This window comes from Salvia miltiorrhiza, chromosome 7 (genome assembly GCF_028751815.1).
Source record: "Salvia miltiorrhiza cultivar Shanhuang (shh) chromosome 7, IMPLAD_Smil_shh, whole genome shotgun sequence".
Taxonomy (NCBI): domain Eukaryota; kingdom Viridiplantae; phylum Streptophyta; class Magnoliopsida; order Lamiales; family Lamiaceae; genus Salvia; species Salvia miltiorrhiza.
Window position 1 is genome coordinate 38361923 of NC_080393.1, and position 72089 is coordinate 38434011.

Consider the following 72089-nt stretch of genomic DNA (forward strand, 5'->3'; position numbering starts at 1 on the left):
ATGCATAAATGAAGAATTTTGATAAAGAACAATAGAGGATATGATGTTAAAATATATTAGAAATCTTTAATCATGTATCAAATTTATAATAATCTCAATCGAGTGAAGAATTCATATAAATCACCTCATTTCACATTGAGTATTTTTATAAGAGTTCACCAAAATAAAACTTATACAAGAATAAGTTCTTGCTCTCCAAATTAAAAATCTACATTTAATTGGCGGAATGATTGAGACTAATACAATTTGAATTGTTTTGTCAATTTAATTTGACCAAATTTATTTAATTAAATACATGGTCTAATTAATTTAATTTGAAAAAATAAATTGGTTTGATTAAGTAAATTATTTCTTCAATTTAATTTGATTATAAAATAATATATTTTGTATAAAATTTTAAAAATAAAATTTGGATTCAACATAGATTTTTTATGAAAATTTATCAATTAAATTACTAAATAAATTAATACAATCTGAATCTCGTGTTAACTTTCTTAAGCTACACACGAGATGATTTTCAAAACTTAGTTATGGTCTTTCAAACTTCAAACGAGATAATGTTCACGAGTCAATTTTATTCTTTCAGTTTTCAAACGGAATGATGCTCGAAACTCAAGATTTGAAGATAATTAATGTTCACGAGTCCATTTTATTCTTTCAAATTTCAAACGAAATGATGCTCGAAACTCAATTATGATATTTCAAGCTCCACATGAAATAATGCACAAAAAATTGTCAAGATTTTTCAAGCTGCATACAAGATGATGTTTAGAAGTTAGTTATGATCTTACAAGCTAAGATGATAATGATCTTTAAAGCTACACACAAGATAATTCTTGTAACTTAATTGTGGTCATTCAAAGTTCAAATGAGATGATACTCAAAAGTTAAATTTGTTTTTTTTAAACTCCAAACGAATGATTCTTAGAACCCAATTAATAATATTTAGAACTAATAATGCATAAAAGTTTGTCAAGATTTTTTCAAGTTCTATACAAAATGATATTTACAAGTTAGTTAATTATGATGTTAGAAGCTCCAAATCGTACAATCTCACAAGTCAACTTTGATTTTTAAAGCTCCAGATAGTGATGTTAAAAAAACTTGACGCATAAAAGTTCATTTTTTGTATTTTAAGGTCTAGACGAGATGATACTCAAAAGTCTGATGTTCAAACGTTAGTTGTCGTCTTCCAAAGTTTAGATTATGATATGATCCTACAAGGTTCAGACGAGATGATGCTCAGATGAAATAAAATTTTCAATATCGATACATTTTTCAAAATATTATTAAATAAAAATCTACATAAAAAGAATATTTATTATTTTAACAAAAGGTTAACATTTAATTGAGGAATATGATTCAAATTAATATAATTTCAACTATATTATCTTAAATTAAATAAATTTAAAAATAATTTATATAATAAATTGACATAAGTAGTATATAAAACAAATTGACATAATAAGAAAAGCAAAAATGGTATGAGTGTACGTACATAACCCCAGATCCCCCCTCCCCCTTGAATCAATAAAGTACACATATACAAAAAAATGAAGAGTTGCAGCCACCAAACCCACACGAGGAGCCGTTCTAGTTGTGTAGATTGTGGGGACACACTTCCATGCATGGGGACCTCTTCTCCCATGCCGGTGCTCTCCATTATTCTCTTATCCTTCACGTTTTTCCTCTCTCTCTCAATTTCTCACTATTTTTAAAATCACTATCTCTGTTTCACTCTTCCTTCCTCGCGGCTTCTTTTATAACCAACACAACAGCTCCACTGATCCATCAATGGGGCTCGTCAAATTCCTCAAACGCAAACTCACCAGATGTCAAACACCCCTCGCCGTCGCCGTCGATCATCCCCAAAACCACCGCTTCTCCTGGGAGGATATACAGAGTCTGACGGCGGATTTCGCCACCGTCATCGGCTACGGCGGGTTCAGCACGGTCTACCTGGCCCAATTCCGGCAGTCCGCCGCCGCCGTGAAAGTGTGCTGCAGCAGCCAGCGCGTGTACGAGGCGTTCAAGCAGGAGCTCCAGATTCTGCTCCACATCCGCCACCCAAACATCGTGAAGCTCCTCGGCTACACAGAGGATCACGGCGCCCTCATCATGGAGTACGTCCCCAACGGCACCCTGCACCACAAGCTCCACGCCTCGCACGCGCCACTCACGTGGGATCAACGCGCCGCCGTGGCCTTCCAGCTCGCCACCGCCATCGCCTTCCTCCACGACACCTGCGCCCCTCACATCGTCCACGCCGACATCAAGCCTGCCAACGTCCTTCTTGACCACGATCTAAACTGCAAGCTCTGCGATTTCGGATCTGCGAGGGTCGGATTCTCCTCCGCGGTGGCGCCGACGATCATCACCGGCTCCCCCGGCTACACCGATCCCCTGTATCTGAGAACTGGTTTGGTTTCGAAGAAGAACGATGTGTACAGCTTCGGTGTTGTTCTTTTGGAATTGATCACCGGAATTGAGGCTTTCTGCCCATCCACCGGAGAGAGGCTGGCGGGGAGGGCGAGAGACGCGGCGGAGATGGTGGATCCGCGGTTGCGCCTCGGGGAGGCTGCTCTCGGAGAAGTTAGAGCGATGGCGGCGCTCGCCGCCCACTGCATTTCGGAAACGCCGGGAATTAGGCCTTCTGCTTCTGATATTTTGACCACCATGAGAAGCGCGATTCCGTCTTTGGCGTTCATGTTTCAGAAGAAGCTTTTGTAGATACCTACATTATACATACATACATACGTACATTTGTGTGATTGTGATTTAGATTGTGGTGTAACTTAGTTAGGATACACACTTGAATTTAATTTATTGATTTACCTTTTGAGCAAATGTTTATTTGAATTTGGAAAAAAAAATCTAGTTACTCCAACTTCGATTTGCAACGTTGGGACCATCTTTTAATTCGTGTGCTCCACAAATTAGTGTCGGCAAAATATTTTGGGGAAGGAATTAAATCCATTAAATAAATGTGAACGAAGCGATCAATTCGTACGTGGATTAGATGTGCTAATTAAAGAATATTATATTAAATCGTTATTATGTATTCATGGAGTTAATTAATATAAGTACTCGAAATATTCGTTGTATTTCATTCCTAGACTAACCAAAGTCTCTTGAACCCAATAAAAAACAATACCCCAATTCATAAGTTAGACTCGTATCCTATATTTAGAGCACCCGCAACGCGGGTACTCGAGTGGCTCCTCGAGGAGGGCGTTGCGGCGTGGAGCTCCTCGAAGACTCCTCGAGTTATCGAGTATGCTCGAAGGGCGGAGGAGATGGCGCGTGCAATGCACGCGCCCAATTTAAAAAAAAAAAAAAAGGAAAAATTCGAAAATTCGAATTTTATTCGAATTTTGACTGCAGCTCCTCGGTTTTCGCACCTTTGACCGACCGTTTTATTTTTATTTTTTATTTTTCCTTCTTCTCTTCTTTAAAACACCCCACCTTCTCCCCACAATCTTCACACCTCTTCTTCTCCAATTTTCTTCTCTTCACACCTCTTCTTCTCCTACAATTTTCTCCGTCATGGATCCACACAACCCTTTCTACGATCCAAATTGGTGCCCCGATCTCTCCTCCGATTATCATCCTGATATGGGAGGAATCAACTTGGAGGAGAGCCCGCCCGAGGAGGAACCGGTCAGTGCTCAGCAGAGTGTCTCCCCACCAAAGAAAGGCGGCCGGAGGAAGGAAATGGCCACCAAAATCGTGCACGACAAGGCCGCTAGGTACCGTCATACGTATGCTCCCGAGCATACGGATCTCATCGTCCAAATTTGGGCGGAGGAGACCTTAAGATCAAGCAACTTCAAGGCCACTGGTCCCGGGTGAGCGCGGATGTGCGTCTCTGGGAAGCTGTTTGGGTGGAGACGCGCAACAATTGGCCGTCCGGTCATTCGGATGATATGATTCGTGAAAAGGCCCAAACCCTCTTCAAGGCTCGAAGCCCACACAGGGCCTCCTTCAATTTCTGGAACGCGTGGAGAGTTCTCCGGAACAATCCCAAGTTCAAGTCGATGTACCTCCTTGGAGACGTGCATGCCTCCAAGAGGACAAAGACTACGGAAGAGGGCGGCTTCACCACCTCGGCGTCGGGCGAGGAGATCTCTTCTGCCCGGCCCATTGGCAACAAGGCGGCGAAGGCGGCGGCCAAGGCGGCGGCGAAAGGGAAAGGGAAGGCAGCAGCGTCGCATACGAGCTCGGATCCTCCACCAGAAATAGTGGAGAGGTTGGAGAGGACCGACGAGCAGATGAGGGCATTCACCGCCCAGTACCAGCGGAGGAACGATCTCAGGGAGAGGGAGCTCGATATGCAGCTCCTGAACACGGATACGACGCAGATGACGGACGCACAACGTGCATTGCACGCGTCCATGGTCGCCGACGTGCTCAGGCGTCGTGGTCTATCCTAGGCTTTTAATTATGTGATTTTAATGATGTTTTAGGTTTTTTAAATTTTTATGTAATTTTTTTAGGTGTTTTTAAATTTTTATAATTTTTTTTATGTTTTAAGTAATTTTAAATTTTATGTTTAATCCAGTATTTAACTATTACAAAAATATGCTATTTAAATTATGTAATAAAATTTAAATGAAAAACATAAAATCAAAACTAATATTATCAAGTAGGCTATCAAGGAACCCTAATGCAACACTACCTACTCAATAACACAAACACTATCAAGTAGGCTATCAAGGAACCCCCAATGCGGATGCTCTTATAGAGATGATTAAAGCTTCTACAATATAAACCTAATTTACAGAAAATTAGGTTTTACTGAGAGGTGAGCGGCGCTGTTGATTGAATTTTTCTTCGGATAATCTTTGAAGAAGGTCATCCATCGAACGTCGGAGATTGAGCGGATTAGAGTCGAGAAGATCAGAGTTGGAGATAGATTTTTCGCAGAAATTATCAGCTTCTGACAGTCTCTTTAGATGACCATAACTTCTTTTATAGAACTCCGATTGAGGCTCTGATAAAAAAAAAAGAACTCCGATTGAGGCGAAACATGCGACCACCGAAAGCTATTTGAAAACGAAGAAATCGTATTTTTTGACGGAATGTGAAAGGAGATCAGTTGAGGGGCAAAACGGAGCCTCGAAGTCTGCTGGCCTGTTCAGCAAGTTTTGGAAGAATTCCTCTGCGAATTCTTCAGGTGATCCTCTGTACAATATTTAAATTAATAGAAACTTGCTAGGTTTAACTATTTTTAAATTAATAGAAGTATTATGCTAAATTATATCGATGTATCTTGAATTTGAATAATCCAAAAACGATCCTACGGCCAATTTGAATCTTAAATAAGACATAAAAAATTGTGGGATAAATTCAGCATCACAAGGTTTTATATATGGTTAAGGTGTTTCATTTGGTTTTCTAATGGACCAATAATTAGAGTTATGTGGTGATTGATGTATTCAAATTATATATTAATACAAAATACTTAATATACTTTTTGGACTAATTTCGATTGGCGACGCATCAATTGTGATTATATTTCTCTTCAAGTCTTGACAGCAATGGTGCAACTACGATTACTCAGCCATCTCTGTCTTGATAATTTGTAGTAAAGTTTTAAAATTGCATGATTGATAACATTATGAATTACGAGATAATCATTTTTTGCTAATGGTTTTTTCATTTTGGCACACCAAATTACATAATAATATAATATATATAATTCTGATATATTTAATTGAGTGGTCAATAACAATTCCCTATGAGCAAAGAACTTGAATTTAATTTAGGGTGGGTGGCACTTATATCAAATAGACTAATTATTATACTACGAAATTTGGTTGAATAATAATCAATTTGAAGATATAAAAAGATATCAACCATTCCATGTCGTCCAAGCAAGCGTGATGTGTATATGTTTTATGTGGTGAAAATCAGATTAATTTGTCGTCTTCAGTTAATTATTCATTTGTGTATAACGATTAGAATTAAAATTGTTAAGCTTACGATTGAAGGGCCCTTCTTGGTTTCCCACATAAAAGGGAGATGAACTATTTTACAAGTAATCCCTTACTTGTACACAAAAGAAATTCTTGCATTCCTAACAAAGAAATGATATATATGGTGTCATTTAATGAACACCAAACCAACAAACTCGTATCTCGAGTTTTAACAAATTAATTGATCTCTCTATTAAATTAGGACCTCAGTCCTCTTAATCCAATCATGACTATTGAATTTGTATATTAAAAATAAATTTTTTTTTATAATTTGAATTGTACTATTCAAGGATTTATAAAAAATTAATAAATATAAATTATCTGAAGCTTTAATTAATTAATTAATTAATGCTATCTATATAAATGATAAATATTTATAGAATTAAGATTAGGGGGGTGTATTTAATTAAGATTTTAAATGATTTTTTTGTATTTTAAAAATATATAGGTATTCAATTCAGATTTTAAAAAATCCTTAAAAATCTGTTGGTATTCAATTATGACTCTTAAATATCCATCGAAATCTCGAGATATTGAAAACTTGTAGGATTCTAATATCTCATGGACTCTATAAAATTTTAATGCCCTAATATAGATACAAAATCCCTCCACAAATCTCACCTCTACGCAAGAGATTTTAACATCTTCTCTCTATCGTCAACGTCTACAAGAAAAAGAAAGAGATATCATAAATGTCAAAATTTTCAGCTATTTTTGTTTATTTTTCTCTCAATTTTTTGGCTTTCTTCTCTCAAATATTGACTATTGTTCTGAAATCATGCAGTGAAAGGGAATTTTAGCAGTTTTTCTTATATGAAGGCACTTCTCAATTGATCAATCAAACATGTATTTATTTCCTATTGTTCTCTTTGTTTTTCCCTTTCGAGTTTTTTTATAGGGTTAAGTATCAAATAAGCCCTTAACGTGGAAACCCTTATTACATTTAACACCCTATGGCAAGGGGTGTGTCAAATAAACCCCTAAACTAATCAATTTCGAACAATTACACCCTTAGCCCTAACGGACATTTAACTCCGTTTGTTTGTTTTGTATTTTTTTTCGGTGTGTTGGGAACCTTGTGGAATATCCTAACCCTTGTTTTGATGATACCAAAATTCATAGGACTTATATGTAATAGACTAGAATCGTTTTTGAACTCAAGTGTTAGAGTTCGTTTCTAGTTTAGTTGCGGTGTCGAAGACTGAAGACTGAAGACTGAAGAACGAAGACTGAAGACTGAAGACTGAAGAACGAAGACTGAAGACTGAAGACTGCAGATACCAACTGAAGTATCAGTTGAAGAATCAGTTGAAGACTGATTATTTAATGCGCGCAAAGGACTGATACTAAAGTCAAGTATCAGTTGAACATTCTTCCTAGGACTGATATTCCAACGTTCAGAGGAAGCCACGTACGCTCAAGTACAGCCGCATTAAATGCAGAGATCTCAGAATATCTTATCTCTGCAGAGGTCATTCCTATCTGGTGGTTACTTTTCAGAGACGTCACATCTCCTGTCCATCAAAGAGAGCCGTTTCCACACAGACAAGGAACCTCGAAGATTGAAGCCTCAGCCCAAATTCGAATTGCTCTCCAACGGAAGAAATCTTGAGGACGATTTACGCCAACGGATCTATTCAAGAGTTCTCCTACAAATAGCGCTCGAGGATCACTTCAACCTTCACCGATTCAACGACATAAGCTGAAGCTCTGCCAAAATTGCTACTCAGCCTAAAGCTTAACTGCCCAAAGCTTGAATCGAAGAAGAGAATTCCAAAGCCAAAATCAGTCACTGCTGATTACATACATTCTCTTAGACCCTAGGCATATATCGGTTTACCCAGAAGCCAAAGGTCAAACTTGCTTTAAAGAACTTGTTCTTTGCAAGTATAGTTGGCACTCGTTCAAACCTCCCCCCCCATAAGAGTGTTTGAGTGGTTCGGAGTTCAGGAAGGTACTCTGAACTCTGAGTGAAAAGTCTGAGCACGAGGTGTGCTTAGCAGGGAAATCCTACGCAAGGTTGTGTGGGTGCTGAAGAAGGGTTTTTCTTCAGTTCACGGTTGTGTGCACCAGGCAAGCACACGGGTACGGTTTGCAGTGCACCAGTGAAGCACTTGCGGAGTGGATTGTTGGTCTGATCAACATACCGTGGATGTAGGAAAGGGTTTTTCCGAACCACGTAAAAGTCTCTATGTTGTTTACAGCTTTCAGTTTTACATTCTTACTTGTGCTATTTCATTTGATAAAACTGAACACTGACTAACAACAAAGAGAAACCTTAAACCAACAACCTGCTCCACCGAGGTTATTACGAAACAAGTTTAATTTCCGCTGCGTATGATATTGATCTGACTGAACTATCATCTGATAGTCAGGAAGAGTGATATCATCTCTATCTTAGCAAACACGACTGAAGCCCTTACTTGCATCAGTTAAGTTCCAGCAACTTAACTGATAACTCATTACTGAAGAGCTTTCAGTATCAGTCGTCAACCCTGTTGGTCAAAACTGATTTCAGTAAAACAGGAGTCTTTTGTTTGCATGCAAAGTTTCGTTTTGATCTCTGACTGAGATCCCTCTGATTGAGGTCAGTAGATTGTGCAAAAATAGCCTATAGGTGTATTCCCCCCCCCCATACACCTATTCGAGACCCTCAGGACCTAACACGGTGGGACCCACCATTTAACCCAATCCTCTCCTCCCATCATTCGTTTGTAAAATTATCGAATTCCCTAGAAATTTCGGCACCCCTTCCTCCTACAAATTTCCATAAATAAAATCATGGGAGGTGACGAAGACGTGGTCGGAGCGTCCTCACCTCGCTGCTCATCAGCGCCCGGTAAATCGCCACCTCCACCGTGAACAGGTGCCGGCTGCACCACTCGTTCGCTAGCCACTCGCTGTTGAACTTGGGCGGTAAATCGTAGACATAGATTTTCATCCCATTGAACAAACCTGCTGCCAAATCAAATTACATAATTTAAGAATTGTGGTTGCTGCTATTTAATTTTTCTTTTTACAGTGGGTGAGAGATGAATTACCGTGGGCAGAGGAATCGAGGCGGGGGTCTTTCTCCATGAGATCTCGCGAGGGCTAAGAGTGGGAGATGGTGGTTCTGGAAATGGTGGGGTTGTGGCGGGTGATGATCAAGGAGGAGAGGAAATAGAGTGAGATTGAAAACCAGATGACATATTTGAAGAATTTGTAACATAAATTTTTAGATAGATTATTGTTTCTGCTGTACAGAAGCTTCATCCTAGCATAGAATAAGGCTTTTTTCTGGGTGGGTCGATTGGTTTCTGCTGAGTCAGCTCCTCCTAGAAGAACGCGTCAGCGGCAGCAATGATAATCTGCCATCGTGCTCATCGTCGGAAGCCGACGAACTCGAGAGCGTTCCGGCCGGCATGTACTGCATCTGGCGATCGAAGGCGTTGGATCTCCCGTCGTCGAGCCGGTGTAAGAAGCTGAAGAAAATTATTAAGAATTGGTGGGGCCCACCGAAAAAAATAAAAAAATCATAAAAAAAATTAAAAAAACAGACGAAGTTAAATGTCCGTTAGGGCTAAGGGTGTAATTGTTCAAAATTAATTAGTTTAGGGATTTATTTACACACCCCTTGCCATAGGGTGTTAAATGTAATAAGGATTTCCACGTTAGGGGCTTATTTGATACTTAACCCTTTTTTATATACACGCACCATCAAATATTTTGTAATGATAATTGCCAAGTGATTGAGGTCAGGCCATAAAAACATAATAACCTGAAGTGATTGAAGGTCAAACTTGAAGTTTCGTTGCAATATTAGCATATTAATGATTGCAAATGAATTTCCTTGGTGAATTCCCTTGGTGCAATATTAGCAGATTAATGATAGAAAATGTAATATGATTAGGGAGTTTGGATATCTAGTTTTATTTACAAGCATGTTGCATATATATTTTATTGCGTAAGATCTGCTTATTGCAATTTGTATCTATTATATTATATATTTTTTGATAGACATATATATTTTTTTATTATTATAACAATCTATAAACTTATAAAATTTATGAAAATAGAGATAGAACAATCTAACAGAATCTGCTAAACTCTACATAGAATTAATAGAATCCACATATTATAAAAAATCTGTCAAAATCTTTTAAATAGAAAATGTAATATGATTAGGGAGTTTGGATATCTAGTTTTATTTACAAGCATGTTGCATATATATTTTATTGCGTAAGATCTGCTTATTGCAATTTGTATCTATTATATTATATATTTTTTGATAGACATATATATATATATATATATATATATATTTTATTATAACAATCTATAGACTTATAAAATTTATGAAAATAGAGATAGAACAATCTAACAGAATCTGCTAAACTCTACATAGAATTAATAGAATCCACATATTATAAAAAATCTGTCAAAATCTTTTAAATAGAAAATGTAATATGATTAGGGAGTTTGGATATCTAGTTTTATTTACAAGCATGTTGCATATATATATTTTATTGCGTAAGATCTGCTTATTGCAATTTGTATCTATTATATTATATATTTTTTGATAGACATATTTTTTTATTATTATAACAATCTATAGACTTATAAAATTTATGAAAATAGAGATAGAACAATCTAACAGAATCTGCTAAACTCTACATAGAATTAATAGAATCCACATATTATAAAAAATCTGTCAAAATCTTTTAAATAGAAAATGTAATATGATTAGGGAGTTTGGATATCTAGTTTTATTTACAAGCATGTTGCATATATATTTTATTGCGTAAGATCTGCTTATTGCAATTTGTATCTATTATATTATATATTTTTTGATAGACATATTTTTTTATTATTATAACAATCTATAGACTTATAAAATTTATGAAAATAGAGATAGAACAATCTAACAGAATCTGCTAAACTCTACATAGAATTAAAACAATTCATAGAATTAATAGAATCCACATATTATAAAAAATCTGTCAAAATCTTTCAAAATCTTAATTTAAACCCCCCCACCCTTAATATTATTTGCTCAAAAATGAGATTGATTTAAACTATTTTCTTTAGAATTTATAAATTTAACTATTACTATATAATACTTATTAAATTTAATATTATACTCATTAAGTTGAAGATAATGTTATTATATACAACTTCAAATAACATAATATTTAAATTAACATAATATTATTTTTGGTTACCAAATAATCTAAAGAGTAAATATATGGAAGTAGCCACTTTTTTTTAGTAAACTTAAAATTTACCCACTCAAATAAAAACTTTAAAAAATACCCACTTTTGTGTTAAATGACTAAACTGCCCCTAAAATTAAAATTAAAAAAATACCCACAAATACATCTCACAAATACACTACACAATTTAAAAAAAAAATCAGATGTAACTCTCTCTCTCTCTCTCTCATCTTTCCACTCTCTTTCTCTCTTCTCTCTCTGATGCAGCCAGAACAGAGCCAAACTCGCGCCAGAACAGAGCTAAACTCACCAGAGCTGAACGCGCCAGAACAGAGCCAAGCTCGCCAGAGCTGAAGTCGTTGTGCCAGAGCAGAGAAGGTCTTCAGAGCAGAGTAAACAAGCCAGAGCAGAGCACACATGCCAGAGCAGAGCAGAGAAGAATGCCAGAGCAGAGCAAACGGTCCAGAGCAGAGCGGACGTCCAGAGTAGAGTGTACTTCCAGAGCAGAGCAAGACAAGCTTCCAGAGCAGAGCAGAACAAGCTTCCAGAGCAGAGCAGAATAAGCTTCCAGATGTAACACCCCGTACTTTTCTTTATGTTGTGAGATAGTGTCTTAACACTATTGAGAGTACTGAGACGTCGAGATGCGAGACTACTTTTTTTTTTATGACCAGATAAGACAGTTTGTCTTTTAAATAGAGATACGAGTGACTAAACCGATGATAGAGTTAGAGTGATGAGATTTGAGAAATGAGTTGAGCTAGAGATGCTGATTGAATTGAGTTGAGATTTTATTTTATTTCCGACGATCGGGAATAGAATTACCGGATACCGAGTTATCAGAGTTTGACTGACCTATTAACAAAATAGGGATAATGAGTTGACATAGAGTCGAGGAAGAAAGAGTGAGAACCTTGATGAAAGGAGTCGGTCAGAGAGACGTCTAGTTTGTTTGTATTTGCCGACTGCTTTGATGTGACATTATGTGAATCTACGTGACTAATTGATTATGTGATTTTTGTGACATGTGTCATTATGACCGAGTTATTATGATTTTTAATTGAGACTTTAGCACTTGGAATTTTGATTAAGTTTCCAAAGCAAGTGTGGTTTATTTTTATCGAGAAATTGAAAGATGCCGGTTTATGAAAATTTTGCCAAGCATAATATTTTTAAATTATTTTTCCTACGAAGAGGAATATTATAATTGAGTGAGTGCACTAATATTAGTGCTATAATTATTATTTTTGGTCACATGAATAATTATGCTATGATATTTTATTAGTGAGTGACATTTCCATAGTTATTGTGATTTTTATTTAATCACCCTTCTCACACTTTATTTTAATTTCCCTACCATATGTTAAATGCCACAAATTGCTAAGTGTGGAGATTGAGAGAGTAGAGATTGAGAGTGTGTTTATTGAGAGAGTAGAGATTGAAAGTGTAGAGATTAGAGAGAGAGAAGTGTAGAGATTAGAGTGAGAGAGATCAATGCATTAATTGCATATATTCTCTAAGATCACAAAATATTTCATAAGATCTTCAAATCTCCCTTAAGATTCACAAGATCAAATTAAATCTTGTAAAGCAAATTCTCTCTCCCTCACTTCACAATTTTCGGCCATCTCTCTCTCCCTCACACACATTTTCGCCCAACACACACTCATCTCCTTCATCTCTCATTTCCACCATTTTCCTCCATTGATGAAAACCTTCGAAGCTTCCAAAAATATTACCAAACACCTCAAACCACTCTAATATCTTCCATAAACACATTCTAGCCACTTTTAATCAAGAGAATCCTTGAAGAAGAGCTCCAAAGTTAGAGTGAGAAAGTGTGAATTTTGGTAAGAATTTGGGTAAGTGGCCATGTTTTTCTATAATTCTTGATTGAGGGATGTTGTATGTGTGTATTCTTGAAAGATGAAGCAAGAAAATCACCCCCTCCCTATTTCCTAAATTTTCGAAAAAAAGTGGGTCTTCACCCCTTCAAAAATTTTTCTTTTTCTTTTCTTGATTTGGGGTGAAAAATGAGACTTATATAATGTTTGTTGATGATTGATGTATGTTGTGAAGTATGTGCCTTGAGATGTGAAAGTTCGATGGAGTTTAGTTTACCCAAAAATGGAAACTTTTGAGTTGATGATTTAAATGATGAATTGATGATGTAGATGAGTCCATGAGATGTATATGATGATGATTGATGGAGTAAATTGAGTATATGATGTCAAATGATGATTTTGATATGAGTTAGTTTAATAAAATTAGGGATATGTGTATCTATGCTCTAATTTGTAAATTGATGGTTTATATGAGAGATAAATTGGCTAAGAATGATAGATCTATGAATGGATTAAAGATTCATATGTGTTTATAAAATTTTCAAAGAGTTAGTTTAGAAAAAATTAGGACTTTTTGGTCTATGTGTTATTTAAGTGATTTTGCTTAAGATATATGTTTTTAAGCATGATAGTAGTGTCTTTGTATATTTGATTAAGTCTATTGTAGGCTAAGTAAAATTTTGACTTAGTTTAGTTTGTATGAGTTTTTGAGTTCTTGTGTGATGTGAGTTTGATGCTTGATAAAATGAGGTCTAATTGCTCTATGATCATTATGTGAACTTTTGCCATGTTTTGTTAAGAGTTTTATGTTGCTACATGGATTTTCATTAAAATCTAGTTTACATGATAAAAAGAGAATGAATATGTGAATAATGAGTTATATGATATAAAAGATCATATTTGAGTATTTGAGTAATTTCGAGCATGAAATTGAAAAGAGAATTTGTTTGATGCGTTCGTTGAAATGTTTTCCATGAGATTTGAGTTGATGATGAAAGAAAAGAGTCGAGATTGAGTATTATGAGTATTATGTTGTACTTGAATGTTTTTAAGTGCTATGAGTGCTTAAAATGAGCTTTGATGAGTTTGCTTTGAATAAATGTTGAGTTGAGCATGTTTGCTTGTGTGTATGATTCGGAGTCGTTTTTCACGACGCACTGACATACTGTTTTCGAGGGGATTTTGATATCCAAACACCCTGAAAACTTTATGATAAGTATATTTGAGAATCTTGAGCATACCGGTAAAATTTCAAGTCATTTAGACTTCGTTTGCTATTTTTATAAAATACAAAACCAAAACTGCTACGTTCTGCCGAATTGTTCGGTGAGTAGCCAGTAGAGTCATCTTTTCCAGTATCTTTCCTTAGCATTCTGGACTCCAAATTTTTATGGTTAATACCTGAGTGTCTTAGATAAGTACCCACCAAATTTCAGACCTTTTTGACAACGTTTACTATTTTTCAAAAATCAAACTTTTCGGTTGCTAAAAACTGCCGAATATGGTAGACTGTAGTAAAACAGTCATATCTCCTAAAATACTTGGATTTTTTGATCCTACTTTTTTTTAAATGAAACTAGACTCAAAGAGTTTTCTTTTGGTATAAGTTACGACCCCAGGAGAGTTCCGTACAGAGTCTGGTGAGGTTTTAAAGTTGAGTCAGTGCAGAGTGAAGTTTGTTTTTGACTTGTCTATGTGTGTTTTTCATATGCTTAAGTGTTTATACTTGTTTATGTGCTTGATTGCTATAAGTTTGAGCCGAGTTGAGAGTTAAGTCGATAATAGGACGTGTGAATCCTTAGAAGCCGAATATACCTAGGGATTGAGTTTTAATGGGTAAATAGACGTTGAGTGAGAAGTTATAGTTAAGATGAGATTGGAATTAGAAATTGAGTTTCTGACTAAGGTTTGTTTTATCACATGAACCTTCGATGACGATGTGATGATGATATATGAAGGCCCGAGCGAGACGAAGAAATAAGTTGCCTGATTTTCTTTCCAGGATTAGCGAAGGACTTCAGGTGGGCAATATTTTGAGTATACATATATCGTATGAGCTTTCTAAAATGATTTCATGATGTTATGAGTTTATCAAATGATTTGAGATAAATGATATTTGAGAACTGTTTGACTTGCCAATTTTTGATGTTGAGCTTGTATGTTACCCTCTACTGATGAGACGAATTCGGTCCTGCCACAAGCGGGATTTTGTGCACAGAGGTGACTGTGAGCCGTCTTCGGGTCGGCCGGTCACGGTACTCGAGAGGGAGGCCTACTTCTCGATACCTTTGGTGATAAATTGTAGATGTGGTACTTACATGTTGAGTATTTTGATTGCGCAATCGTTCATTTGAATATTTATGATGCATATGTTTGAGATTCAGCTTTCACAGGTTTATTTATACTAAAATCCCTGTGATTTGCTTAAAACTGTGGCAAGTTCAATTTATAGCTCTAAGAGCACCTTTCTTGTTTTTCGGCGTTTGTTCACTGAGTATTATGTACTCACGCCCTGCATCTATTTCTAAATGTGCAGGCTAAGCGAGGAGCGAGATTGGTCTGGTGCTAGTGGGGGAAACGTTTCAATCGATGTAATTATATTTCCGTATTGCCTTCATGTTAATAGAGTCTTGAGGATTGAGATACTTTGTTTTCTTTTGAAATCAAGCAATTTACTCACGGTTATGTGTCTTCATACATGTAATCGATTTGCCTTTTTGCTGCGATACTCTGCATATTATGCTTCCTTATGAAAAATGAGCTATACCAGCTTTGTTTTTGTTCGTGAAATTCCTGATAATTAAAAAGTTATAACGACGTTGACGATTTTACCCTTGGGTTCATTTATGATGATTTCCTTAACACCTTTTGATGCAAGCTTCCGCTTGATGCTTGGCCTATACATCTTATCTTTTATTCTTTAAAAATAGTCGTATCGATACTCGTACCCCGCTATTACTAGCGTCGGGGAATCAGGCTGCGACACCAGAGCAGAGCTAAGTTTCAGAGCTGACTAACGTCCAGAGCAGACCATAACCAGAGCTGGCATCCCAGAGCCAGACTATGAACCAGAGCTGGCGTCTTCGCCAGAGTTGTCAAAAACTTGCGGAACAAGTTTTCTTTAAGTTTCCTTATTTTACGTTATTTCCTTCATTAGATTAGGTTTAGTTTGCCTATATATATGGCTACATGTGAACGAAAAGTATATCATATCTTTTATCAATAAATTTGTGAGTTTATTCTCTCTTGAGGACTTCGAGTTCTTCCTGAATTTTGCCCAAGCGAATTCAACTTATCGACGTAACTGGTGATGCATGAAATCAACGCCTAATCTAAAAAGTAATAAACGAGACATGATTTACGTGGTTCGGTCGTTAAGACCTACATCCACGGGTGTTCTTCGAGTTCTTCCACTATATTTTGAGACGATTACATTTTACAAGTGTGCTGCTCCCAAATAAACTCTCCCCCTAATGCTAAAGCTAACCTTCTATTTATAGATGTGAGAGTGAGCCCTAAAGGCCTTAGGCCCATGAACTTCAATAATTGGATTGAGGTCCTTTAATGCCTTAATACACCTTAGTCTTGATTTGACCCATCTACGTTGTCCTTCGTTGGTAAAGTAGGTAACTCCGGTTCTAGCAAGGCCAGCTCTGCGCTTTGGCTACGCTGCTGTGCTATGCTGCTGTGCTGCGCAGCTCTGCTGCGCTGCTCTGGTCCACACTGCTCTGGCTGCGCAGCTCTGCTACGCTGCTCTGGTCTACGCTGGTGGTGTTGCATTCTAGCAAGGCAGCAGCTCTGCACTTTGGTCAAGGCTGATTGACTCTTCGTATTCTTTAGTTAGTCCTGCGTTCATTAATTCTTGTGATAATAATAATGATAATAATAATCAAGTAAGATGTTCTTGTATTGCCAAGCATAGAGCTGATGAGTATTCTAGTCCTCATCAGCTACTCCCCCTAGTCTGGTTGAACCGTGTCTTCTTCGTGTTCAACTAGTGGTGTGTGATATAGAGTCAGCGCTGTGCTGCTCTTCCGAGTAGGGTTCAAGTGTTTTTTAGCCATGCAGCCCTGTAACTTATCACAAATCGAATACTTGTAAGTTTGCAACATAATCAATGATAGAATGTTACATCCCTGCCAATTTGTCAATGCCAGAAATATCCCGACCCTGTCAAAGTATTTAGAATAACAACAATAATAACAAGAATGAAGAAACTCCCTTTCTAACGTGTTCATTAAGCCATTTTTTATTATTATCATTGTGCTCGTGCTAAGGCAGCTCCGAGAGCTTTGTGCTTAGGTAGCTCTAAATATTTGGCTATTACACCCGTGTCAACGAACAACCCCTTTCCCTTAGGTTTTGAATTTTTTTATCCCTAAAAAATAGGATATGAGAGGTGATGGGGGTATACACCCCTACTCCCCCCCAGTGTCGTGCGCGTACTTTAGAAGTCAAGCACGATTGTAGAAGGCTTGGAAGAGCTGAGAATGCCCCCGAGTAGGGCTGAAAAGCCGGTGCTGAGGAGTGACCTGGAAGAACGGCTGAGTTGCCCCTTAAGGCTCATCCTCAGTCTAACTTTTGCGGCTTACGATGTTTCTGCGCGGAGCATAGACATTGTGGCCTTCGTCGTGCAATTAATTCCTTGAGTTGTGCAATTAATACCTTGAATTGTGCAATTAATGCCTTGAGTTGTGCAATTAATGCCTTGAGTTGTGCAATTAATGCCTTGAATTTTGCAATTAATGCCTTGAATTGTGCAATTAATGCCTTGAATTGTGCAATTAATGCCCCTGTCTAACTTTCGCGGCTTACAATATTTTTGCGCGGAGCATAGACAATCAAAGAACCCTGTCTAACTTTCGCGGCTTACAATATTTTTGCGCGGAGCATAGACAATCAAAGAACCCTGTCTGACTTTCGCGACTTATAATATTTTTGCGCGGAGCATAGACAATCAAAGAACCCTGTCTAACTTTTGCGGCTTACAATATTTTTGCGCGGAGCATAGACACTGTGAACTGACAACGACTCGGATATTCTGCGCCGACCGATATAATTGAGATAACTGTTTTCCCTGTATTTGAAATAGCTGCTCTGACTGCGCTGGGATAGTCGCACTGGTTGCTCTGATACAATCACTCTGACTGCACTGAGATAGCCACACTGGCTGCGCTGATATGATCACTCTGATTGCACTGAGATAGCCACACTGGCTGCGCTGATATGATCACTCTGACTGCATTGAGATAGCCACACTGGCTGCGCTGATATGATCACTCTGACTGCACTGAGATAGCCACACTGGCTGCGCTGATATGATCACTCTGACTGCACTGAGATAGCCACACTGGCTGCGCTGATATGATCACTCTGACTGCACTGGGATTTGTGAGTTTATTCTCTCTTGAGGACTTCGAGTTCTTCCTGAATTTTGCCCAAGCAAATTCAACTTATCGACGTAACTGGTGATGCATGAAATCAACGCCTAATTTAAAAAGCAATAAACGAGACAGGATTTACGTGGTTCGGTCATTAAGACCTACATCCACGGGTGTTCTTCGAGTTCTTCCACTATATTTTGAGACGATTACATTTTACAAGTGTGCTGCTCCCAATCTCCCCCTAATGCTAAAGCTAACATTCTATTTATAGATGTGAGAGTGAGCCCTAAAGGCCTTAGGCCCACGAACTTCAATAATTGGATTTAGGCCCTTTAATGCCTTAATACACCTTAGTCTTGATTTGACCCATCTACGTTGTCCTTCGTTGGTGAAGCGGGTAACTCCGGTTCTAGCAAGGCCAGCTCTACGCTTTGGCTGCACTGCTGTGCTATGCTGCTGTGCTGCGCAGCTCTGGCTGCGTTGCTCTGGCTGCGCAGCTCTGCTGCGCTGCTCTGGTCCACACTGCTCTGGCTGCGCAGCTCTGCTCTACGCTGCTCCGCTCTGGCTGCGCTGCTCTGCTCTGGCTGCGCAGCTCTGTTGTGCTGCTCTGGTCTACGCTGGTGGTGTTGCACTCTAGCAAGGCAGCAGCTCTGCACTTTGGTCAAGGCTGATTGACTCTTCGTATTCTTTAGTTAGTCCTGCGTTCATTAATTCTTGTGATAATAATAATGATAATAATAATCAAGTAAGATGTTCTTGTATTGCCAAGCACAGCGCTGATGAGTATTCTAGTCCTCATCAGTAACGGCGAGTTCACCAACCCTCGTCGCGTGTCATTCATCGTCCCCGAGTGGCTGCATCAACTATACGTTGGGGTTTAGGGATTCGTTTACCTAGATCATTTCGTGAGTTAGATTCAGATATTTTGGGATTTCCATCTTATCTTTGTTCCTTTGTTTACTAATTCAGTTCGTCGTTCATATTAAGCCTTCCGCATAGCGTGTTGTTTAACGGACCGGCAAGATTCAAATCCTTACCGGCGAGGTTCACATCATTTGGTATCAGTTTGGCCATGTTTCGTATCCAGGGAAGAGGGGCGGAGAATGATAGCGGAAGCGTTTAAGCCTATGTATGAGAGGATGGACCAGAGAATGAACCAGTTTGAGCAATATCATTCCACTTCGATTCGAGGTGGCCGTGGTGGTCGAAGAGGAGCAAGGGATCGTGAGGATATGAAGTGGCAAAATAATCCATCCATCCAAAAGAAACACCATCATCCCTCGTATCTTGGAGGAGAGTGGGATAATTGGGATGAAGACTTCGAGAATGATCGTCGACACTTTTATGGCACCAACAACAACAACAATCAGCGCCAGACTCAGGGGCATTGGAGGCAGTCTCAACCAGTTTTTCGTGGTTCCTCATCAACAGGGAATCCATGGAAAAAGGAGACGCCGCAAAGTGATGACAAGATGCAGCGCTTTAGATCTCGGACATAGGATGTGAGTTCAGCAATTTAGGGCACTCCGACAGTTTCTAATGGTTGCCATCGAGATAAAAAGTGTTTCACGTGTCAGGGATTCAGATCCAATGAGAGCGAGCAGTGGGATAATCTCTTTCACACTAGAGTTCTTGTCCAAGACAAGTTGTGCAGTGTGATCATTGATGGACAAAGTTGCACGAATGTGGCGAGTAGGTACATGGTGGAGAGATTGGGGCTGCCTGAGATGCAACTCCCCACGCCGTATCATTTGCAATGGCTGAATGAGACCGGCGTCGTCGAGGTTACCAAGCAAGTGAAAGTGCCTTTTTTGCATTGAGAGGTATGAAGACGAGGTTTTGTGCGATGTTATTCCCATGCAGGCGACCCACATTTTGTTGGGTAAACCATAGCAGTTTGATAGATGAGCTACTCATGATGGATTCACCAACAAGTACTCCTTTAAGTATAAGAAAAATAGGGTGTCACTTGTTCCCCTTAGCCCTAAAGAAGTTTATGAGGATCACGTGCAACTGCAGCAACGGCACAAGGAGGCGGATAAGGTGAAGTCTACGGAGCAGCCGGTAGAGAAAAAGGAGATGCAGGTTGAGGTGGAACTTGATAGAGAGATTATTGCTATCTGCTGAAATGGAAATTTTATTGAAAAAAAGAAGTTTGGAAAAAACCCTTGAGAGCACAGGCGCAAACAAGGAAAGGGCCTCAAAAAAGGAAGCCGAAAAGAACGTAAAAAATAACAAAAACACAAGCTAAAAAACGGGCAAACAACGCAAAGCCAAAACCACACAAGGAAGCGCTAGCCATCCCTGCATGCAAGGCTGCACCAAGAAGAGCAGCAGAGCAGAGTCGCAAAGTCAGAGCACAAAAAAGCCAGAGCAGCCAACACCAGAGATGCACAACCAAATCAAACGCAGTCAGAGCATGCAACGCCAGATTAGATAACTCCAGGGCAGACCATGCCAGGGACGAGCAGACAGAGCAGTCCTCGCCAGAGCAGAGCGGCATGACCCGAGCAAGTGCCAGAGCAGAGCAGCATGGCCAGAGCTGCTGAGAGCAGAGCCAACTAGCAGAGCAGAGCTGACTTTGGAGTAAGGCTTACTCCAAAGCAGAGCATACCTTCAGAGCAGAGCTGACCTCCAGAGCAGAGCCGACCTCCAGAGTAGAGCTGAGCCGACCTCCAGAGCAGAGCAGAGCTACAGAGCATATCTGACCCCTAGAGCTGACCTCCAGAGCAGAGCAAACCTTCAGAGCAGAGTTGACCGCCAAAGCAGGGCTAACCTCCTGAGCAGAGCAGAGCCGACCTCCAGAGTAGAGCTGACCTCCAGAGCAGAGCAGAGCCGACCTCCAGAGTAGAGCTAACCTCCTGAGCCGAGCAGAGATGACTTCAGAGCTGAGCTGGCCTCCAGAGCAGAGCAAAACTCCAGAGTAGCGCAGACCTCCATAGCAAGCAGAACCGACCTCCAATTGTAGAGCTGACCAGAGCCAGAGCTGACCAGCCGATCTAGAGCAGACCCGACCGGCAGCTCTGGCAGATCCAAAGCAAGCCCGCAACACTAAAGAACCAGAGCAGAGCAACGACCTAAACCCAGAACAGCACCAGAGCAAACGCACAAACACCTGCCAACCAAGAAGCGAAAAAAGAACAGACAAAGCAAACCAAAGCGCAAAAACCACAAAGTTAAAGGAAAAACGACAGAACATAAAGCCTCTCCCCCCAGGGACGCTAGCCAAGGGAAGATCACCACTCCAGTCTGGTCACACAAACCCCAACACATCCCCCGGAACAGCAAAGGGTCCAATAGGCTCCACCACCAAACCAACTCAAACCAGACCAAGCCTTAAGAACCGCAAACCACGAGGAAAGTGCAGAGCAAGGTCCGGAGAAGCGACATCAAGAAAAATAACCAATCCGGTCAGACCCGATTCTCCGCTAGCAGTGAGTCTCCTAATGCAATTACTTTTATGAATCTCAAACTTAAAATTGAAGGCCATCTTCACGGGATGTAGCAGTTGGGGTAACCAAAGACTTCCCGTGAGGTTTCCCATACTCATAACGGTACGACCATCATAGGAGCAGAGACCAAGAGTTCAGAACAATAAATCACATTGAAGGTCATCTTCACGGGATGAAGTAGTTGGGGTAACCAAAGACATCCCGCGAGATTCCCTATGCTCATAACGGTACGACCATCATAGGAGCAGAGACCAAGAGTTCAGAACAATCAAACCATACAAACCAAAGATAATAAGCCTATTGCAATGAAGACACTCCTGCTAGCATCTACCGGACAAATCACTTCAAGGAAAGCTGATCAATCCGTTGCCTCCCAAAACCTTAGACTCCTTGCATCACCCCAGGAACGCGCCGAACTTAAGGACCAGGCCAGCCACCAGAACCCAACACAAGCCAGAGCCCCGGGAGCCAACACTAAACCAAAGCACAGTAGTAGCTCGGAGACACGCAAAGAAGGGACCACCACCTAAGACCAGCGGACCCAGGAAACCAAAGAACAAAAACCAAAAACCAAAAACCAAAGGGAACCGAAAACAAAAACTAAGAAAAAGACAGTAACTTCCTTGGAAAGCACAACACAATTAAAGGACAATACGAACATAAGGCAGGCCTCTTCTGTCATCGCTAACCAATTGAAGAATATCCGGGATCGCAAAAGGCCAGATTCCATCATCCACCACCGAAGAGGCTATGAAGTCAGCAACACGATTCCCTTCCCTGTAAATGTGAGTGATGATAATATGAAGCTCAACAATGGAAGAAAGTACCTTCCGCCAACGGCTGAACAATCTCCAAGGAACCGTGTGGGAACGCGAACGGAGGAGATCGACCATGTAACTGCAATCTGTCTCAATCCACACATAGTCCCAACCCTGAACCACAATCTGCTTAAGAGCAATGATGAGGGCAAGAAGCTCCGCTTCAAACGCCCAACCATGGCCTGCAGAGAAATGGAAGCATCCCAAAACAGACGAAGAATCACGAAAAACCCCTCTAGCATGAATAAGGGGAGGGGAGCCATGAACCGTGCCATCAATATTAATCTTTCGCCACGGATGAGGAGGGGGAAGCCAAAACACATAGATGTAGGAAGTAGGGTGACGAGGTCTACCCAGCACCCCAAGACCATGAAGAATAAGAAGCTCCTCAACAGAATTAGCCATCTCCTCCAGGCTGATACGAGAGGCTTCCAAGATGAAGGCTTTGACCTAAACAACCAGAGCCATAGCGGAAACCGGAGCGTCATCAAAAATAGCTCTGTTCCTGAGATTCCAGAGACTTCAAATGGCAGACATAACACCAACCCGCCAGAGGTTGTTTACCTGCTCGCTCACCGGCCTTTTCATAGCCTAAATCATGAAGCTCCCAATCTCCTGAGACGACGAACCATCCATCCTGAACCAAGTGAAGAGGGAACCCCAAACCTGTCTAGCAACCTCGCACTCCCAAAAAAGATGACTGATATCCTCGCTCGCATTCCTGCACAGAGGACACCAACCCGAACCAATGTACCCAGAGCGACTCAAAGAACTGGCCGTAGGGAGCCTGCCCAGAATAACCCGCCAAGTCACAATGGACCGATGCACCGGAATAAATGCTGCACAAATCCACTTGCCCCAATCCACCTCCGGGTAATTGGGTCGAACATGATCCATGACAATCACAGAAGAGACATCTCCAAAGTGAGAATGAGTCCAATCTCGGCGATCCTCCCCACCACTGATAGGAACCGACACTATGTCAACAGCAATGTCCGAAAAAGCCTACACGAAATCCAGAGTGAAGTGCCAAGTGTCATCAAAATAATAGTCCAAAATAGGATACGTGAGAAACTGATAATCCACGGCCGAGACCCCAATCCTATCTACCAGTCGGTAGCCAAGCCAGCTATCCATCCAGAACAAAATAGAAGAGCCAGAACCGATTGAATAATGCGTGTCGCTGATCAAAGTGCGAATGGACTCCTGCGAACCCAGCCAAATCATAGAAGAAAACCAAGAAGAGCGAGGCTGCAGACAGGAATCCAAATAACGTTGCCGAAACAGCTGGAAACCCAAGGAATCAGAAGTGATCAACAACCACCCCAACCTAAGCATGAAACTCTGACTGATGTGAGTGAAAGACTTAACGTTCAACCCTCCCTGTTCCTTCGGAGCACAAACTCTATTCCAAGCCACTGAAAACCGTGGCTTAGAAGTGGTGCTGCCCGTCCAAATAAAGGACCGACAAGCACGATCCAGGTCATGAAGCAGCTTAGCCGGCCACTTATAGATCAACATGCTATGAACAGTTGCGCTCTGAATGATCGAGGTGACCAGACAGATGCAACCAGCCATAGACAGTTGCATGCCTTGCCACTTAGGAAAATGAGCAATGATGCGGTCCCGAATGCAAGCCAGACGAGCAGAAGAGGCACGTCCAGCGAAGATAGGTACCCCCAAATAGACGAAAGGCAGGGAACCATGGGAGAAGCCCAAATCCCTTTAAAGCCGGCGACGTAACTGAAGAGAAACCCCTTTGCCAAAAAATGGTGGATTTGGCTTTATTGCAGTATTGACCCGAGAGGTTAGCATAAATTGCAGGATAGACTCAATCATCCTGCAACTGCGTGTGTCAGCTTTACAAAATAAAAGAATATCACCGGTATACAGGAGATGGGAAGGGAAAAGCAGCGAACGAGACATCCTCATACGACCAATGAAGCCCCTATCCGCAACATCCAAAAGAAGGTGGCTCAAAATCTCCTCAGCTAAAGCAAACAAAATCGAAGATAAAGGGTCACCCTGCCGAGCCCCACGGGAGCAGCTAAAGAACCCATGCTGCTCCCCGTTAAAGAGGATAGAAATCCTATCTGGTTGGAAGATGACGCTGATCCACTGACGGAAAAGAAGAGGGAACCCAAAGCTGTCCAAAACGACATCAACAAACTCCCAACTCAAAGTATCAAAGGCCTTCCGGATGTCGACCTTGAGGGCCATATTCCTCCCTTGAATCGAACGTTCCATGCAGTTGACACCTTCAGAAGCAAGTAGAATACACTTCTGAATAGAACGTCCCGAAATAAAGCCGAACTGATTGGCAGAAACAATCTCAGTCGCCACCAAATTCAGCCGAGAGGCCAGAATTTTGGTGATGACTTTGAAAAAGAAATTACCAAGAACAATAGGCCGATAATCCGAAACAAGAACCACATCCGCTTTCTTGGGAAGAAGGCAAAGAAGATTGGAGTTAAGCCCGTGAGGAAGATACCCAAGAGAGAAGTAACGCCTCACCGCGGCAACCATATCCTCCCCCCCCACCTCCCAAGAATGATGGAAGAAGGCACCATTAAAACCATCCGGGCTAGGAGCACTATTCTCATCCATCGAGAAGACCACCGAGCGAATATCCTCAGCGGAAGGGAGCGTAGTAAGCAAAGCAGAATGAGCTGCAGTGATAGAAGAGGGAATGTAACCAGAGACCCAGGATCTGTCCACAACCCCAGAACTCGGCTCCGTAAAAAGATCCTCATAGAACCGAACCACATGAGCTGCCATGGTGACCAGATCTTCTGAAATAACGCTATCGATACTAAGCTTCTTGATGGTTTGGCTTGAACGAAGCCATTTCACCATAGAATGGAAGAAACGAGTATTTCTATCACCGTCAGAAAGCCAAGAGACCCGACTTTGCTGTCGCAGGTGTTCAGATTTCCTCAAGAGAATCATGCTAATGCGAGCCTGCAAACTAACCTACTACAAAAGTTTACATACATAACAGTGCATAGATAACGGTTTTTTTCAAAAACCGTTATGTATGAGCGCACTTTTAGGAATAGATAACGGTTTTCGAAAAATCTGTTATCTATGTAGTGTTGTCTATATGCATAGATAACGGTTTGAACAAATGCGTTATGTTTTTGCGTTATCTATTAGTTGCATACATAACGGTATTACAAAACCGTTGTGCCACCGTTATCTATGATCATCTTTTATAACGGTTTATTTATAACGTTAAATAACCGTTATGTATAAGAGTCATTTACAACGGTTTTTGAACCGTTATGTATGAGCGTCTCTAAAAACTGTTATGTATAATTTTTTTTATTAATTTTTTTAAAATAATATTATATTATCTTATATTATATTAAAAAATAGCAACAAATAAATTATTTATCCTAAAATTTGAATTTATTCCTAGATATGGACTTTGAAAAATAAAAAATTCATAACATTTTTTTATTTTATTAACACTTATATAAAATCTAAATTAAATATCTAAATTAGAAATCTAAATACCAAAAATTGAATATTAAAAGTGAAAAAAAAAGAAAAAAAAAATTTAGGGAATTTAGAAATTAACCCCCCAAAACTAGAAGCTCTAGTTTTGTTCGTCCTCTCTCTCTCGACTCTCTCTCTCCCCTCTTGACTCCGCCGCCGGCGCCGCTGCCCCGAGCCAGCCCGTCGCCGCCCACCCTTGTCGTGCTGCGTCGCGCCGCTGCCGCCCACCCTCGCTGCGTCTCATCTCCTCCCCAAATCTCTCTCTCTCTCTTCGCGATCTCGCTGCCATTTCACCCTCATCGCCTCTCTCTATGGCCTCTGATGAAATCCGGCGAGCCGCCGCTTTCAACGGCTCTGTGCTCTCTCTCCCTTCTTTGTCTTCCACAGAACCCCAAATCTAGAACCCTAGGACTTCGACCTCTCCGTGCCGCCCTTTTCCGCCGACCTCTCCTCACGCAGCCTGTACACACCCAAACCCCTTTCAATTCCTCAATCCCTCTTGCCCAATCACACGATTCGACTCTCAATTGTGTGGAAATGCCAAAGCTAGGGTTCAAATGAAGCTGGAGGGCTAAAATCTTCTTCTGCTTCCAATTGATTTGTTGCTGAGAAAGAGGATGTCCGTCGCTGAACTGAAGGAGCGGCAGCAGCCATGGCCGCCGGCACACCAGACCCTAATCACCTCTCTTTCTCCTCCAACTCCCGGCGAGCAGTGGCGGAAACGATGCCACCGGTCCACCTTTCTCTTTCCACAGAGAGCTCGTTTATGGTAATTTCTTATTTTGTTCAAAGATTGATTGGATTATAGACTGTTTTCTTTGGTGTACATATGTGTTGCAGATGGCATCTTCATGCTATTTTCTCTATGCACTAAGGCGCTTAAAGCTTATATCGTTTAGTGGTTTATAGGCTGGATTGGGGGTGGATTTGGGTTCTGGTTATTTGCTGAGGGATGAATTGGGGGTTTTCGAGCTATGAGCTCAGGGAAGGATAGAGTAACGCCCTGAGCCCACGGGGGTGGGGTTTCGTTATGCATTCGTTATAGATAGCTTGCTAGAGAACATGAGTTTCAGATACTTCAGTATTTTGAATGCAGTCAAAAAGTCTAGGTTGGACTGTATTTCTATTTGTTTTCAGTTTCTGTAGGAATTAGTTCAATTTAGTGTTAGTAATTAGTCAGAAACAATCATGAAATTGTAGTTGCAGTGTGTTCTTATTTGGGTTTTTTGAAGATCTATATGTGTGAAATCCAAGCTTGTGATACGACTGAATAGTGATGAGAAGACTTTGTATGCTGTCTAGCCTTTATTTCAAGCTGTATTTGTGAATTTGCTGCTTTGGAATTTTATCCAGAAAGAAGAAGGTATATTGTGGTTCAATTATCCATTGATGTTTAAGCTAAAATGTTTCAGATAAATTTTGTAATAACTGCATAGTAAAATGGATCAATATAGTGCACGCTGGCAATCTTGTTCATCTACGTCAATGACTTGTCCTTTGTGGAAGGTAAGCATTATATTTTGGTTTTCACCTTTCATTTACTAATTTAACATTATTCTTAGTTGGTCAAGGATGTAAACATATATTTTATGCCTTTATATGTTTGCTGATGCAATTATTTTTAACCAATCATATATACTGATATAATCTTGTGAGATTGCTGAATTAACTTATGAAAATATGCTGGCAGCTGGTGGATATGCAGTATTATTGGAAGTTTATATTTCTTATACTGCTCTTTTGATTAATCCCTTTGCTGCTTTCTATTTTGCAGCCATGTAATTGTTATGTAGTTGTGGAGAGTGGAGACCCCTCTTGTGTGTGCAATCAAGGCTCGCTCATTTGAATGTATGGATTTGTTGCTTAAGGTACTTGTCTTGTCTAATTATGTGTTTCAACATTCAGTGGAAAGTTGTATCTGTTTATATTCACCGGAGTAGGAATGTAAGTTGATGGTGCAGGCGATCTTCACTGGAAAGTTGTATCTGTTTATATTCACCGGAGTAGGAATGTAAGTTTGGCGTAATTAATTATGATAGCACACAAAGCTTGGTTGAAAAGATAGAATCTGATGTTTGAAATGTGGTTTACTTGTTTCTACAGGTTTGAGTTATATAAATCAAGTTTCTGTGTTTACCACGATTCTACTGAATTTTGATGTCTGCTGTAACTTTCCCCTGCCTGAGATGCTTGGTAATCATTGACTTTCTTTTTTGATTAACTCTACTGCTTGAATGCCTTAAACCAGGCATTTAGCTTGATTAAACGGCTACCATTTAGTATTTAGTTTGATTAACTCTGATAGGCATTTAGTCAGGGATTTGATTTGTTTTTGGTCAGGGATTTAGATGTCGATTTGCTAATGTGTGTTGAGTGTGGATGACTGTGGTAAGAGATTCGAACTTTGTTGTCCGAATTTTTACAATTTGTGCTTGTTTGATTTTTAGGTGTGTGGAGATCTGAGATCATAACAAGAGACTGAAGCCGCCTTTATTCTTTCACCGTTTTCTAGGGAAAGGATCATTCTGTGTAAATTGGGAAAAATGTGGAAGGACGTAGGAACTCCAGCCGATTCTTACTATCAAGTTTAGAATCAAGGTTTGCTGTTTGCTTCCTTTTTCTTTGTCTTTTGGTTTCAATCCAATCTGCAAATTTCTTTTTATATTTATTCAGTTTCTTATGAGTTTATGAAGTTCACGGTTGCTTGTTTAAGCTGTTCAATTTAGATTTTTTTTGGGTTTATATGCTAATTCTGGAAATGATAGAAGAACTTTTCGCTCTCTCCTAAACCGAACGATCGGCTAATATCTTTGATTTAGAATCTGCCTTTATTTCAATTTCGGACTGATTTGCAGATCTGGAGTTTGTATATGGTAACTCATGGACAGCTGAATTTGTTTTAGGTGGTATTGCATATGTTATGGCATGGAGTGGTTTTATAATGTTGCTTGAGAATTAAGTTAGGATGCATTGGTTTATGCTGTTTAACAGTAGCTAACGAACTTTGTTTTCATCTCAATTTATTTGGTGATGGATTTTAGAGTAATCCTTCAACAGGTTCAACCATTTTGACTAATGATAGTGCTGAATGATGCCTCATGATAATGTTACCCATGTTAAGTGAAATGTGTGAAAGATGTGTGCGTTCTCTTTACAATTTACATCAAACATTTATTATGTCATGAATGCATTGGGTTGTTAGAGTGCTGAACATGCTTATTGTTGTTGGTTGTTTTTGTTGTTGTTATCAAGAACCATATGAATTATGCATGATACTGGATGAGTAGGAGCTATCTTAAACTGCACGATATCCAGCAAGTAAATTATTAAAACTTTAGCATCAACCACCTTAATATTTCTGTGTTCGAGATTTATGCAAATTTTTCTGAACTAACCAATATTAATCTGAGGCATTTAAATTTGGTTTGTATGACTTGAATTAAAGGGATACTGTTCGTTTCAATACAAGGTTATGCAAATATTTCTCAGTTAACCAAGAATAACATGAGGCATTTAAATTTTGATGTTGCCATGACTTTAATAAAAGGGAAACAGTTTTTTTAATCGTAAAGGTGAAAGATTGAAGGGAGAATGTAATAAAATAGCAGTCTTTTGATCAGTTTGAATTGATGGTCTTATTAAGTTGTTCTGAAACTATGAAATGCCTTGTTGACCAGGGTGATTTTATGAAGAGTGTGATTGTCTCCTACTCTCCTATACTTTCTTCTCTTAAGCCATTTGTTCTGGTGATATAGTGTGGTTCATGGGAATATATTGAGCATGTCAAGGATGCAAGGATAGTGGAGTTAATATGCAGCTTCTTACTGTTTCATTTTCACATTTACATTTCCTTTTTACTCCTACTATATTTTCCATGTTTGGTTGTGATTCTCTACTATATTTTACATTTCCTTTTTACTCCTTACTATATTTTACATTTCCTTTTTACTCCTAATATGCAAGGATAATGTTTCTCCTTTTAGCTGTTTGGGATTTTGTAGTTCCCATGAGGAAAATGTTAATTTACCAGGAGAGAATGTTTCTAGCCCTATGTTTAGTTTGCTTTCTGTTATGTCTTAGTTTTATTTCTGAATTATCAAAATACCAGAATGTTATACTTATTGTGATTCCTTCCTGGTGAATTTTAAATAAAATTATTGTTTTGAAAGTAATTCTTTATTTTTATTTGACAAATAATAGGGTGTTCACCCATCAATTAGAGGTGAAGTTTGGGAATTCTTACTGGGACGTTACGATCCTAGCAGCACTTTTGAGGAAAGAGAGCAAATACGACAGCGTCGAAGGTACTTTTTTCCTTGACACTTAGAAGAAAATTGGTTTTGGAGAGAGTTATGTATATTGTTGGCTGGCATATTAGATATGAACTCTTGAGATGGGCATATGCTGCTCTCCCCCAGTTCGTCGCGCCTCGATCTGCCGCTCTCTCGTCCGCCTTTCCCAGAAGGAGTCCACCTCCACCTGGTCCTCCGCCTCCGTGGTGGCGCGAAGAAGAAGCTCGGCTGAGGTGCAGTAACGAAGCCCTCAAGGAAGAGATGGAAGAGAAAAGAAGGGCTCAGGTGCACTTTAAGCTACCTCATACGATTGCCTATCTTGGTGCCTATTTTTTTAGTTTGTCACTTTAATAATTCTGAAGGTAGCGGTCATTCTTCATTTTTCACTAAATCTCTATTGCAGATTACTTTCATGAGGAAGAAGGATTTCAGGAAAGAGCAACTAGTTCTTGAGGACTTAGTGCTAGAATACATAGTATGATAGATTTTTGTTTTAGCTATAAGATAGTTGGTACTTTCAATTTTGAATCGAATATGCAATGATGATGTATACTTGATACTTGGTTCATTTGGATGGTAATGTATGAATATTTTGGATGATATATAAAATTGTTATTGCTGATTTTATCATTTTGTCGTTTTATAAAAATTGCAAAATTTAAAAATATACTGCAATTATAAAAAGTGCAAAAAAACTGTTATAAAAGGTGCAAAAAATCGTTATGTATTCTAATCAAAGATAACGGTTAAAATCGTTATAAAAACTGCAAAAATCGTTATAAAAAGTGCAAAAAACCGTTATAAAAAGTGCAAAAAACTGTTAACTATGATAAAAAAAAAATAAAAAAAATTAATACATAACGGAAAAATCTTAATATATAACGGTGAAAAACCGTTATGTATTCTATCAAAGATAACGGTTAAAACCGTTATAAAAAGTGCAAAAAACTGTTAACTATGATAAAAAAAAATAAAAAAAAATAAAAAAAATAAAAAAAAATTAATACATAACGGAAAAATCTTAATACATAACGGTGAAAAACCGTTATGTATAACCTTTATAGATAACGGATGCGTACTGTTATGTATGACGCATCGTACCGTTATCTATGCTACTATACATAACGGTTTTGAAACCGTTGTGTATGACGTATAGAATAGATAACACCACTATACACAACGGTTTTTTTGCTCATAGATAACGGATAAAATCCGTTATCTATGAGCGTTTTTCTAGTAGTGCTCCTGGTCAAAAAGATCATCCGTGTAGCCCTGCTCATCAATTTCCTCCTGAAGGAGACTCAAATCCTGCTGCAGCTCAGGTAGGGCAGTATTATAGTTCCCAAAGGTTTCCTGGTTCCAGGCCTTGAGAGTCGGGCGAAGACGTTTCAACTTTTTCATCACACGGACCATAGGACAAAGGCAATCCAGTGGCGAAGACCAAGAAACACGAATCTGATCCAAAAAGCCCTCATGAGAGCACCACATATTCAGGAACCAAAACCGACGACCTGCAAGGGTAGAGGCCGTATCCTGACATCTCAAAAGAATAGGAGAGTGATCGGACCCCAGCCTAGGGAGAAACAGCGTAGAGGCAGAATACCAAACATTTGAGAAATCCTGAGAGAAAAGGGATCTATCCAGAACAGATTCAATCGGAGAAGGGAACCTACGCTGAGAGAGATTGTTGCTATCAAAGATGATAGCGAGGTTGTGACTGATGGTGAGGAGACCGATCCCGATATGCCAAAATTGGAGGGGTCCGACGACGAAAAGGAAGCGGAGAAGGTGAACACTAAGGAGCAGCCGGTGGAGAAAAAGGAGAAGAAGGTTGACGTGGAAGTCGTGGTGGATATCAAAGATGAGGTGTGTCTGCATCCAAAAGAATTGGTGGTAGTTGATAGAGAGGTTGATATCAACATTGATGAGTCTAATCCTACGTTGGAGCCACGTGAGGAAGTGCTGCTTGAGGAATCTATTCCATCAACTTTGGAAGCAAAGGCTTTGACGCAAGATAAGAGTGTTGACAAGGAGCAGCGCTGTGATGGTGCAAATAAGTTTGAACTTATCTTGTTCAAGCAACCTACGCTGCAATGGAAGCATGATATTGGAGATACCAAGCTGATGAAGTTGGTGAAGGTTCCGTTTCAAATAGACAAGTATAACAGTGCAGTTTTTGGTGATGAAGCGCTGATGGTTGAAGCAACCATGGCTGTTTGGAAGCAACTATGGCTGTTCAGAAGCACCCACGCTACATACAAATGGTTGAAGCAACCATGGCGGTTCGAAAGAGACGTGAAGCATGGTGGTACGCTATTCGGAAGCGAAGTGCAGCATAGCGATCTTTTCAACAACAACTTCTTCATGTTCAAAGTTCACAAAAAATCAGGGTTAGAGCCGAAACATCTGGTTTTTGATCTCGGCAAGACGAATGATGGACAAGAGAGAAAAGCTATGGCCCAACAGTCGTTCCTTGCAACAAACAAAGATTTAGTTTTTGATCCAGGCATCTGCATTGACGACTTGGATTTGAGGACAAATCCTCTCCAAGAAGAGGGGAATGATGCAGCCCGAACAGAGCCAAACTCGTGCCAGAACAGAGCTAAACTCACTAGAGCTGAACGCGCCAGAACAGAGCCAAGCTCGCCAGAGCTGAAGTCGTTGTGCCAGAGCAGAGAAGGTCTTCAGAGCAGAGCAAACAGGCCAGAGCAGAGCACACATGCCAGAGCAGAGCAGAGAAGAATGCCAGAGCAGAGCAAACTTCTAGACTGCCAGAGCAGAGCAAATGGTCTAGAGCAGAGCGGACGTCCAGAGCAGAGCGGACTTACAGAGCAGAGCGGACTTACAGAGCAGAGCGTACTTCCAGAGCAGAGCAAAACAAGCTTCCAGAGCAAAGCAGAACAAGCTTCCAGAGCAGAGCAGGATAAGCTTCCAGAGCAGAGCTAAGTTTCAGAGCTGACTAAAGTCTAGAGCAGACCATAACCAGAGCTGGCATCCCAGAGCCAGACTATGAACCAGAGCTGGCGTCTTCGCCAGAGTTGTCAAAAACTTGCGGAACAAGTTTTCTTTAAGTTTCTTTGTTTTCGAGTTTCCTTGTTTTACGTTATTTTCTTCATTAGATTAGGGTTTAGTTTGCCTATATATATGGCTGCATGTGAACGAAAAGCATATCATATCTTTTATCAATCAATTTGTGAGTTTATTCTCTCTTGAGGACTTCGAGTTCTTCCTGAATTTTGCCCAAACAAATTCAACTTATCGACGTAACGGTGAGCTCACCAACCCTCGTCGCGTGTCATTGATCGTCCCCGAGTGGCTGCATCAACTATACGTTGGGGTTTAGGGATTCGTTCGCCTAGATCATTTCGTGAGTTAGATTCAGATATTTTGGGATTTCCATCTTATCTTTGTTCCTTTGTTTATTAATTCAGTTCATCGTTCATATTAAGCCTTCCGCATAACGTGTTGTTGAACGGACCGGCAAGATTCAAATCCTTACCGGCGAGGTTCACATCACTCTCAACTCCGCCGCCGTCCGTCGAAGATTCCGGCGCCACTTTCTCCCATCATCGCCATCATCGGTGTGCTGGCTAGTGCCTTCCTCCTCGTCAGCCACTACACAGTCGTCACCAACAACTACAGGAGGAGGAGGAGCGGTGATCTGAGCTCGGCGACGGGGAATCTCTCTTTCTCTTAAATTCGGCGCCGCATCGCCTAAGGTTGGCGAGCTCGCCGCTGTACGCCGCCACCACCGTCATCTCGAAAACCCTGGGCATGGTGGTTTCAGGATTTGAGATGGAGAGGAATTTAGGGATTCTAGATTTTGAGGATTTTTCTTATTCAATTACTTTAAGAAAGTATGCCATTTAGAAGAGAAATTTGGGGAAAAGTTAAATTCAATTTGAATTTAATTGAAAAAAATATAAGTAACGAAGAAATTGATGAAAATCACATAATTTTGTACAAATGTTCTTGAATTCACAACCAGATTTATGAATTCACAACTGAATTATCAGCGCTGCTTGTGAATTTACAACTAGAAATAGTGTTGGTTGTGAATTCACAACTTGAAATAGTGTTGGTTGTGAATTCACGCGAATTCACAAACTAACACTATTTATAGTTGTGAATTCAAACTTTAAAACTTGAATTCACAACCAATACTTGTTATTCAGTTGTGAATTCGAATTTTAAAGCTTGAATTCACAACCAGTGAACTGTGAGTATTTGTAAAAATTTTATGTGTAAGGGTAAAATGGTAAATGTGGGTATTTTTTAAATTTTTTTTTATCTTAGTGGGTATTTTTAAATTTTACTATTCCAAAGTGGCTAGTTTCAAAATCCACTCTAATCTAAATCATAAATGATGATATTTAGATATTTTTACTTATATTTTTATAAATTTGTAGATATGTTGTGAACCGTGCATCACACAGGAGGTGCACTAGTATATCTTAAATACGAGGGTTCAATAAGTCTAATACAAGCCTAGATTCATCACTTATGATAAAGGGGTAATTCTAGCGGAATAAATTAATTATGTTCTTGGCTGATCATAAGAACTATTCATTTGATACTCATATTTATTCTTGTAGTTGATCCTTAAACTGGGAAACTTACATTAGTTCATATATGGACTTCTTGAACTTCCACACGAGATGCTCTTCTATCTCTTTCATGAACCCTTCGGGTTGATGCATATAGATGTTCATTTCTTCCTTCAAGGAAACTGTTTAAGAAAGCGGCTTTGACATCCATTTGCCAAACGTTGAGGTCTATGTGGGCTGCTGATGAGCCCATGTTTGTGCTCTTTTTTCGTGTCTGTTTTAGGTCTAGATCGAGTCTTTTTCTTTGTGTTTGTGTCGTTTGGTCGCCTGGGAGGGCGTAGTTCAATGGCAGGACCAGCTTGTGGGAAAGAGGCCAAAATGCCAGAGATATCAAGCTGCCAGCGGAATCAAAGTGCCAGAGCAGCGAAGTCGGCTTTGCCAGAGAAATCAAGCTGCCAGCGGAATCAAAGTGCCAGAGCAGCGAAGTCGGCTTTGCCAGAGAAACCAAGCTGCCTGCGGAATCAAAGTGCCAGAGCAGCGAAGTCGGCTTTGCCAGAGGAATCATCCGAGCAGCGGAATCAGCTAAGCAGAAGAATCCTCCGAGCACTCCAGGGGTCGAAAGTGCTGTCACTTCTCGTGAAAGAGGTATGCGCCGGAAGCAAAGGGGAGTTGGAGGCAAAACCATCCCTTATGCCCATAAGTACCGCACGGGAGCTGGCAGGCAAGAGAAGGAAGGCAGGGGAAGAAGACGGAGGCACAACAGACGGGCGAGAAAGGATTGCAAGTGGGAGTCCGAAAAGGGCGGAATGGCGACAGCTATCCAAAAGAGACCGATTAGGCCAAACCACCGCCTTATCCAAAAGGAAACATATCTTCATGAAGATTAGGTCTGAAAAAGGATAAGCATCTCCATGCTTGCATGGATCTGGCCGCACGTCATGGGCTGGGCCTTGTTGCCCTAGTTACTCCTATAAATACCACATGGCTGTGAATCATTCGGGAAAAGAAAGGAGGCAGAGTAGAGAGGGGAGGACGAATTTTGGAGAGACCATTGCTGTAGTTTTACTTTCCATAGTTAGGTAGGAGTAGTCGCCCCTTATGGGCATAGCAGATTAATTTTCTGTTCATGTTTTCTGCGGCACTTTTGGCCGTAAGTACCCTTCTGCCTTAAGTAAGTTTCTATTTCAATTTTTACTTTATGTTTTCCTTTATGTCTTTTGCCTTTGTTATTTATTTTATGTTTGGCTAAGTTTTATATTCTGATTTGGGAAAGATGATCTAAGCATGAACACCTAACTCGAGAGGTCTAATTTGGGCATAATAACTGTATGAGCATAATCCCGATACACTAGGTTTGATTCTAAAAAGGTTGAAACAACTTGGTTAATTAATTGGTCACTAGTTAACTAGGGAGTTCTGACCACAAGTAATACTTTGGGCATAAGGCGCGTTGTCATCGACCTCCAAAATAGTACAACTGGTGTTGGCGCCGTGACTGTTGTGAAATATCGGCGTAAGAGTCAAGTGGGTCTATCTAGAGCTTAAAGCATTCTGGGCAAAGCACAACTAGCGATAGACCATCGCAGAGAGCGTGGATGTTGCCCGGGGTAGTTGATTTCCATTAGCTGACCCTTCTAAGGGATCATAAACTGAAAGGATAGATTGGGCAAGGGGTTTTTGCGTGCGTGACGAGTGACAATAGGGGCGCAAAAATTCTTATGCCTATAACCACTGGTATGCGAGTATAGTGATTAATCTTTGCACCAATGATCGAGTGTCTAGTTCATGTTTAGTGATTCGAACCCAAGTCAGAATTGTTTTGTTATTTGATTTGTTTACCTTGTTATTTCAGTTTTAGTTGGAAACCCCGTTCTGCCCATAAGCACGTTGTGGTCAGAACACTGCAGAATAGAAACCTTTTCTAGTGACACCTTTGAAGGAGAGAAGTTACTGCTCAGTTCCCTGTGGATTCGACTCTGGACTTACCACTAGCTAGTCTAGTTGTGGGCACAGGATATTTTATTTGCGCGAAGCTCAAACGACAGCTTCGTCAGCTGCTATGGTAAGGAGCATCCGAATGGACTTAAGCATGATAATCGAGAAAAATGTTTCATCGTAATCAATATCCTCAACTTGGGTATACCGTTTCGCCACCAATCTAGCCTTGAAGGCTGTAACTTTGCCTTTCGAACATATCTTTTTCTTGTGTACCCACTTTCTACCTATGGCCTAACAGCCTTCCGGTAACTCAATTTTCTAGTATACCTTCATATCAGTCATGGATTCAATCTTAAGAACCATGGAGTTGTACCAAGAGTCTGCATTCTCATTTATTATTGCTTGTATATAAGTATCTATTTCGAAGTCTCTCTATTCATTTCCAGGAGAAAATCCGAAGGCTTTCCCAAGAACATAAATCGTTCGAGTTGACGAACAACCCTCGCACTACGATAATTTTGTGTGAGTTTTGCCTTAACGTTTGTGTATGCATTGTACTAGGAGTGCAGGTCACAAGGAGCTATTATTGTTTGATCCCGAGATCGAAAGGACCGCACACTGAAACAATGGAGAACGACGTCGGGCAGAGCAAGAGACACAGCTGAACAGGAACCGAGAGGGAGATATGGTCGGAGAAGACAATCCAGCCAATAAGACCCTTCGGGATATGATGTTCCCAAACAATCTGCCCGGAGAGGACCCTATGCGACACTTGCAAGATTTCGAGATGGCTTGTGGAACTATCCGCACCGCATCTCCTGCCCTTACTGAGTACATCCGACTCCTTACTTTTCCGTTCTCTCTTCAAGAGAGAGCGAGGGATTGGTTGTACGTTTTGCCCAAAAGCAGCATTACGACCTGGCAGCAGTTGCAGCAGAAGTTTCTCGAAAGGTTCTTCCCAGTCAGCCGGATCCAAAGCCTAAGGACCAGAATAAGCAACATCAAGATGGGGGATGGAGAGATCTTATATGACTACTGGGGAAGATTAAAACAAATGCTAGCCAAATGCCCACAACATCAAATACCAGCCCACGATCTTGTTCAATACTTTGTGGGAGAACTTCGAAGGCAAGAAAGGCAATGGCTGCATGCTGCATGTGGAGGATCCATTTTGAACAAATCGGCGGCAGAAGCATTCAAACCTATAGCTAATATGGCGGAGGAGTCAGGGGATGAAGAAGGCATAATAGAGAGAATGTCACCACCAGAACCATCGTCTGCCCAAGACGATAAGATTGACAAGCTGTGCAGTGCCTTGGAGAAGTTCATGAGCAACCAGATTCCTTTGATGAAGAAGCCGGTGAAAGCATGCCAACTTTGTATGGCATACACCCATGCAACGGATGAATGCCCTCAACTCTTTGAGGATGAAGAAGAAGTCAATGCTTTGGGACAGCTAGGAGGAAACAATGGAGGATATGGCCAAAAGCCTTTTGAGCCCTACCGACAGCAGTGCCCACAACAGCCTTCACAGGTAAAAGGGGCTTCCTTGGCAGAACTTGTACACATGATGGCACAAGAAAACATGAAATTCCAGCAAGAGATCGAGAAATTCAAGATGGAAACTCGAGGAGGAATGCAGAATATCAATGCGCAATTATCCCATCTTGCCCAAACGATCGCTAGGATGGAAAAGAAGCAGGGCAAGCTTCCTGCCCAGGTGGAGGTGAATGCTGTGATGCTGATGAGTGAGGAAGATATCCTGCCCCAGAAAGTACTTCTCGACCAAACAGATGTTATGATCCAAGAAAGCCTGATAGAGGACTATGCCCAAGACGAGGATATGGAGAAAGCTGCTGGAATGATGGATACCCCAAAGGAGGAAGTGGGATACACAGAAGCCCTTAATATTCCCACCATCGAACTAGAGGACGAGTTGGTGTCATCACCCGAGAGAGCACCCAAGCTCGAATTGAAGAATTTGCCCAAGCACCTGAAGTGCATCTGTCTGGGCGAGAATGAGATTTTGCCCCAGATTATCAATTTGGAATTAAGCCCAATAGAGGAGGAGCAAGTCCGAGAGATTTTGAGCACACACAAGGAGGCAATCGGTTGGACCCTAGTGGACATCAAGGGCATAAGCCAGACTGTGTGCATGCATCATATTCTCATGGAGGAGGATGACGTTCCAGTTCATGACCCACAACGAAAGCTCAATCCAACCGTGAAAGATGTGGTAATGAAGAGACCGTTGAAACCTCCTCTTGAGCATAACCCCCTTATGGTTTTATCTTTATTTTGATTTGTTTTGAGTTTGTTTCGTCTCTACCTTCTTTCCTATTTCTGTTTTGTTTTGTTTGGCCATGGTCAAGGGAGGGGTAACCCTTTGCCCTCACCTTTGTTTTGCCCAAAGCAAAACACTTGGTGAGGGCACCCAAAACTTTGGTCGATCCTTTCTGTTTTCGTTTTTATTTTCGTAGTGTCTGTTCTTCGACCTCCTCTACACACCCACTTTGCCCAAAGTAAAGTGTGTGTGTGGGGAGGGTCACCCTTTTTGTTTTCGTTTGTTGTTGGTATTCCTCCTTCTAACACCCTTTGCCTAAGGCAAAGTGTGTGAGTGGGGAGGAATACCTGTTTTTTTTATGTGTTTTGTTTGTGTTTCAGCATTGGTTCTCCTGAAGGACGTGCGCATCAAGGGCAAGAGAGTCAGATCCACCACCTCTGTAGAGGTTACGCCTACAACAATCTTTCAGCCATCTGCCCCAGCAAGTAAGAACAAGGAGAATTCAGAGAACCTTCACCATTTGAGTGCAAGTAATGACGCCCGTATGGGCATAACAGAAGCTATGATGATGGAGACCAGAAAAGCACTCTTTGCCTACTTTCCGAGCACTAGATTCAGGTGCCCACCTGAACTCTGTTCTGGGCATAACCCTCCCTAGGTCTTAGTTTCTTTTTAGTTTTCGTTTTGAGTCTGTTCTTCGACCCCCTCTACACACCTACTTTGCCCAAGGCAAAGTGTGTGTGTGGGGTGGGCCGAGCGTTGTTTCTTTGTCCTGTGGTTAGCCTTTCGATTTGCAATCAAATAAGCATGATTATATTCTGAGTTTGTTGTGCAAGTAGTCTGAGATTTGAATTTCAATGCATGCCGTATGTAGTTGAGGACGATGGATAGGGCTGTGGGCATACCATGTGAGGTTTTGAGCTTTAATATATGCTGTCTTATGCCCATAACAGTTTTTTCTTTCTTGTGTGAAAATTGACATCTTGACTAGGGTAATGCTAGAACTTGCCTTGATTCTTAGTCGAACCCTGTGTACATAGTCTAGGTGTGTTAAATGATTTAGGCAATTCTTTCTTTAGCCCACAAAGCCAAACTGACCAACCCTACATCTATCACTTGTGAGCCCTTTTGAGCTTAATAATTCATTTGAATTCACTAATAAATTTGCCTAGATTTGAGCCATCCCGGTCAAACTGAACTTGAAGGCAAAAGAAAGGGAGATAGTGTAGTGAATCCTATGGGCAGGATTAGTGCAAAAATTGTAAAATGGGACATCTAATCCCAAAATAAAGAAAAGTCCAGATTAGAAAGAGAAAGAAAAGAAAAGAGAAAAAAAAAAACAAAAAAAAAACAAAAAAATGGGTTAATGTCTTGGTCAGTATGTGCTTATGCCCGCAAGAATAGGCAGGGATCTTAAAAATCTGGGAAGTTTGTTGCCCAGAATGAAGTTCAGAATGACCTTAGCCTCGTACCAAAAATTCTCACCTTATGTCTTAAGCCACGTTACAACTCATAAAAGACCTAATGAGATGCACCTATAACTTTGACTAAAGGGGGAGACAATAGAAGATAGGCAAGCCTATGGCAAAACCTAGCAAGATGTCACGAGCGTAAACACGTCCCAAAAACACTTGAGAGAATGAGCGATGGGAGGAACATCCTTACGCTCACAGACCCCTTCTTGACTTAACTGATGGCGTTGCATGATTTTTTTTTGTCTCTGATTGCTTGCATGTTTTTGCTTAGATATTCTCTTGCATTTTTGTATTGTGTTTTGGTTGTGCTAACCCTTGTGTCGAGTCTTGTTCGTTTTGTTTGTGTCTGTCTTTTGGGCATAATTGCATGTGCACGCTTGAGGATAATCGTGTTTAAAGTGTGTGCATGTGATGAGCCCATGTTTGTGCTCGTTTTTTGTATCTGTTTTAGGTCTAGATCGAGTCTTTTTCCTTGTGTTTGTGTCGTTTGGTCGCCTGGGAGGGCGTAGTTCAATGGCAGGACCAGCTTGTGGGAAAGAGGCAAAAATGCCAGAGAAATCAAGCTGCCAGCGGAATCAAAGTGCCAGAGCAGCGAAGTCGGCTTTGCCAGAGAAATCAAGCTGCCAGCGGAATCAAAGTGCCAGAGCAGCGAAATCGGCTTCGCCAGAGAAATCAAGCTGCCAGCGGAATCAAAGTGCCAGAGCAGCGAAGTCGGCTTTTGCCAGATGAATCATCCGAGCAGCGGAATCAGCTAAGCAGAAGAATCCTCCGAGCACTCCAGGGGTCGAAAGTGCTGTCACTTCTCGTGAAAGAGGTATGCGCCGGAAGTAAAGGGGAGTTGGAGGCAAAACCATCCCTTATGCCCATAAGTACCGCACGGGAGCTGGCAGGCAAGAGAAGGAAGGCAGGGGAAGAAGACGGAGGCACAATAGACGGGCGATGAAGATTGCAAGTGGGAGTCCGAAAAGGGCGGAAGGGCGGCATCTATCCAAAAGAGACCGATAAGGCCAAACCACCGCCTTATCCAAAAGGAAACATATCTTCATGAAGATTAGGTCTGAAAAAGGATAAGCCTCTCCATGCTTGCATGGATCCGGCCGCACGTCATGGGCTGGGCCTTGTTGCCCTAGTTACTCCTATAAATACCACATGGCTGTGAATCATTCGGGAAAAGAAAGGAGGCAGAGTAGAGAGGGGAGGACGAATTTTGGAGAGACCATTGCTGTAGTTTTACTTTCCATAGTTAGGTAGGAGTAGTCGCCCCTTATGGGCATAGCAGTTTAATTTTCTGTTCATGTTTTCTGCAGCACTTTTGGCCATAAGTACCCTTCTGCCTTAAGTAAGCTTCTATTTCAGTTTTTACTTTATGTTTTCCTTTATGTCTTTTGCCTTTGTTATTTATTTTATGTTTGGCTAAGTTTTATATTCTGATTTGGGCAAGATGATCTAAGCATGAACACCTAACTCGAGAGGTCTAATTTGGGCATAATAACTGTATGAGCATAATCCCGATACACTAGGTTTGATTCTAAAAAGGTTGAAACAACTTGGTTAATTAATTGGTCACTAGTTAACTAGGGAGTTCTGACCACAAGTAATACTTTGGGCATAAGGCGAGTTGCTACCGACCTCCAAAATAGTACAACTGGTGTTGGAGCCGTGACTGCTGTGAAATATCGGCGTAAGAGTCAAGTGGGTCTATCTAGAGCTTAAAGCATTCTGGGCAATGCACAACTAGCGATAGACCATCGCAGAGAGCGTAGATGTTGCCCGGGGTAGTTGATTTCCATTAGCTGATCCTTCTAAGGGATCATAAACTGAAAGGATAGATTGGGCAAGGGTTTTTGCGTGCGTGACGAGTGACAATAGGGGCGCAACAATTCTTATGCTTATAACCACTAGTATGCGAGTATAGTGATTAATCTTTGCACCAATGATCGAGTGTCTAGTTCATGTTTAGTGATTCGAACCCAAGTCAGAATTATTTTGTTATTTGATTTGTTTACCTTGTTATTTCAGTTTTAGTTGGAAACCCCGATCTGCCCATAAGCACGTTGTGGTCAGAACACTGCAGAAAACAAACCTTTTCTAGTGACACCTTTGCAGGAGAAGTTACTGCTCAGTTCCCTGTGGATTCGACTCTGGACTTACCACTAGCTAGTCTAGTTGTGGGCACAGGATATTTTATTTGCGCGAAGCTCAAACGACAGCTTCGTCAGCTGCTATGGTAAGGAGCATCCGAATGGACTTAAGCATGACAATCGAGAAAAATGTTTCATCGTAATCAATATCCTCAACTTGGGTATACCGTTTCGCCACCAATCTAGCCTTGAAGGCTGTAACTTTGCCTTTCGAACATCTCTTTTTCTTGTGTACCCACTTTCTACCTATGGCCTAACAACCTTCCGGTAACTCAATTTTCTAGTATACCTTCATATCAGTCATGGATTCAATCTTAAGAACCATGGAGTTGTACCAAGAGTCTGCATTCTCATCTATTATTGCTTGTATATAAGTATCTATTTCGAAGTCTCTCTATTCATTTCCAGGAGAAAATCCGAAGGCTTTCCCAAGAACATAAATCGTTCGAGTTGACGAACAACCCTCGCACTACGACGAGGCCATGGTGGTACTGCTGTGTCAATAATGTGTGCAGTGTCCAGTGACACAATCTCTAGCACACTAGGCTTGGGTGATGAAATCGATTGTCCATTCATTGCCTTCGATTTCTTAAAGTACAATATCAGACTTGGAATTATAGTTGCTCACATAGTCCTCTTCCAAGAATTGTGCGTTGCTAACAACTACCTTCCGATCCTTAGAATAATGAAACAAGCTACATTTCGTTCCCTTAGAATATCCTACAAGCAATATTACTACACATCTAAGCTCCAATTTCACAGCTTCCTTGTCTAGTACATATGCAGGACAACCCCATAACCTTATATGGCCTATATTGGGTTGACACCCTGACCATAACTTGATAGAAGTTTTGAGATATGACTTGGATGGCACTAGATTTAGTAGGTAACCCATTGTTTCCAAGGCCCCCGAAACGAAATTGGCAAAGATGCATAACTCATCATCGAATGCATGATTTCTAAGCGTGTTCTATTCCTTCTTTCTACTACACCATTTTGTTGGGGAGTACCCGGTACAGTCAACTGGTATGTGATCCTAGATTCTAAAAAATATTTCTTGAACTCGTTCCTTAGGTATTCACCATCAGACCGCAGTGACTTGATACTTTTACCTAGCTTGTTTTCTACTTCTGCCTTAACTTCCTTGAATTTCTCAAAGCATTCAGACTTATGGTGAAGTGGGTAACTGTATTCGTATCTCGACTAATCAATAATAAAAGTGACAAAATATTCATACCCTCCACGAGCCTTTGTAGACATCGATATACACAAGTAAAAATGGATCAATTCTAATACATGTGAGGCCCTATTCCCCTTTGCCTTAAAAGTCTGGTCGTCATCTTTCCCTTTATATAAGATTCGCAGATTCTAAAATGAATAGCTTTGAATTCCTTCAAAGTTTCATTTGACACGAGCTTTTGGACCATGTTTAGATTGATGTGACCTAATTTAAGGTGCCACATATGTGTATGATCCTCATGAGAAATAACTTTCTCTTTCTTGAATTTGATGATGTAGATGATGTAGATGCAACATGAAAAAAGTTCTTATGTGGACAAGTAATATTATAAAGAGAATTGTTCAAAACACCTTAACAAATAACTTTGTTATTTCTCATGATAAAACTCCACTATAAAAAATAATTGAATATTCATTCAAATAAAATTTAGAAATAAAAATAATATTCCGCCAAAAATCTGGCACAAATAAAATATCTTTTAAAACAAAAACATAGTCATCAAAACATAAGGATAAATATCCAACTGCAATAGCTACAACTTTCGTTGTATTACCCATGGAGATGGTAATTTCGGCACTTCTCAAATGCTTTGTTGGCCTGAAGCCTTGTAAGGTGTAACAAACATGATCAATTGCCCTCGTATCCACTACCCATGTATGAGTAGAAAACATAGCCAAACATGTCTCTGTTACCAAAGCTAGTGACATAGATTATCCCTTTGCCTTGAGCATTGGATAATCTTTCTTTCCAATGCCCAGTCTCACTGTTGTTGAAACATTTTCCTTTCTCCGTTGGCTTTTTCACGCCACCGTTGGGACTGTAGTAACCCGCTCTTTTATCAGTATTTTAATTACAATATTGTGTGTTTATTTACCTATCTGCCAGTAATAGAAGTTCTATGTTTTCTATTATGTTCCTGAATTTATGAATCTCGGTGACAAAGTTGCTTAGCTAACAGTATGCTTTATTTATTTTCGCGCATTTAAGACCGCGATGAGAATCTTTGAGTTGATGAATGATTAATCCGAGTTATAACCAACTTAGCAAAGTTGTGTTATTTATTAATCGAGATGAAGTTTATTTTCATATTGTTACTTAGTCGTGAATTATGTTCGTCTTTAAGGATAATTAAATCTACGGATTTAATTTAAGAATTAGAATAACGAACGCATTAAATCTACGGATTTAATTTAGCTTTATCGTTTAGCAAAACGAAACCCGTTTCTCTACTTCGGAGAAACCAACACTGAGAGGTTTTATTTAAATCGTTCACTTAAGTCACATCGCACGACCTCTACACCTCTCTACCTCTCTACATCGGCTATACCTAGGATTAGAAAGGAAAGAAGGAGGATGAGGTGAGCAACGGCCACGGCGGCAGCCCCCATTGGGCGAGCAGCCAAAGGGCCGCACGCCACCTCCACGCCAGAGCAGCAGCAGCCACGGCAGCAGCCTTGGGCTGGGCAGCCGAAAGGCCTCGCCCTTCCACACGCCAGCGCTGCCCAACCAGCCCTCCACACGCCAGCTGCAGCTCCTCCCATTGGGCAGCAGCCGAAGAGCCGCACTCCCCTCCACAGCACGGCAGCAACAGCAGCAGCAGCTCTCCCATTGGGCAGCAGCCGAAGAGCCGCACGCCACCTCCATAGCACGGCAGCAACAGCAGCGGCAGAGCAGCAGCAGCTCCTCCATTGGGCGAGCAGCTGAAACGTCTTCCCCTACTCCACGCAAGCCCTCCCCCTTAGGCACTCGAGTGCACCAGCCAAACACCTATTTAAACTCCCCTTCAACCCCTTTGTGCCACCCTTTCTCTTCCCTCGGCACTCTGAAAATCCAGCAACAATAGCAAGAGCTCCATTCCTCTCTCTCGACGCGTTCCACGGAGAAGATTAGACCGAAGGCTTGCTGCACATTCAAGGTAAGACACGGCCTTATTTCCTCCCTTCGCCGTGTTCCCTTCCATCTGTTTTCAGCCTAAGAACAATAACTTCCATTTCAGTTTGAACCTCATCGATCGAAGAAGCGAGGAATCATCGTGCTTGTCCGACCAAAGCGCGCGACAACAGGTAACTCTCGACCTCTAAAACTACTCTTTTCAGCATGAAAAACACGAACACTAGAAGCATGTTAGGTCACCTTTCCGGTAGAACCACGGCTTGAAACCTTGATTAAAAGACGAGAACTTTAGGCCTTAAACGTAGATGAACTTGAACAAGCACAGCATGCTCACATAGGAATAGATTAGGGCCGACGTACGAGTGAGAATCAAGGCAAGAAAGGACGAAGAACTCTGGTTTGGAAACTGGAAACCCTCGTCGTTCTGCCCAGAAAATGCCAGAGCAGAGTTGGAAATGCCAGAGCAGAACTGGAAATGCTAGAGCAGAGCTAGAAAATGCCAGAGCAGAGTTGGAAATGCCAGAGCGGAACTGGAAATGCCAGAGCAGAGCTAAGTCACCAGAGCTGACTTTCGGAGGCCAGAGCTGACTTTCCGAGTAAATCGCCAGAGCTGACTTTAGAAGCCAGAGCTGACGTTCCAGAGCTAAGTCACCAGAGCTGACTTTCGGAGGCCAGAGCTGACTTTTCGAGTAAATCGCCAGAGCTGACTTTCAGAGGCCAGAGCTGACTTCCAGAGCTAAAATTGCCAGAGCTGACTTTCCAGAGGCCAGAGCTGACTTTCAGAGCTAAATCCGCCAGAGCTGACTTTCCAGAGCTAAAATTGCCAGAGCTGACCAAAAGGCCAGAGCTGACTTTCCAGAGGCCAGAGCTGACTTTCCAGAGCTAAATTCACCAGAGCAGACCTAAAGGCCAGAGCTGACTTTCCAGAGCTAAAATCGCCAGAGCTGACCAAACAGCCAGAGCTGACTTTCCAGAGCAGAGAACAATGAGGCAGAGCAGACGTGAGATAGAGAGAGAAAGAACTTAGGGTGTTTTGAGTTTCTTTTCTTTTCCTTTACTCACGAAGGGAGTTTATCATTAAATTAGCAAATTAGAACACCCTTAAGAGAGCAAATCAAAATAGTAATCACTAGATCTCACGAGACAAAACCTAGTTGGTTTAATTGCTTTAATACAAGGACTAGAGATAAGATTTCCCTTAGTATCACCTTAGTCTAATAAACAGAATATGAGCCATGCATAATTACATTACGCATCCTCATTTATGTTAGATTTTCCACGGTCTAAGACCTTGCGTTATTCTTTTCAATTAAGGTTGAACGCAAAGAGTTTAAGGCTTAGACGTGAGTCACCACTACCAGGTGAGGCTTTCTTACGAAAACTAAAATCATATTATAGAATTGTTACAATTTTTTTTATGCTTAAGATTTTTGAATGATATTGTCAATGCCTAAATGCTTTATGTTTTGTTGTTAATTACCTATCTGATGCTAATCGAATTTGGATTCTGGATGGGACCGCAAATCCCTTCGGAATTAGTGTACACCCTTGTGATCGTGAGTCATCTAGCGGGTTGGCCGATCACAGTGTCCGTAGAGGGAGGCCTACCTCTCGGCACGAGTTACTGATATGGTGATTAATGATGTTAAAATGCTTGCCCGGGTTATTTATGAAAGAAATGATATTTTGGTAAATACGAGTCTTTAAAGGAAAACCCTCGTATCTTACTACTGCTAAAAAGGCTTGACAATAAAATGTATGTATGTATGTATATTTCAGCATGTGTCCACTAAGTACCTTCGTACTTAGCCCTGCATGTATTTCTAAATGTGCAGGTTGAGCGATGATCGGGAATGTGGTGTGCAGGCGGAGCTTTTGTCGAGCTAGGACGAGTACATCAGAGCAGGGTATATGTCTTCATACATATGCCCGAGTTGTTGTTATTCCGCTGCACACACTGATTTGCTAGTTATCATGATATTCGTCAAATAATAATGTACTATTCAACAATGTCCTCAAATACCCGTTTGGGTATTGTTATGTTTCCCCTTTGACCTCCATCAATATCTGTTGTTCTTAAATTGTTGTCTTATATAATGTTGAGTCATCAAAAGGTTAGATATGCCCCTTTCTAATCCCGCTCCTAAATCCCCTCCCCTTTCGTCACGATTTCCCTGAACTCGCTATCCCTAGCGGGCGCGGCCGCGACAGGGACCCATTCCACTACTCCTGCTATTTTGCTTGTCTTTCTTACCCTTTGAACCCTTCTTCTTCTTCTTCCCGCATTTTGACGAAGAAGATGGTCTCTTGGTAGTGACAAGTGCTTATGCACCTTTTCCTAAAACTCCATCGGTCGTAACTAGAGCAGTGAGCAACTCGTATACTCAGTCTTTCTTGCTCATAATAATGTTGAGGTGGAAGATCTCAAAAGACTTGGTAAGAGAGTTCATGATAATATCAATCTTTGCCTCACCGTCTGTACCTCCACCGAGCAAGTCAAGCCTTTCAAACAAGGTTTCTCTCATAACATTGAAGATAGAAGCTCTATCCGACTCCCGAGCACTTCTGTGAGATTCAACATGATGTTAGGTGCATCGTCTCCATGCCATGTTGTTGAAGTTGAAAGGTTTTTGACATTGTAGTCGTCAAATAGCCCTTAGCCATATTGTTTGACTTATGCCAACTCTTATGCAACACCTTTTCCTCATCAGTTGACTCAGGAGGATGCAGAGTAGTTAACATAAAATTGTGCTCTTCAGCGACAAGAATAAATTCTAGGTTGCGTTTTCATTCGACAAAATTTGGACCAGTAAGAGGATTTTGCAAACATTTGCACAGCACGCCAGAATTATATATTATTTGTTTAAAATTATAAATATGACTATGTCTGAATTCTTAATATTCTTGCATAAAATCCTCTTACTGCTCCGAATTTTGTTGAGTGGAAATGCAACGTGGAATTTATTCTTGTTGCTAAAGTGCACAATTTTGTGCTAACTACTCTACGTCCTCCTGAACCTACTAGTGAGTCAACTGATGAGGAATAGGCATTGCATAAGAGTTGGTATAAGTCAAACAAATATGGTTAAGTGTTAAATGATGTCTACAATGTTGAATACCTTGCAACTCCAACATCAGGGCATGTAAGATGTAGTTGGCATCATACTTAATCTCCTAGAAATGTCTGGGGAGTCGGATAGAGCTGCTCGCTTCAACATTATGAAAGAAATCTTGTCTTATGGAATGAGTGAGGATAGTTTAGTGCACAAGCATGTCATGCATATGACAAACTTGTTTGATAGGCTAGACTTGCTCGGTGGAGATATCGACAATGAGGCAAAGATCGATATTATCATGAACTCTCTTTCCAAGTCTTTAGAGAACTTTTGCCTCAATATTATGAGCAATAAATACTATACTTTAATGATTTGCTCAATGCTCTAGTTATGGCTGAGGAAATTTTGGGAAAAGGTGCACAAGCACTTGTTACTATCAAATGGCCATCTTCTTCGTCGAAAGACGAGAAGAAGAAGAAAAATGGTCTAAAGAGCAAGAAAGGCAAGCAAAATAATGGGAGTAGTGGAAGCGTGAAAAAACCAACGGAGAAGGAGAAATGTTTCAAGTGCGGCAAGACTAGGTATTGGAAGAAAAATTATCCAATGCTCAAGGCAAATGGACAAGGTACGTCACTAGCTTTAGTAACTGATACATGATTGGCTTCGTTTTCTACTCATACATGGATAGCAGATACACGAGCAACTGATCATGTTTGTTACACCTTTGCAGGCCTTCAGGTCGACAAAGTAGTTGAGAAATGACGAGATTACCATCTCCATGGGCAATGCAGCGAAAGTTGAAGCTGCTGCAGTTGGAGATTTATCCTTGTGTTTTGATGACTATGTTTTAGTTTTGAGAGACATTTTATGTATGCCGGATTTTCAGTGGAACATTACATTTGTTCGAAACTTTATTTGAATGGATATTTCATTATTTTTTATAGTGGAGTTTCTATCATGAGAATTAACAAAGTTATTTGTTTTGGTATTTTGAACAACTCTCTATACTTTTATACTTGTCCACATAAGAACTTTATCCATGTACTACATCATCTACTCATCAAATCTAACAAAAAGAGAAAGTTATTTTTCCACGAAGATCATACACATATGTGGTACCTTAAATTAGGTTACATCAAACAAGATCCAAAGGCTCATAATAAATGGAGCTTTAAAGGAATTCAAACATGATCAGATTAGAACCTACGAATCCTGTATTAAGGGAAAAATGATGATCAAGCCTTATAAGACCAAAGGAGAATATAGATTTTAAATCTCGATCATATGTTATACTCTTCGAGATGCCATGCAGCTTAACAATCTCACGAAAATATAGATTGGCAACGTTGGAAGCATCCAAGGTCTTGTTGCATTGCACAAATGAGCTATATTAGAAAAACGATCCACCACCATCATAACAGAGTCTTTATTTCTTTGAGTTCTTGGTAAACCCACCATAACATTTGAGTTCACGTCCTCTCATGCAGTCATCAGAACGGGTAAAGGAGTGTATAAACCCGTATTTTGAGTTTGAGTTTTGGCTTTATCATAAATCCGACATTGCTTCACGTATCTTGCAATATCTCGATCTATTCTGGGCCAGTAGAAATTTTCCCGAACATGGGACAAAGTCTTATCTCGACCAAAATGTCCAGTAAGACCTCATCCATGAGCTTCTTTGACGATTGATTCTTTAAGAGAGCCTTGAGGAACACATAATTGATTATCCTTGAACAGGAATCCATCTTGTAATAGAAAGTGATTAGGCGGGCCATTTGAACACTTCTCCCAAATCTTTCTAAATTGAGGATCATATTTGTATTCACGCTTAAGAACCTCAAAGCCCAAGACTTCTACTTGTAATGTTGAGAGTAAAGAATGTCTTCGACTTAGAGCGTCCACCACTTGATTTTGCTTGCACAACTAGTGTTTGATGTAAAAAGTAAAGGATTGAAGAAATTCAACCCATTTTGCATGTCGATGACTAAATTTATGTTGTCCATTGATATATTTAAGAACTTTATGATCTATAAAAAGAATGAATTCTTTAGGCAAAAGAGATAATGACCCCACTTAATGACTCCAATAATCTAAAGCTCTAATAATAGCATAAAACTCTTTGTCGTAGGTGGAATAATTTCTTCAACTTCCATTTAATTTCTCACTATGAAGGCAATGGGCTTACCTTCTTGACTAAGAACTTCACAGATGCCAACATTTGAAGTATCACAACCTACTTTAAATATTTTCTCAAAATTTGGAAGTGCAAGAACAGGAGCTTGAGTTACCTTATTCTTAATAACATCCAAGCTCTTTTCTGTCTCCTTAGTCCATTCAAATCTTTCACCCTTCAAACACTCTGGTGATTGGAGCAACATGAGTGCCAAATCCCTTGATAAATCAACGGTAGAAAGAGGCCAAATCGTGAAAGCTTCTGTTGGGAACTGAAGGGTTGTATACTGAAAGCAAGACTTTATGCTTGTATACATTGATTCCTTGGTTCACTATGACTCTTCTATCTGAAATATTGTTATTGCATAATCCTATTATAGTCCAATTTATCTCATACTAAAGATTATATGGTGTGTTGTAGATCATAGAAAATCATATAATTGGAAAAAGTTGAGATATAAATTGAGTTCACAATCGAGGTAACTATGGACGAGTTGCTGGTTTAGATTGTAGCATAAATGGATAAATAGTTTGTCTTGACAATTTATTTATGCTAGTACCTTCGTGTATTGAACAAGATCACAATGAGATGAATTCTTATATTCTGACTTATTAAGAATCAAGATCTCGGTGACTTAAATAGTCTTAACCTTAATTGAATTAATCGGTGTGAATAATTAATTGACTATTGCTTTGATTTATCATGGGTGGGAGTTCTCTTGAAGCTCAATATACTCGATACTTTAGGTGATAGCAATTATTATTTGACATGCGATTATATTGCAATAAGGATCCGTGTCCTGCTAATAACAGGATGATAATATCCTCTCGAGGAACTTAATAAGTTTATCGTATTAAACCCTACAGGTGGAATTAGTTTCGATACGATAATAAGTTTAAGTGGTAACACTCGAGATGTCGTTTATAATTAAACGACTGATTAATTAATTAATTGATCATCAGAGGAATTAATTAATTAATGAATATTGGATATCTTAAACACGGGGATTAATTAAGTCTAATACTAGCCCCAACTCACCTAAAGAATAAAGGGGTAATTCAGTATTAATTTTCTAGTGGAATAAATTAATACTTGTGTCTCGATTTTATTCTGGGCTGAATAGGAAAATCGAGCACTGGGAGGCCAAACTTTATTCAAGCTAGTAGATCCCCGCTTGGCCTAATAAAGGCTTCACTCCATATGGGGCGTCCGTCCATCTATTTCTCAGTTAAGCCTTTGGGCTTTGTCTTAGTTTAATTAGATGATGGCTTATTATTTATGGTTTTAATACCCAGTATAAATAATAGGTACAACCCTAATTCTAATTACTTGTGACATTAAGACAAAAAAGAGAGAAATCTGTGAGAGCACAGGAATTAAGGAGCGGCGCACGTGAATCATATGTCATAATATGGTTATTTCAGGAACTTAATGAAATATCTTTGCCCTAGTTTTGATGATACCAAAATCGTTAAGTTTTCTATGTAATAGACTAGAACTTTTCGAACTTAAGTGTTGGAGTTCTTTTTCTAGTTTAGCTAGAGTTCGAAAGACTGAAGACTGAAGACTGAAGGACTGAAGACTGAAGAACTCAACTGATGTTCACGATTAAAGGCAGAGTCAAATACTGATGTTTAACTAAACGAGTTTCTCAACTGAAGAATCAGTTATGATTGATTCTGGTGAGTTCGATAATTTTCTCGTTGATTATGAGGATAGTAATTCACTTGCAGTGTGTTGATAAATTGAGAGAGAAAGCGAGAATAGCTTGAGCGAGAAGAGAGAATTTTGTATTAGAGTTTGGATAGCATATGTTTACAATGACAAACGTTCCTTCTATTTATAGACGTCTAAGACAAGGGTAAATTAGTAATTACACGACTGATAGTGACCCTGGCGGTTAGGGAGAATCTTTCTGTGGTCGTTGTCAACGAATGGGGCTGCCACTTATTTCAAGCTCTGAAAGGTCCTTCCTGACCATGTCAGCTCTGGTCATGTTCCCGGCGTTGTTATTTCCTTTCAATCCTGACAAGCGTAGTGTCTAAATCCTCCCAAAATGGCCCTGATGCTTTTATTCTTCGTGTTTTCCTCGGGAAAACACTATCCAAGCTCTTTGCTCCACCCTTGTTACCAGCCCTGGCGACCCCCAGTGCTGTCAGGTCTGCCTTACGTATATTTTACTCCTCATCAGCTACTCTCCCCAGTCTGATTGAGCGTTCTTGTTGCTTACGCTCAATCAACCTTTTTATTTCTTCCCTTTGTGTCCAGCGCTGCCTTTTTCTCTCTGTCATGCATTAAATGCCCGTCAGTTGAGTGGGACCTAACCCATCTAATCACCCTTCCTTTTTCAGAAAAAAGGCGCCTCTTCAGTTGCGACTCCCATTTGAAAACGTCACGTGTCGTTCTTTGATTGGACCGGCGAAACCCTCATTCTCCGCGCTGCCCTTAAGTATATATATCCATCATTCGTCTTTGTTTTGCCATTTTTCCATCTTCGTCGCTCCTATTCATCGTATGCTCCCGCCATTTGCTCGATGCCTCCTTGACCGTTGCCGATCTCTGCTTACTTTAGCTGCGTTCCCTCAACCGATCTTAGGTACTGTGTCCCTTCTCATTTTTTCAGGTTGTGTGACTGTAGATTCTAGCAGTCATTTCTCGTTTTTGGAAAAGTTTTAGATAGAGGATCCTAGAGAAAACCGTAGCAATGTCTTCTTACTCCGTTCCCTCTTCAATCATGACCGTCAAAGAGATGAAATGGTTAGAAAAAGTTCTACGGGGACCTATCCCCGGCTTAACCTTCCGCTTCCCGAATAATAAATCTCTCGAAGGTCCTTCCAACCTTCGAGAGAACAACATCGCTCTTTGAGAGCAACAAGTGGCTGCAGAGCTGCGGTTACCCCCACCTCCCTGATGTTGACGCCTCCAGATCCTTACCTATTTGAAATGAGGGCCCCTCTCCTTCTGCTCCAGCTCTGGCGCCACCGGACCTGCCCCTATACCTGCTCCAACTTCTACTCAGCCCGAAGCTCCTCCTTCTTAGATAGGATATATATATCTTTTTCCCAGATCATATGTTTAGACATCTTTTTTGACTTTGTATATGCACAAAACTCATTGTCCTCTATAAATCATTTATCTCTTCGGCTGCTCTTATTTTACTATTTTTGTGAATTGGTTACTGATGATAAATTATTTCCAACTCACCCTTTACTTTGAGCTACCTTCTCATTCTTCAGACGAGTATTCACGTTAGATCAGCTCTGGGATTTTGACTTTATGCCGTTTTGACCTTTTGACCTTCTGTATGTCTGCGCTAAGACAGCTCTTGGAGCTCGTACTTAGGCGACCTTCGAAATTCAAATCCCTTTGAATGTTTGCACTAAACCAGCTCCGGGAATTTTGACATGGGCAACCTTTGAAATATCATCCTACTTTAATGTCCGCGTTAAGACATCTCTAAGAGCTCGCACTTAGGCAACTTTAGGAATATCTTCCCATTTTATGTCCACGCTAAGGCGACTCTAAGAGCTCGCACTTAGGCAACTTTTGAATATCTTTCCATTTTATGTCCGCGCTAAGGCAACTCTAAGAGCTCGTACTTAGGAAACATCTAGGTCCTATGTGCTCGCGCTACTACCAGCATTGGGATCCGGTGTAGGCAGCTGCCCACGCTAAGCCAGCTCTGTGACTGTCACGACCGCATTTGCTAAGGATAGCAAATTCGGGGAAACCGCGACTAAGGGAGGGGATTTAGGAGCGGGATAGGAAAAGGGGCATGTTTAGCTTCTTGATGACTCGACTTTGTATAAGAGAAACAGTTGAACTTAACTAGATATCAAAGAAGGCCACAAGGGGACCGTACACAATATTATCCAAAAGGGGTACTCAATTTGAGTACATTGTTAATAATACATAATGGTTTGACAAAATAACATAATCAGTGTTCGCAGCGGAAAAATAACAATTTGAGTATATGTATGAAGACATATACTCTACTCTGAGGTTCTCATCCTAGATTGACAAAAGCTCCGCTTGCACACCACTTCTTCGTTCACGGCTCAACCTGCACATTTAAAAAAACATGCAGGGCAAAGCACGAGAGTACTTAGTGGACACTTGCCGAAATTTACATACATGCATAATATTTTATTGTCAAGCCTTTCATCAGTAGTAGGATACGAGGGTTTTCTTTTAAAGACTCGTATTTACTACAAATATCATTTCTTTCATAAATAACCCGCGCAGGCATTTTATATCATTAATAACCATATCAGTAACTCGTGCCGAGAGGGAGGCCTCCCTCTGCGGACACTATGATCGGCCAACCCGCTAGATGATTCACGATCACAATGGTGTACACTAATTTCGAAGGGATTTGCGGTCCCATCCAGAATCCAAATTCGATTAACATCAGATAGGCAATTAATAATAAAACATAAAGCATTTAGGCATTGACAATATCATTTAAATTCATAAGCATAAAGTCTTAGCAATTCTAATATATAGTTTTAGTTTATACGTAAGAAAGCCCACTTGATAGTAGAGACTCATGGCTAAGCCTTAAACTCTGGTGCTCAACCTTTAATACGAGAAAATAAAGTAAGATTTTAATTCGAGGAAAATTCTCAAATAAATGAGGATGCGTAATGTAATTATGTATGGCTTATATTCCTTTTTATTTATTATTCTGAGATAATAATTAGGGAAACTTTATCACTAGTCCTTGTTATTAATAACAAATAACCCAACTAGGTTTCGTCTCATGAAGTCAAGTAATTAACTATAATAATCCGTTCGCCTTAGGGTGCTCTAGCCCGCCTAATAAATAAATCCAAATTGGAGATAATTGAATCGAATCAACCGATTAATCGAGGTTAATCAATATTCGAGTCAAAGAAATAATAATGGTAATTCAATAATTAAAAGGCTCAAACATAAGGCAGCCTAATAATTAATCAAGAATGACTCGAACGGGGATGAAGCAATCGGGCTGGAATAATATAATGACGAGGTCCAAATAATATAATAATTATCTTGAACTCAAATAATTAAAGGAATAATTAGTTGGGTTCAACTGAAATAATTCATTGGTTCAGTAACTAAGATAAATTGGTCCAAATGAAGAAGTAAGTAGGTGGGCTAAACTAAATAAATCTGAAACAGGCCCAACAGAATTAAATAAATTTCAGCCCAAGAAAATTAAATAAGTTCGGCCCAGATAGGAATAAAAATAGATGGCCCAATGAATTAATCTCCAGCCCAACAAAATAAAATGAACTAGACCCAATCCACTCTTCCTTCACATCTCGGTCTCCTCACTCTCTCTCTCTCTCAATCTTACGCACGGCGCTTCTCTCTCTCTCGACCTACTTCTGGCCGGCGTCGGCTGCCGCCGAGCCTAAATCCGGCGAGGCCGTGCCTGCCTTTCTTCTCGTATCTTCTCTCACTTGCTGATGGTGCGTTCGAGGCGAAAGGGGCGAGCCCTAATTCTCCCTGAAATCAAAATCGCCGCCGCCGCTGTAACTCCCGGCGAATGGTTGGCGGCCGTTGCTCCGTTCCGAGGCCGTCCCATCCTTCCTTATTTCCCCTCTCAATGGTCCACCGAAGAAGACGAATTGAGGAGCCCTAGTTTCTTCCTCCATGAATGTCGCCGCTGCCTTCACCCATATCTGAAATCCGGTGGTGGCCGCTGTGGCTCCGTAAATCTGGCGACTGACTGCCGGTTTTGTTCTCCTCCACGAATCGCCGCCATCTCCTTCGCGTTCCTCCGACGACCAGGGAAAGGTCCGCCTTCGTTGTCCTCCGGGGTCGATGGGGTTCGAGTTGCGCCACGCTACCGCTGTTGCCGTTTTGGCTCTGATCGGGCAGCAAGAGTTCGTCCTCACCGATTCCTAGGGCTCGACTGGATAGGGCAGTCGGCCCTTCTTCTATAAGCTAAGTTATCTACTCTCATTCTTTTTCTACTTCAATATCTAGTTGTTAAGGGTGGGGGTTCTCATGATTTGCTGTTCTAGGGTGCAGAGTATAACAATGTATGAATCATGGACTTGCTGTGAATTGTTATCGATCGTGTATGCATAAGTGATTTGCTATATCCCTCTGTAATATACTTCATCCTATATTTTGAACTTTCTTTACATGAAGCGAGGGAAGTGAAATGCATATATGAAGATAGTGAACTGAGATGGCATGAAATACCTTGAATGTTTGTTGGGTGGCTGCCGTGGGGTATTGATTTCAAATTGATAAAATCTGAAATAGAATTGTTGTTGTTGGTTGTGAGCATATGTTATGAGCACTAAATAAAATGATTGGAAGTTGAAGTAATTACTGAGGTTTCCCCTAGTAATTGCAGGTGGACAAAGAGGAGGTAGAAGCATTAAAGCCAAGGATTAGCTTCTTGAAATTCTTGGCAGAGGTGGAGTGAAAGTTCCTGCTGTTGCTGCTGAAGATTCTAAGTATTGAATGGAAGAAGTGGTGGCTTGAGGATTGAAATGTGAAGTTAAACTAGAAGGGCTCGGTTGATGTGCACTTGAGTGTGCTAAAGGGAGGGGCATGGTTGTAGTGTGGCTGATGGACAGCCTAGTTGTACCTTTGGTAAGGTGGTTGTTGCCTTGGCTGTAGAGAAGGGTGGCTGGACTGGACCTCTTGAGTACTAAGGCATGGCCTTGAAGTGATGGAAGAGTGGCTGTAGAGGAAGGAGGGAGTGCAGATGGAGCTAGAGGAACTGTTGGGAACTGTAGCAGCAGCTGCCATGTCCAACGTCCTTCCCCCCTTTTTTTCTTCTTCTTTTCCTTTGTTGCAATTTGTGTAATAGAACTGTAGGGAGTACCTTTCCTTTCTTCCCTTTTTTTTTGTTGCAGATGGTAGAGTAGAAATGTAGTAGAGGCTTATAGTCTAAAGTTGATTGTAAGGAATTAAAAGTGTGATGTGATTTAAATAAAATCTCTCAGTATTGGTTGCCCTGTATTTGTAATATCGTTCATCCGTAGTTGAATACTGGTCGCTCTACTAATCTGCTTTTCGATATCTAATTTGTATTGATATAACGATAGATTGCTAAATTAAATCCATAGATTTAATTCATTCATCGTTCTAATATTTAAATTAAATCCGTAGATTTAACTAGCTTCAAAGTCGGAAGTAATTTACGACTTAAGTAACGATATGAATAAATAGAAATAAACTTCATCTTGATTAATAAATAACACAACTTCTCCAAGTCGGTTATAACTTTGAATAATAATTATTCATCGTCTCAATGATTCACGTCGCGGTCTTAAACACGCGAAGATAAATAAATGCATACTGCTAGCGTAGTGACTCTGTCTCCAATAATACATAATTCAGAATCATAGTTGAATTCATAAAGTGCTTCATTTACTAAAAGATAGATTAATAAACACGCAATATTGGATAAAAGAGCGGTCGCTACAGTGATCACTACATGAATTTAGCACATAGACAACATTTATTTACTGTTGTCTATGTGAAAATGTCTGTTGTAGAGGTCGTTGTTATCTATTATGGGGTGCTCATAGACAACTATTTAAAGATAGACAACAGACGGATGGTAATAGATAACATATATTATATGTTGTCTATTTGAACGTAGACAACTAATGGAAGCTAATAGACAACAAAGATTATATGTTGTCTATAATAATATAGACAACAAATCTACTTGTTATAGACAACAAATAGTAACCGTTGTCTATTTAATGATAGACAACATGTAATATCTGTTCTCTATTCTATGATAAAATTAAAAAAATATATCTAATATATTTCATCCCTGTTTTATAAGACCAATATATATAACAAAACTAAAATACTTAAACATCAAATAATCAAACAATACTTATAAACCACTAATAAATAACAAACAATACTTATAAACCACTAAAACTCATAATCAAATATTTACATCCACAATTATATCGTCTCTACGCCTTTATTTATCTACTAAAAAAATTTCTAATAAAATCTCCAACTAATTACGCCTTCATTCACCAGCAATCATCCAACAAATCAATCATCCAACTAGCTTGAACCTACATGAACAAAATAAAATAGGACAACTTTAAGAATATAAAATCATCTAAATCACTAAATATAAATAAACCAAAAAATATACTCCCTCCGTCCGCCAAGATTGTGGTAAATTACTTCGGCACGAGATTTAATAAAATTGATGATGATTTTGATGTAGTGGAGAAAGGGTCCCACCACTTTATGAGATGTGTGGTTGAGATTGAATTTGGGGTGAGTTTTTTGTAAATAAAGAGTGTTTGTAAGGATAAAATATAAAAGTAGATGGTGGGACTATTGCCACAAAAGGAAAATGACATAATCTTGGCGGACGCCTGATATATAGTAATTGTGCCACAATTTTGGCGGACAAAGGGAGTATATATATATATATATATATATCAAATTTACCTTCATCATCATTTTATCAACAAAACGATACACAAATTTTGCCCACTCTTTCCGAACTTCATTGATTTCGTCTTTAGAGTAAAATCCTTCGGCAAACTGATAAAAATAAGATAATAAGCAATGTGTCAATTATTTTAAATAATTAATCTTAAAATAATATTGAAATAAAATGCTTGCTTACAATTACCAATGAAGATATTGATTTTGGGCTGTCACGTCCATAATTTACATTTGGACATCCACCCTTCATACATTTCTATTACGTTAAATCTGAACGAAACTTAATAGAATTTCATTTATGATCATATAGCTCATCATTAAGAACAAAATAAATGCACAAATATTCACATAATGGCGCCACGCCTTCTCACCAACAAAATTCGATGGAGCCGGCAAGGCTCCACCCAATCCTAACCACCAATTTCTAATACTCCTAAGCAATGAAATATATACACAAAACTTCATTCCTAAAGCCACCAATAGGGCAATCTAGCAACATGCAATAATAGGATATGGTTCAACAAGTTACTAGAATAGAAAGAAAGCTCTAAACCTCAAGTGTAATCGTTTTTCAAGTAATAATCTTCACAAAAATTTCATCTGCAAGTAAGAAAACAAGATAAGACAATAATGGGATGTGGTTCGGCAAGTTACTAGAACAGTAAGAAAGCTCTAAACCTCAAGAGTAATCGTCTTTCAAGTAATAATCTTCACAAATATTGCATCTGCAGTAAGAAAACAAGATAAGACCATCAATCCAAGTTGAAACCAATATTAAAATTATTTTAATCTTAGAAATTCATTTTATGTATTTAAATGTCACAGACTCATTTCTTTTCTAGATTTTAGTATTTAATATGCTTGAGTTTCTCATATTCTTAAGTATTTTTCTACATTTAAACTTAAATACTTAATAAAAATGATTAGGGCAATGGATATTTTAACAATTAATTAAGGACTAGATGATTTGAGTAATCATGGAATAATATTGTGTATCATATATATACTTAATAAAATAGATTCAATTCAAACCTAAATACTTAGTATCACACAACACTTTTGTTCCCAACGAGAAAATGCAACGACTGAAATGGCAGCAAAAAGTCTTCCCTGGTGTGTGCAGAAATAGAACTCTTGCCTCACTATCAATTTCTCATTTCCACCCTTCAAGAAAAAAAAAAGTAATACTTATGACTTTGATAGGTGCTTAAATGATTTGATAGGTGCTACTCATATCAACAAGATGCATCTTCTTTTCTGATGCCCAAATGGAAGAAACTCCAAGGTTAAGTGACTCAAGTAGAACACCTCTAGATTGACTTGCAATAGGAGAAGGACACTCTAGCAGTGGTAAGTTAACCCAATGTCGTCTCTCAAGGAAGATCTTTAAGGGAATTAGTTATGTCACATGAAAACGGTAAACTTGATTATTAAACTAAAACTTGTAAAGTAAACTTACGTGAAAACTAAACTAAAGGATTATCTAGGCGGAAAAGGAATTAAACTAATGCTTGTAAAGTAAACTAAAACTTAATCTTAAAATTAACTAGGCGAGAAAGAACAAACATAAACATGCATGCGAAAATAAACATTAATCCTAGGCAAGAAACTATTAAACCCTAGGCAAGATTTAAACGAACTTAAAGTAAAAGCAACTTGGAATTTAAATACTAACTAGGAATTTAAAGACTTGTAAATTAAAACTTCTAATCTATTAGGCATGAAACTAAATTGAGAAATTTAAAGGAAAACATGAAAACGCATAATTTAAATTGCATAATTTAAAGTGCAGAATTTAAAGGAAAACATAAACATGAAAGCATGTAAAAGCAAATAAATAAACTTGATTAAGAAATACCGTAAACGTCTCAAGAAGCAACCTGTCACATGATTACAACTCTAAACGGGAACTAACTAAAACTTGAATTGAAAGAACTATTATAAACTAACTAGAACAGAAATCGAAACTAAGAACTATGAAAGCATATGTAAACCTAACTTTGGCTACCTAGGCATTAGCGAGCTCTGGCAAGTATGGCAGAGTTGAAAGTCAGCTCTGTAAAGTTCAGCTCTGAATATGTTGACTTTGGCAAAATATGTTGACTCTAAAGAATAGTCAGCTCTGTCGATCTTTAGCTCTGCTCTGCCGAGTTTACTCTGGCGCGTAAGTCAGCTCTGTCAAGTTTAGCTCTGCTCTGACAAGTTTGTTCTGCTCTGGAGATTTTAGCTCTGATAGCGAAGTTCAGCTCTGGAGATGTCAGCTCTGACTATGAAGTGAGCTCTGCTCTGATACAGAGCTATCCGCGCAGCTCTGATTTGCGCGCAGGGCTTTTCAGCTCTGGCGCGGGCTTTTAAGCTCTGAACACCAGATTGCGCCACAATACACAATTCTCATCCAAAATCTCCAAAATCGCACTCTTCCATCTATAAAACCTAAATCTCCTGCAAAGCATAAAACAAACCATAAACGCACCAATTTCCAGAATATTTAACTTAAAACAAGCACATGCAAACCCTCTAAAATCAGAACAATTAAGCATAAATCATTAAGCGTGCTTGGCTTGGAGCAATTTCAGGATGGGTGACCCCCTGGGAAGTTTCTTGTGGAGCGTGCAAGTGAGGACAAAACACGTTAGAAAAGACTCGTATTGGTCTGTGGGGACAGCCGTCAAGTCTGGAGCCGGGCTGTTACAGGTGGTATCAGAGCCGAACCTCTCCCAGTACATTGTGGTTTGGGGACGAACTAAGCGGAAGTTGGTAAGCCTGTGACGCCCAGGGATGAAGTACGGAGTGATCGCCGGTGCAAAGAGGCACGGACAAGGAGCGACTCCGATTAAGACTTCCAAGCGGAGGGGCATAGGGATGAATCGGAACACACCTGAACGAGAGGGATGCATAAATGATTTGAATAAGTGCTACTCATATCAACAAGATGCATCTTCTTTTCTGGTGCCCAAATTGAAGAAACTCCATGGTTAAGCGTGCTTGGCTTGGAGCATTTTCAGGATGGGTGACCCCTTGGGAAGTTTCTTGGGGAGCGTGCGAGTGAGGACAAAATACGCTAGAAAAGACTCGTATTGGTCTGTGGGGACAGCCGTCATGTCTGGAGCCGAGCTGTTACACCAATGCTGGTAGTGGCACGAGCACTTAGGACCTAGAAGTCGCCTAAGCAGCGAGCTCCTTGAGCTGCCTTAGCGAGGGCATCAGGAAGGTTAAATTTTTTAGATGCTGCCTAAGTTCGAGCTCCCAGAGCTGGCTTAGCGCGGGCAGCTGCCTACACCGGATCCCAATGCTGGTAGTAGCGCGGGCACTTAGGATTTAGAAGTCGCCTAAGCGCGAGCTCCCAGAGCTGCCTTAGCACGGGCATTAAGAGCATTAAGTTTGAGAAGCTGCCTAAGTCTGGATCCCAATGCTAGCTTAGCGTGGGCATTAAATTTTAGAAGCTACCTCAGTCGCGAGCTATTGGAGAGAAAATTAAAAAATAAAGGGAATCGTTGTTCGTAGGCACAACTATAATAATCAAAGAGTGGCTCAATGAGCACGTTCGAAAGAGAGTTTCTTCATTCTTATTATTATTGTTGTTATTCTAAATATATTGGCAGGGTTGGAATATTTTTGTGTTGACGACTTTGAGGGGTGTAATTTTTTATCTTTGATTATTTTGCAAACTTACAATACTCAATCTTGGATAAGTTACAGGGCTGCAGGGCTGAGACATTTGGACTCTACTTGGGAGAGCAGCACAGTGCTGACTCTACACAACACTTCACCAGTTGAACACGAAGAAAACCCGGTTCAACCGAACTGGGGGGAGTAACTGATGAGGAGTAAAATATGCATCAGTGTTGTACATCGTGGAAATGCCAACTTTGGCCTCCAGCTATGCCCGGGTCCAGCTTTGCCGGATTCCAGCCTTGCCAGATCCCATTTTTGCCAGCTCCAGCCTTGCCAGATTCCAGCGCTTCCAGATCCAACTTTGCAAGCTCCAGCTTTGCCTTTCAGCCTTGCCACCGACTTGGGTTTTATTTGTTGAAAGTAAGAAAGGAAATATTGCATTAGATACAATTAAGGATCAATCAAACATTCTAAGATCCTTGATTATTATTTTCCATTATCTCTTTCCTTATGTAAGTTTCTCCTAACCCTATAAAGGGTGGTTGTAATTTACAAGCAAAGGAAGCAATACAAAACACAATCTTCTCAATCTTCGATTCTTCTCTTCTCTATAATGTTGATACCATGTGTTAACATGGTATCAGAGTAGGTTTAAACATGGAACTCAGTTTTCTTTTCATCATCGTTCCAAAATCCCTTCTCAACCCATGAACTGATCAAGGCAGCCCATGTTCAAACCCGTTCCTGAAAAAAAAAACCAAAACACTACAAATCAAAACCAATTCAGCCTCAAACATGACATGAGACACAGACGAATCAAAAACCAATTCAGCCTCAAACGAGTTGACACTACAAATCGCCAATCCTGTTCGAAATTCGGACAACGTTACGCTTGGATTCAAGCTTGATGGAAACAACTACCGCTTGTGGTCTCGTCTCATGAAAGTGGCCATAGGAAGTAGAGGGAAGTCCAGTCATATCACTGGACGACCACCACCACCAAAGGAAACAGATTCAGAATATTACCAATGGGAATAATCGGATCTTTTAGTTTTCTCATGGCTAATACAGAACATGGAAGGGAGGTTAGTAACAAACTTTGCACAACATGAAACAGCAAAAGCAGTATGGGACAACCTAGCAATCACCTACGGAAGTGGAGCCGATCCATTCCAAATCCACGATTTGGAAGTGAAAGCCAACAAGGTAAATCAGGGACAACTTACCTTAGAAGATTACTGGAACGAGTTGCAAACCATATGGCTTACCATCGACAGCAGGGAGCCTAATCCTCTTGGTTGCTGTGAAGAGGGAATCAACAAATACCGGAAATTAATCAAGAATCGGCGGCTTTATCAATTCCTCTCCGGGTTGGATGCAAAATACGATAGCATCCGGCGGGATATCCTCAAGGGGACACCCATTCCCTCAGCCAAGTCGGCCTTCTCGAAGGTGAGACGAGAGGCCGCCCGACTGCAAATATTGTAGCCGGCAACCAACTCGAATCCCTCGACCGACGCTAACAGCTCATCATCGGGAGACATAGGGGTTGGACTCGCCGCAACTCGCCACCAATCTGGACCACGACTAGCACACGCTGCCGGCGTCGGCGGCAGAGGCCCTCCACATCGGTCTGGAATGCCGTCATCGTGAAAACTAAGAGGATAAGACGAAACTTTTTTACACCCACTGTGGAATGACAAAGCATACCAAGGAGGGATGTTTTCAACTCATAGGCCACCCGGAATGGTGGGAAGACAACCATAAATCTCAGATGGCGAAAGGAAAGGCGATTGTTGGAGAAATCGCCGGATCGGCGGTAGCCGTGGGAGGAGGCGGGGAGATCGAGAAAGGTAGGGGAGACAAAGCTACAGTGATGGCCACAAAAATAACGGCGGTGGCCTCCAATGCTGCGGCCGTAGCCGCAGGATCGATGAGGACGAGTTTGAGAGGAAGGAGGCGGCTGGATTTGAGAGAAAGGCGGCTGGAGGCTCTCAATTAGGTATAGGGTTTGGTGTTTTCACACCAACCCTCATTCTTCTCAATATTTACAGAGCTAACCCCATTTTTTAATGTCTGCCCCCTTAAGTTTTGTTAAATCACAGAATCGACCCCATGTTATAAAAACTGCCTCCCTAAACTTTCAGAAATTACAAAACTACCCTAATCCTCTACATAACACTAAAATTAATTCCCAATTTTGTAGAAAATCCCTAAAATCTTCCGTTGCATATCAAATCTCTTGTGGTATTAGGGATATGGATAAAGGGTGGATTTTTGATTGTGGGGCCACTGACACGATGACCTTTGATAAATCCGACATTCTTGAGTCATCCAAGTCATCTAGAACTCATGTCCAAACTGCTAATAAGGATTTGACTCGGGTTGAGGGGCCTTGGAACTATAGAAATCTCTCCTACTTTACGACTTTCAAATTGTCTTTATGTCCCGTCTCTCTTCCACAAATTAATGTCCATCAGCCATGTCACACAAGAGCTCAATTGTACCCTGCTTATGCATCCTCACTTTTGTTTTCTTCAGGATATTCGGACGGGGAAGATTATTGGGCGTGGCACTGAGCGGAATGGATTATATTATGTGGATGACATAGCTCAACAAGGCAAGGTGATGCTCGCTCACGGATCTGCAGACCGGGAAGCATGGCTTTGGCATCGACGTCTAGGACATCCTTCCACGAGTTATCTTAAGCTTTTATTTCCTAAGTTAGTGCACAATGAAACTTTGTCGTGTGAAGTTTGTGTTTTGTCTAAAAGCCACAGACAGTCCTTCAAACCAAATGATACTCAAGTAAACTCTATTTTTTCTCTCGTTCACTCTGATGTTTGGGGGCCAGCGCCTGTTATGGGGGGACACTGGTTTGAGATATTTTCTGCTTTTCATTGATGATTGCACTAGGATGACATGGGTTTATTTTCTTAAACATAAGTCTCAGGTTTTTGAAAATTTTACTCATTTTTATGCTATGATCCAAACTCAATTTTAGAAAAATATCCAAACTCTTAGAACTGACAATGGGGGGGAGTTTGTTAATAATTCCATAAAAGAGTTTAGTCAACAAAGAGGAATGATCCACCAAACAACCTGCCCCCACACCCCTGAACAAAATGGTGTTGCCGAAAGAAAAAAAGCGTATCCTACTTGAAATGACTCGTGCTATGATGATCGAGTCACGAGTACCCAACTTTTTCTGGCCTGAAGCTGTTGCAACTTCTGTTTATCTTATAAATCGCCTCCCCACAAGAACTTTTCGGCTCCAAACTCCCTTACAGAAGCTGTCTACCTTCACTAATATACCTCCTGCCCTCACGTTGCAACCATGAATCTTTGGTTGTTCCATTTTCATTCATATCCCTAAACATGAATGAACAAAACTCTCTCCTTGTGCGATTAAGTGTGTGTTTGTGGGTTATGGGGTCAATAAAAAAGGGTATAGGTGTTACAACCCTCAAAATCGTCAAATTACGACTACCATAAACTGTAACTTTCTTGAAACTGAGTACTTTTACAGTAACCACCTTAACAGTCAGGGGGAGAGTGAGAGTAAAAATGAGAGTGAGATCGACTTGTTAAGTTGGTTACCAATGCCAGTTCCGGAAGTAGATCCAACAGAAAAACACCGAACTTACTCGATCTATATCTGAACAATCCATTCCGCTGCATGAACCACAACTGCTGATATCTTCTCCTGTTGCCGATATCTGAGGTAAGGAATACTGAACCTATTATAGCTTCCGATTCCACTAATCAAATGTCTCAAGTTGTTGAAGAGAATCATAGAGAACAAGAGGAACATGTGGTGGAAGAAGAAACAAGGAGATATGTGCTACCACCAAGGAGTACTCGGGGCGTTCCTCCCAAGCGATATACCCCAGAAAAGATTGGAAGAAATTACTCGGAACATTGCTAAAGGGAACCTGTCTAGAACCGCCACAACATATGAAGTTGCCTTGTATGATGAAGAGATTCCTCAAACAGCAGAACAAGCTCTCAAGATTGAGCATTGGAGGGAGGCCATGAGAAAGGAGATAAGTGCCTTGGATCGGAATCATACATAGGAAAAATGTAGATTACCGAAGGGATCGAAAGAAACCCGTTGGATGCAAATGGTTCACAATCAAAAGGAAACCAGATGGATCCATTGAACGATACAAAGCTTGGCTAGTCGCAAAAGGATACACACCGATGTATGGAATTGATTATGAGGAAACCTTCTCACCTGTTGCGAAGATGAACACTGTCAGAACTCTTCTCTCCATTGCCTGCCAATAAGGATTGGGATCTTCATCAGTTCGATGTCACAAATGCTTTTCTTCATGGAGAACTAGAAGAAGAGAGAGAGGTCTACATAGAGGTATCCCAAGGTTTCTCTGATGATTTTGAAGATGGAGAGGTGTGCAAGTTGAAGAAGACTTTGTATGGACTCAAACAGTCTCCCAGGGCTTGGTTTGGGAGGTTTACCACAGCCATGAAGAAATTTGGATACCAACAAAGCAATTCCGACCACACCCGTATTCATAAAGAAACGAGGTGATCTCATTTCCTGTTTAGTTATCTATGTTGATGACATGATCATAATAGGAGATTCTGAAACTGAAAGAGATCCTATTCAAAGAATTTGAGATGAAGGACCTGGGAAGATTAAAATACTTACTTGGAATAGAAGCCCTTAGATCAAAAAGGGGGATCTTCATCAACCAGAAGAATTATACTCTAGACCTTCTAGCTGAAACAGGGATCCTAGACTGCAAGGCAGCAAAGACACCTATTATTGTGAATCATGGGCTCCAGATTGTGAATTGAGCTGAATTGGCTGATCGAGGAAAATATCAGCAGGTTGGTAGGGAAACTCATTTATCTTTCTCACACGCGACCTGATATTGCTTATGCTGTTGGAGTTGTAAGCCAGTTCATGCACCAACCAAAAACTGATCACATGGAAGCTGCACTCAGGATTGTGAGATATTTGAAAGGAACTTTTGAATGTAGGAGTGCTGTTCAAGAAAGCTAGACATTTAGAGATACAATCATACACTGATGCTGACTGGGTTGGAAATCCTGTTGACAGGAAATCAACAGTAGGATACTTCGCTTTTATTGGAGGCAACCTTGTCTCGTGGAGGAGTAAGAAACAGAATGTGGTAGCTCTCTCAAGTGCAGAAGCTGAGTTTAGGGGAATCAAGAGTGGTCTGATCGAAGTCCTGTGGTTAAGAAGATTGTTGACTGAGTTAGGTCTTCAACCAACCAAGACGTGCCAAACGTTCTGGGACAACAAAGCGGCCATCAGCATATCTGAGAACCCTGTCCAGCATGACAGAACTAAACATGTCGAGGTAGATAGACACTTCATCAAATAGAAGATTGAATGAGGAATTGTGGCATTGCCATTTGTGAGATCTGAAGAGCAACTGGCTGATATCTTAACCAAGGCTGTGAACTCCAAAAGTTTTTCTGAGGTCCTAGGTAAGTTGAGTATCGGAAATCCCGTTACTCAACTTGAGAGGGAGTGCTTGAAAGTAAGAAAGAAAAGATTGCATTAGATACAATTAAGGATCAATCAAACATTCTAAGATCCTTGATTATTATTTCCATTATCTCTTTCCTTATGTAAGTTTTTCCTAACCTTATAAAGGGTGGTTGTAATTTACAAGCAAATGAAGCAATACAAAACACAAACTTCTCAATCTTCGATTCTTCTCTTCTCTATAATGTTACACGAACGGAGGTTTTAACTAGAGATGTAATGTTATAGAAATGGTATGATGTTGAGTAAGAATCCTATGATTTGTGATTTATAAGAACTAGTTTTAAGAGCTGACGTATGTTTTCTTCTTAGAATGCCGCCGAGAATGAGATATAGAAATTAAGAAGAGGAAGAGGAAGAGGAAGAATAAAGAGAACCTACGCCGCCACCACCTCCTCCACAGCCAGAAAGGAGGATAGAAGAACTCTGTTTAAGGCAGAATCCACCTACCTTCAATGGGTCTAGAGATCCTGCTGAAACTGAAGAATGGATAAGAAGCATGGAGCGAATCTTTAGATTTCTTCGATGTGATGATCCCGAGCGTCTTATGTGTATGTCATATCAGCTTAAGGGGTCAGCAGATTTTTGGTGGGAAGCGAAACAGAAAACCATGACCCCAGAACAAATGGCTGCTTTAACTTGGGAGCAATTTAAGACAGCTCTGTGTGAAAAATATGTACCGCGAAGTTATCGGAAGAAGAAGAAGACGAAATTTGTAAATCTAAGGCAAGGAAACAAAACAGTTGCTGAGTACGACCATCTGTTTTGTGATTTGGCTCGATATGCACCATATCGAGTGGATACAGACGAGAAGATGTTAGAGCTGTTTTGCTCTGGACTAAAGCAAGAGATACGAGTTGTCTTGGCGAGTCAGAGTGCGCTGTCATATGCTGAAGCATTAAATCGAGCACTGGATATGGAACTGGCAATGCAGCCAGAAAAGAGGAGTCAAACTTATGTACCCCAGTCGAACCCGAACCCTCAAAGGAGAAATCAACCTTTTTCAGGACAGGGACAGAAAGGTAAGAGGAAATGGGAAGACCGAAGTCAAGAATTTAAAAAGCCTATGGCAGCATCAGAATGCACCATCACATTTTCAAAATAGAGACAAGCGACCTTATGCTGGACCTCCGGTAGCCCCAGAAACACCACACGTACCTCAAGGGATACCTACTTTGTCTGAAATGTAACAAGCTACATCTGGGAGAATGCAAGATCAGAACAAACAACTGCTATACCTGTGGAAGGGCTGGACATTATTCAAATCAATGTCCCAATCGTCAGCAAAATGGAAGCGGAGGGCGACCAAATCAGTTTCAGCCACAGCTTAGGGCTATGGAGGGACATCTACCGTTACCGCCGCCACAGCGCCAACAGCAAGCTTACCGACTACATCAGTCGGGAAGATGACCACTAGCCCCGCAGGCAACTCAGCGACATCACAGAGAGTGTTTGCCATTGATCAGAAAGTGAATGATGGGAAACAAGGAAATTTAGCAGGTATGGGTGAATTAAAAGAAGTACCTATAGTAATATTGTTCGATACGGGAGCATCGCATTCTTTTATCTCCATTCCGTGTGTGGATACATTAGAACTGAACATAGAACATGCTCCACAACATCTAAGGGTAACCACTCCCATAGGCAGAACTACTACGGTTTCACACGTGTGTCCTGACTTAGAATTTGAGTTAGGATCAATCAAGCTTAAGGAAAGAAACCTCAGGGTAATGCCTATGTGGCATTTAGACATTATATTGGGAATGGATTGGTTAGAGGAAAACTATGCGACGATACTATGCAAGGAGAGACGAATATCATTTCAACCTTCCGGCCAAGAGTCTACTTCTTTTTTTGGCATTGAGAGAAAATGGAAAAAGACGCCAATCATCTCAGCGCTACGAGCCAAAAAGCTTTTGCAAAGAAATGATACAATTGCTTACGTTGTATACTTAAACCAGAGTGAGGAATCCAAGGCAAACATAGACGATATGCCAGTTGTGCGGGAATACAAGGACGTTGTCCCTGAAGCTTTGACAGGATTACCACCAGATCGACAACTTGAGTTTACGATCGACCTTGAGCTCAGAGCCGCACCGATGTCAAAAGCACCTTATAGGATGGCACCGGCAGAGTTGCAAGAGTTGACGCTGCAACTGCAAGAATTATTGGACATGGGTTTCATTCGACCCAGTGTTTCCCCATGGGGAGCACCAGTTTTTTTGTCAAGAAAAAAGATGGCAGCTTGAGGTTATGCATCGATTATCGTGAGCTGAATAAGGTTACGCTGAAGAACAAGTATTCGTTGCCCCAGATTGATGACCTGTTCAACCAACTTCAGGGAGCGAACACTTTTTCAAAGATTGATTTAAGATCGGGATACCATCAATTGAAGATACGGTCAGAGGATATTCTGAAAATGGCATATCGTACAAGATATGGACACTATGAGTTTATAGTGATGCCTTTTGGACTAACGAATGCCCCTGCTGTGTTCATGGATCTCATGAACCGAGTTTTTCACGAATACTTAGATAAGTTCGTGTTAGTCTCCATCGATGATATTTTGATTTACTCGAGAAATAGATGAGAACATGAAGAACATCTAAGGATCGTGATTAGAGAAGTTGCGAGCTGAGAAACTTTACTGCCAAGTTTATAAAATGCGAGTTTTGGCTTAAGGAAGTCAATTTTCTGGGACATATTGTTTCTGCAAGAGGAATTGAGGTAGATCCAGTAAAAGTGCAGGCTGTACAAGAATGGAGATCACCAACTACGCCACACGAAATACGCAGTTTTCTGGGATTAGCAGGTTATTACCGAAGATTCATTGAGGGCTTTTCAAAAATTGCTAAGCCAATAACGCACCTGCTAAAGAAGGATGTCAAGTATGAGTGGACTGACGTATGTGAGCGAAGTTTTCAAGAATTGAAGAAGAGACTCACCACTGCCCCAGTGCTAGCTGTTCCAAAGGCAGATAAAGAGTACGCTGTCTACACGGATACGTCAAAAAATGATCTAGGATGTGTACTTATGCAAGACGGGAAAGTGATTGCTTATGCTTCACCACAACTTAGACCACACGAGATGAATTACCCGACACATGATTTAGAATTAGCTGCAGTGGTACACGCATTGAAGATATGGAGACACCATCTTTATGGAGTACGGTGCGAGATATACACTGATCACAAGAGTCTCAAATATTTCTTTGAGCAAAAAGATCTCAATATGTGACAGAGAAGATGGCTCGAGTTAGTAAAAGATTATGATTGTGGA

General features: G+C 40.5%; 2 protein-coding genes and 1 long non-coding RNA gene across 3 annotated transcripts; all 3 read left to right on the forward strand.

Moving 5' to 3' along the window:
• Nucleotides 1-1414: 1414 nt before the first annotated feature.
• On the forward strand, nucleotides 1415-2887 carry LOC130992885 (probable receptor-like protein kinase At4g10390). The gene has a single exon (XM_057917644.1). The coding sequence runs from the start codon at nucleotides 1795-1797 to the stop codon at nucleotides 2728-2730; it is 936 nt and encodes a 311-aa protein (XP_057773627.1). The 5' UTR covers nucleotides 1415-1794; the 3' UTR covers nucleotides 2731-2887.
• A 9667-nt stretch (nucleotides 2888-12554) lies between these two features.
• LOC130992922 (uncharacterized) lies at nucleotides 12555-15807 on the forward strand. Its single transcript, XR_009091481.1, has 3 exons — nucleotides 12555-13035; nucleotides 14976-15038; nucleotides 15554-15807. It is a non-coding gene; the product is annotated as an uncharacterized LOC130992922 (long non-coding RNA).
• Nucleotides 15808-27657: 11850 nt separating this feature from the next.
• On the forward strand, nucleotides 27658-31060 carry LOC130994195 (uncharacterized). The gene is made up of 5 exons (XM_057919229.1): nucleotides 27658-27678; nucleotides 29850-29918; nucleotides 30373-30476; nucleotides 30551-30749; nucleotides 30868-31060. The coding sequence occupies exons 1-5, from the start codon at nucleotides 27658-27660 to the stop codon at nucleotides 30943-30945; spliced, it is 471 nt and encodes a 156-aa protein (XP_057775212.1). The 3' UTR covers nucleotides 30946-31060.
• Nucleotides 31061-72089: the final 41029 nt, after the last annotated feature.

Bases quoted from the DNA above. Each gene is read 5' to 3' on its own strand.
- LOC130992885 (XM_057917644.1), top strand. From the start codon at position 1,795: ATGGGGCTCGTCAAATTCCTCAAACGCAAACTCACCAGATGTCAAACA.
- LOC130994195 (XM_057919229.1), top strand. From the start codon at position 27,658: ATGACTTGTCCTTTGTGGAAG. The intron at 27,679-29,849 runs GTAAGCATTATA...CTTGTTGACCAG, and splicing joins TGACTTGTCCTTTGTGGAAG to GGTGATTTTATGAAGAGTGT. The intron at 30,750-30,867 runs GTGCACTTTAAG...TCTCTATTGCAG, and splicing joins AAGAGAAAAGAAGGGCTCAG to ATTACTTTCATGAGGAAGAA.